Genomic DNA, 65,627 nt, shown 5'->3' on the forward strand with positions numbered 1-65,627 from the left:
TCAAAACTAAATAGTCAAGTAGGGCAGATGTTGGTGGGGGCCGAGTTTTTCTGTGTGAACAAAGGCAGTTTATAAGCAGAGAGAGTACAGCGCAGATAGACCAGGGCTTAGAGGGTTAAATTATCAGGGCAGGTTGTATAAACCTGGCTTGAATTCCTTAGCACTTAGATGGTTGAGGGGATTGGAAGAAAGTTGGCCATTTTCCCATCAGACCCTGCCTGTGTACAGCAAGTTAAAATGTCCTTGTGATATGCTGGTCCTTGATGTACTTGCTGAGCTTGTATTGTTTGGGAACAGACAGATTGTAGCTGCAAGGACAAGACACTTACAGATAACAGATAGTTAACAGCAGGATACGATCAGGGACAAGGTCAGTATGTACCTAATTAGACCCTGGCTTGTTGGGTATGCTTAAGGCTAATGGTTGTTAGAGTTTTTGGGATAGTCGGAAGTCCATAGTCTAGTGACGGAGATCCAGCTTGATCACCTTGAAGTGTGTAGGAAACCAGGTTGTATTAATTGCTCATCAGTAAATGCAATACTGTACAAGAATACTGTTAATATATTAATATATAAAAAAAACTTGTGCTTAATACCACTTGGGCTTGAATCAAATAGAAGTTATTGTTGAAGGATTAACAACCCTATACTGAGACAGTAACTATGGGATAGAATCCGCTAACAATGTTCAACACATGGACTTTTACTGCCTGGTCTAACTCAGGTATCACGAGAGATTCATACATTCAAGGCAAGCCAACAGTGCCAAGGAACCAGTCGGCCCTATAGGTGCAGATGGTTCTGCTTTCCTAGGCTGTAGAGAAAGACGAGGAGACTTCAGTTCCATTTCCTTTACTTTCAATTCTGCCATGGATCCAAGGATCTCAGCCTTTTTGAAGGGCAAGTGCAGCACACTAATATTTCCATGGTTAATTTGGATAGTGCATCCCAGGAGACTGGCTGATGGGCATGGGCTCCATGTTAGGGTTTGGATGTCTGTGAAAAGTTATCGCAGGTAGAACATAAAAGGAAATCTATTATTTTCAGAAGATGTGCCCATAGCCTCCCAGCAGCACAGTCTCTACTGGTTTTGACTGCCCTAGCAGGGACTGAGGTAATTGGGCCTAAATTCCCCAATTGTGGCTGTCCTAGGAAAGTTATGACAGCAGGGAATTTTAACCCACCCTGCCCAACACTGACAGGAACAGAGTGAGGAAACATTCAGGAATACTGCCCATTCCTGCTGGCCACCATTTCAACTGCTCACTGAGGCACCCACTGGAAGCAGGCCAAAGCTTCAACTGTATGCAAATGTGGACCCATTACATCAATGGGACCCCAATCAGATTTTAACACAGGCCTCAGCAGAGAAGTCACCGTGGCTCTCCTGGCAGGTGAAAGGTTGGTAGCCATCAGGAGAAAAGAAAAAAAACTTGCATTTATATAGCACCTTGCATGACCCATGACTGGATGTCTCAAAGCGCTTTACAACCAATGAAGTGGAGTCACTGTTGTAATGTGGGAAATGTGGCAGCCAATTTGCACTCAGCAAGGTCCAACAAACAGCAATGTGATAATGGCCAGATAATCTGTTTGTTACGTTGGTTGAGGGATAAACATTGGCCAGGACACCGGAGAGAACTCCAGGGAGGACCAAGGTAAGCGGAAATATTTCCTTTGTGGCACTGCGAATAGCAAGAGTGCAACCTCTGGGCTTCACGAGGAAAGTCGGAGCCTCCCCTGCCCCACACTTTCCCCCTCATTCAGATCCCCACACTCACCTGCTTGCTGGTGACCTTACCTTCCTTTGGTGCCAGCCACCCAAACCTCTGCTCCTGCCTGCTGTCATTTTGACCAGTGCCAGGCAGACAAAACCCAGGAGTTAAAATGCCCCAAGTTTAGGCTTACTAGTGCATTTTCCACTCGCTCCAACATCTATTCTCACACCGCCACCCCCCAAACCATCTCACCCCACCCCAACCACTCTTGGGGCCTGAAATCTATCCCAATGTGTCAGAGTTCACCAAATCCAAGGTTATAAGCTGGGTTACAAGAGAAGACATTTTTTACATAGTTGGAGATTTTGAATCAAGCCTCTAGACCATAAAGCTGCAAAACGGAGGATGAACTGTTGACATTTTACCCCATTGGTTATATTATTGATTCAAACAGGAGCTTCCTTCAACTAAAACTGAAGCTCCGTGCATGCTACCATGGTCAATTTTGATGGATAACAAAGCTGCCAAAAATCCAAGGGTGTTTGGCACCAATAAGTATTTTGCTTGAAGCTGTGGGATCAAGTTGCGACAATTCTGATGCTTTGCTTCTGCAATGTTACCAGAGTACTAGATCTTGTGCCACAAAAGGAGGTTGAGACATTCAAGACTCCAATGGCTTCTCTGTCCTGATGAATGGATGAGGGACCACCTTTCTGGGACACTCCATGCCTCTCATTTTTGCCTATTTCTATAATCTGAACCTGAAATGCACCTTCATTTACAAAGCCCTGTAACAAGGTGCCTTTGCCCAGTGGAGAGTTCAGTCTGATTGTGAAAGATTTCCTTCCAATGGACACAGTGGCCATGACTGTAAAGTCTGGGTATGGTAGTGGTGGTTATGTTCAGGACTAGTAATCCAGAGAACTGGAGTTCAAAACATAGCATGGCACTTTTAAAATTTAAGTTCAGTTGAAAATAAAAAGCTCATCAGTCAAAGTGACCTTGAAGCTTTTGGATTTTTGTTAAAAAAAAATCTTAAAGGAAATTTGCCATCCTTACCCAGGTCTGGCCTATATGAATTTTTTAAAATTCATTGTTATGGGATGTGGCGTCACTGGCAAGACCAGCATTTATTGCCCATCCCTAATTGCCCTCGAGAAGGTGGTGGTGAGCTGCCACCTTGAACCACTGCAGCCCGCATGAAGATACTCCCATAGGGCTGTTAGGGAGGGAGCTCCAGGATTTTGACCCAGCAACGATGAAGGAACAGCGATATATTTCTAAGACAGGGTGGTGTGTGACTTGGAGGTGGTGTTCCTATTTGCCTGCTGCCCTTGTCCTTCTAGGTGGAAGAAGTCACGGGTTTGGGAGGTGCTGCCAAAGAAGCCTTGGTGAGTTGCTGCAGTGCATCTTGTAGATGGTACACACTGCAGCCACGGTACGCCGGTGGTGAAGGGAGTGAATGCTTAAGATGGTGATGGGGTGCCAATCAAGTGAGCCACTTTGTCCTGGATGGTGTGGAGCTTCAAGTGTTGTTGGAGCTGCACTCATCCAGGCAAGTGGAGAGTATTCCATCCCGTCCCACACCAACGTGGTTGACTCTTAATTGCCCCCTGAAGTGGCCTAGCAAGACACTCCGTTGTATTAAATTGCTACCAGCAATTCAAAGAGAGATGGCCACCACCATCTGCTCGCGGCAACTAGGAATGAGCAAAAATGCTGGCCTTGCCACCGAGAACGATAGTCTAGCCATCAGGCAAAGCCCATTCCCTGACCAGCAGTCAGTGTGGACCGGCCTTTACAAGCCAAAAAAACCGTGATACACAATTGAACAAACACCACTCGAAACTAACTTGGAAAAAAATACTGGATGCAAAAAACAAACCTTTCCCTGCATAAGTCAGCAGAGGATTATTCCCACTCCCGGAAACAGAGACACACTCCAGAAGCCGTTGGGAGATGTGAGCAACAGGGACAAACTCTTAAAAGGGATAATGTCCCAGGTGAGGAAGTCGGGCAATCTTTGTCTCTATTTAACTATGGTGTGGAGATGCCGGAGTTGGACTGGGGTGGACAAATGTAAGAAGTCACACAACACCAGGTTATAGTCCAACAGTTTTATTTGAAATCACAAGCTTTCGGAGCGCTGCTCCGCTGCTTGTGATTTCAAATAAAGCTGTTGGACTATAACCTGGTGTTGTATGACTTCTTATATTTAACTAGGCACATGTCAAGTTATAACATCCCACAGCAATCACTATTGGAATGAGGTGCCAGTTAAATGTTGGCCACTGGATTTAAACATGAAAGGAGTTGTTCTCTAACAATCAAAGAACAGTCATCCCTCAGTATAATAAGGATAGCAGTTCCCCCTAGAGTGCGAGGGGAAAGACCAACATTTGTAGCGCACCACTGCTGCTGAAGAATGGATGCAAGACAGCAAATACTGTTCAGGCCTTGCACCTAACCCGCTCTGCCATAGAGAATGGAATGATGGATTCAGGTCAGTTTGAGGGCTTGCAGCCCATCTCCCAACATTACAGGCTACATTTAAACATTCCCTCGGCAGACCAAATTTGCACTGATTCAAGCTGTAACACAAGAGTCAATCAACAGACATTGAACACTCGTACTTCACTAACCCGCCAAACCAGACCCTTAGACAAGAAATGCAAGTCTCAAGGTTTGCTATAAAGTTATTTTATTATTTTACACATTTTGCTTCAAGCAACCGGTATTCTGTTACGCAACGAAAATCATCCCTTCAAAATGTGCTCGGGTTAATTAAGTGTTTGATCGGAGCTAAACGCACGTTAATCGCCATCTACCGTTTGGTATTGATGCTGTTCGCCATGAAGTGGACCCACCCGGAGATGGAGCTGCTCTCGTGCCCCTAACTCATGTAATGGGACAGCAGACACAACCACGCATGGTGCTCAGCTCCGCCTGGGACTCTGCCGGTAAATGGGGAATATTGTGAAGGAGCTCGCGCATTGTAAACAGGCTAAACGCTATTTTTTCATACGGCGATCTGGATCCACATTCATAAAGACAGGCGAACGCCACCGCGGGGAGCCGAGTCTCCTGGACTTTGGGAGAGGTCAACTCGAGGTACGCCAGGTCAGAGTACGCGCTGGGACCTTCATGAATAACCCAGGGCTCGGTCCAACTGTGAGGGTCCCGGGGGAATGTACTGAGATACAGCCCCAAGTGCAGCCGTGCTGTTGGGCTTGTTGGGTGAGAGTAGAGGACCCAAGTTGGAATCTGGAAATCAATGGCGAGCTTTAGGCGCTTGTGCCGAGGGGGTGATGGCTGCTGCTTTTCAGAGTGCTCTGGAGAAGAATCGGAGCTGATGACAGATAGCTCTTCACTCCACGCGGTCATGGGAGCCGGGAAACCAATGACACTCCCATGGCATCCGTGGGGTGGTTCCACCAGCTTTGGGATGATCTGCCCTTCCAGGAAGGCGGCGCCACCGTCTGCACTGAGTGCCTGAGCCCGGAAGTTCAAGGGTGTCCTAGCGTTACAGTACAGCACATTGTGCCCATCTTCCTCATCCACTGAAACCACCTGGCACTCCACAGTCTCCAGGTTGGCTACAAACTCGCCAAACTTCCAGATCTTGCCATGGTCGTCACTGTAGAAAGTGAAGGAGTGAGGGCTGGTCTTACAGATTCTTCCAAAACACAAAGAGTCAATGTGATAGGTGTACGCCGGGATAACAAGTCTCCCGCACTTGAGCTGAATGCCATGCCCTGGGCCCAAAGCAAAGGTTGCCCACTCTTTAATGGAGCAGCCGATGGTACAGTCCGTCAGGTCGGTGAGGGCACTCCAGCTCTGGCCCTGGTCAGTACTGCTCACATAGCACAGGCGAGTCACGTTGTTCCCAGTGATGAGCTGGCAGGCCTCCGAGGTCTTCCCCAGGATGGCAGTGAAGAGGAGGAAGAGCGTGTTGGTGGAACTGTCATACACAGGACATGGGTTCATGGACCGGTGATCCTTGAGGTGGGCAGACTGGAGAGCTTCCATATCCTCCCACTGAAACAGAAAGGCCAATGAGCAGAAGTGGAATTGCAGCGGAGACCAACACTGAAGGTTTCATCCCGCTGTGGTTCTCCCAGTATAACTACAGTTTTTTTTTTTGGGGGGGGGGGAGGGGGGAGGGGAAATCGGCAGCGACCCTGGAGAAATGCCAGAAATGGCCACTTACACCATTTCTCCGAGGTTTACACCAATTTTACCTCACACCCGTGAAATTTCACCCCCACTTTTATTTAGAGAAACTCAGATGCAAGTGGGCAATATTTCTGATGTGACATTATTTACCCATCACCAACAAATCTCTAACCCGTGGAGCACCTCATCCTTTAACTAGCCTTCAAGAGCCGAGCTGGGTGTCACCTGATCAGCAATTGATTTTTCTCAACTTCTCTTCCACTTTCCCTGGATTATAAGCTCATGACCATAATTTCAAAAGACTCACCTGAAATGCTGAACAGTCCCACCACTACCTTCAAACCCCGTTTCCCCACCAACGTGAGGTCCCCACCTAGTCACTAGTCCAAGTTTTCTCTAGTCACTCATCAGCCCACATTCCCCACCCAGTCAGCCACTAGCGCAAATAATCTTCACTTCTCTTCTATCTACCAATTGCCATTAAGTTGTCCATCTCCAATTGGGCAAAGTAAATTGTTGAATGTTTAACCTGTGGTTATGTCACAAAATTATGTTCCATATTATTCTTTTGCGCTGCATGTTTTATCCTTACATTTCCCTGCAGTGTACTTACTCATTGATTACAAGTTCAGCTCTTAAGGAACCTGATCTGGAGGCTCCACAAGTTGACTAGGTCTCCAATATTAACTATTACAGAACTGGTTTACCATTTACATAACATAACAAGAAATAGGAACAGGAGTAGGCCATTCGGGGACCCCCCCCCCAACCAAAGTCTGCTATGCAATTCAATAAGATCATGGTTGATCTGATCTTAGCCTCAACGCCACTTCTCTGCCTATTCCCCATAACCCGCAATGCCCTTGTAGTTCAAAATTCTGTCTATCTCTGCCTTGAATATATACACTGACTCCACCTCCACAGCTCTGTGGTAGAGAATGCCAAAGATTCACGACCCTCAGAAGAAATTCCTTCTCATCTCCATCTTAAATGGGCGACCCCTTATTCTGAAACTATGACCCCTGGTTCTAGATTCCTCCCCCCCCCCAGGGGAAACATCCCCTCAGCATTTAGTCCGTCAAGCCTCCTCAGAATCTTATATTTCAATAAGATCACCTCATTCTTCTAAACGCCAATGAGTATAGGCCCAACCTGCTCAACCCTTCCATCCCAGGAATCAACCTAGTGAACCTTCTCTGAATCAACACCAATGCAAGTATAACCCTCCTTAACTAAGGAGATCAAAACTGTACACTGTACTCTAGGTGTGGTCTCACCAATGGCCTGTACAGTTGTAGCAAGACTTCCCTATTATACTCCATCCCCCTTGCAATAAAGGCCAACATTCTATTTGCCTTCCTAATTATTTGCTGTACCTGCATGCTAATTTTGCTTCATGGGCAAGGACACCCAGATCCCACTGTACTGCAGCATTCTGTAGTCTCTCTCCATTTAAATAATACTTTGCTTTTCTATTCCTCCTACCAAAGTGGATAACCTCACATTTTCCCACATTATACTCCATCTGTCAAATGTTTTCCCATTCACTTACCCTATCTATATCCCTTTGCAGACTCTGGCCTAGAAATTCAGTTGGTTGCGCCAGCCGTTAGCGCCTTAGGAGTAGATGTCGGGCGCTAGGCGGGTAGCGCCCGGGCACAGCGCGAACTGCGTCTCGCCCCAACTTCACTAGAGATTTAGCGGCGGCGCAAAGTCTTTGCGCGCGCTCAGCTGCGCGCGCAGATCATGACGTAATTTCCTCGTGCAACGCCCTTTGTGCGCCCCCAACCGGAACTTCAGTGGCAACGCCCCATTGTGCGCCTGGCGCCCCTAGCGGAACGGTGCTCAGCCGATGCGGGGCGCGGGGGGTGCAAATTAAAGGGCACTCCTCCTGCAATATAAAAGGCTGCCATTTCGCAGCACTCCCTCTTGAGAAACGGATCTTTGGAGAGAGACCAAGGTAGATAACTTTCTGCTTTGTCCCAACACTCGGGCAGGTACTTCTGGCTTCAGGCCACAGCTTTCCACTAGTCTTTGCCTTCATTGACATCTCATTATTTGCCAGCATATTATGGGGGCTGCAATGGGCGTCAACGCTGGCTTTCTCAATTACATCCAAAGGGCTCACAGACGCCGTGAGAGAGTGGCAGCCCTGGCTAGACGGAGAGGGGGCAACAGGCGTCGGCAAAGGAGGCCTTACCCACCCAGGGTATACCGCCAGCAGTTCTCCTATCTCAACATGTCTGAGGAGCAGTGTGTTAGGAGGCTGCGATTCAGAAGGGACGTGGTCACAGAGATCTGCCAGCTGCTTGGCGGTGATCTGCAGCCACAGCTGAGGAGCAGGACGTCTCTGTCGGTGGCAGTGAAGGTGATGGTGGCTCTCAACTTCTATGCCACCGGCTCCTTCCAATCCACTACTGGGGACATTGCCAACATCTCCCAGTTCGCCGTGCATTGCTGCATCCGCCAGGTGACCAATGCCCTTTTCAAAAGGAGACTCAGTTCATCTCCTTCTCCATGGCCCTTGCCAAGCAGCAACAGCGTGCAATGGGCTTTGCAGCATTCGCGGGCTTCCCCATGGTGCAGGGCGCCATTGACTGCACGCATGTGGCTTTGCGGGCACCTCTGGAGAATGCCGAGGATTACCGCAACCGGAAGGGCTGCCATTCACTGAACGTCCAGCTGGTGTGTGACCACAGGCAGCTCATCCTAGCTGTCAATGCCCGCTTTCCAGGCAGCAGCCACGATGCCTTCATCCTGCGACAGACTTCTGTGGCAGACATGTTCCAGGCCCAGCCTCACCCACAAGGATGGCTTATCGGGGACAAAGGCTATCCTTTGTGTACCTGGCTGATGACCCCGCTCCGTGCGCCCAGCACCCCTGCTGAAGAGGGATACAACGAGAGCCATCAAGCGACCAGGAACATCATCGAACAAACAATCGGCATCCTGAAGCAACGGTTCCGCTGTCTGGATCGTTCCGGTGGAGCCCTACAGTATTCGCCAGAGCGAGTCTCCCATTTCGTGGTCGTTTGCTGCATGCTGCACAACCTGGCTATCCGCAGGACTCAGCCACTGCCACCACAGATTGGAGGACCACCTGAGGAGAGGAGGAGGAGGAGGAGGAGGAGGAGGAGGACCAGCACAGGAGGGAGGCAGAAAGTGCAAGGGCCGCCCGTCGCCGGCTTATTGAACGTCGGTTCTAGGCCCCCTCTCAGGGACTGGCTTGTGCCAATGTCAGCAGATGAATGTAGCCGCTCCACAAGCCCTCAGCTGAGCAGGGCAACCAGGACTTAACCAAAAAACCATGCACACTGCAATTTAACAGCAATAATTTATTGAAAACCTCTGCCCTTCCCACATTACATGCTCATGTGGAGAAGCCCCCTTCAAAAACACAAAACTACCAGTCTCGGCCTTACAAAAAAAAAGAAAGACACCAGTCTCGGCCTTACACAAAAACAACTGCACCAGTGTCGGCCTTACAACAAGCACCAGGCATTTGTGCATACCTCTACTTTTTGCCCTGCGAGGGCGATGCCTTGCGCATCCTTGCCTGGCCCCTGCCCGCCCTGCTGCTCCTCCTCAATGGGAGCCCAGTGGCTGCAGCAAGGCTGGGGGAAGGCTGCTGAGGGGCAGATGGCGAGACGGCAGATGCCCTTGGGGGTCGGCCTGCACCAGCTCTGGCCTTGGAGGGGCCGGCTGCTGACTGCTCCAACTGTGGCTGGGCGGCAGCAGTCTGTCCAGCAGCTCATGGCAGCTGCAATGGCGGAGTGGCAGTGTCAGCTGCAGGAATAGTGGCAACCTGGCAGATCGCAGGTGCTCGCTGGTCGCCTGAGACATTGGCACTCGCACGGGCCAGCACTGCAGCATGCGCAGCAAACAGCTGAAGAACAGACTGCTGGGCTGCTGCTGCGCGGCGAGTGCCCTGGCGATGCCTGGCTGATCCAGCGAGGGTGGCAGCAGTTAGTGCCCGTGTGGCCCTGGTCTGTGTCCGCATGACACCAGCCAGTGAATGGACGGCACGACCGAGCACTTGGCTAGAAGCCGACTGTGCTGCCGCGAAGTCCTGCAGACTCCTGGCCTGTGCTGCACTGAATTGTTGCAGACTCCTGGCCTGTGCTGCTCCGAATTGCTGCACACTCCTTGACAGACACTCTATGGAGTCAGGCATCCTTGCCACTGCAGCCATGAGCTCAGTGTGCCTGCGCTCAGCCTGGATGGCCATTTCCTCTAGGAGGCGCACCTCCTCTGCGCTGACCGTCGCAGGACTGGAAGCCGCACTCACCCTCTGGGGAGAAGTCCGCCGAGCTTCCCCATCCCTCCCGCGTTGCTGCAGGCCGTTGGGCCCCGGAGCTTCACTCTCCTCCGACCCTTCCCCCCGGCTCCCCTCCAGGGAAGACGTGTCCCCTACATCGCCATGGGCTGGCGCGGCTGAGGGTGGCACTGATGGGCCGGCTTCCTCTTCCTCCTCCTCGTCTTCCGAAGGGCTGACAGTGGCAGCTTGAGGGCCCGCCTCCTCACCTGGCGATTCACCATCTGAAAGCAGGAAGGCACAAGAGTAGCTTTAGAGTGAGGACAGGGCGGCAGCGAGGGAGGCATGAGTGGTGCCATTCACCGCATTGGTCGGACAGTGGCAAAGGATGCTGATCTGATGCGCAAGTGGAACGAGAGAGGTCCAAAAGGTGACGCCCTTACCATTGGTGCCCAGAACAGGGTCGGCATCTCCACTGGCGACGGGGCCAATCAGCCGGCCTACCATAATGCGCTCCACACGCTGGTCGAGGTCAGAGAGCTCCGAGGTCAGGACGGCCTCCCCCGGTCTCAGTTTGGTTGCGCGCAACCTTGGCCTGCAAGAGAAAGGACGGCCTCTAAGTACAGTGTGTAGCCCTGATCTTGTCTGCAATGCCTCCCATGGTCGAATAGCTTGGACAGTGTGTAAAGTGCTGAATGTGCAATTGATTTTCATGCCAGTCCCATAGCTGCTGGATGAGGGCTGGCCATTAGGGCTTTCAGGTCCCTTTGCCCATAATGTGAGGTGCACATGCAAGGATGAGGAGGACACTGGAAAGGGTACTCACCCTGACAACCCGAGTGAGGTCGTTGAACTTCTTCCGGCATTGCACAGGAGTCCTGGCAACCACGCTGTTGGAAGACACCCTGTTGGACACCTCCCTCCAGGCTTTCCGGTAGGCGCTGGGCAGTGGCCTCTTGCCACCTTCTGGGAACAAAACATGGCGCCTGCGCTCCACTCCGCCAACCAGCAGCCTCAGGTCACCGTCGCTGAAGCGCTGCGCTCTCTCCCTGGCCTTCTCCATAGTCCTGGGCGTTGTACAGGTGAAGCTGAAGTGGTCAGGCCTAGGTTGAGGGCTGCAGTGTGTGGCAAGCAAACAAATCCACCCTCCCCCTTTAAGAGCTGACCGGCGCCAGAGTGTCTGCCATCAATCAAGAACTCGCCGCACCTGCGCTGCGCCCGGCCTCAGGGGTATCGCTCAGCACCGCCGGCTTAGCGCCTAAAGATAGTCGTGCATCGCCTGTTTTAGTACAGCAGCAACCTCTTGGGGCGATGCGACTGAATATCGGCGAAGGGGGCGCGACTTTGCGCCGGGCGCAAACTTTAGTGGCCGCCCGACTTTACCGCCCCAAAAGTGGCTATACTGAATTTCTAGGCCTCTGTCCTCACAACTTGCTTTCCCACCTATCTTTGTATCATCAGCAAATTTGGCTGCAGTACACTCAGTCCCTTCATCAAGTCATTAATAGATTGTAAATAGTTGAGGCCCCAGCACTGATCCTTGTGGCACCCCACAAGTTACGGTTTGCCAACCTGAAAATTACCCATTTATCCCAACTCTCTGCTTTCTGTTAGTTAGCCAATCCTCTATCCATACTAATATATTACTCCCAACACCATGAGCTCTTATCTTGTGCAGTAACCTTTTATGTGGCACCTTATTGAATGCCTTTTGTAATTCCAAATACACTACATCTACTAGTTCCCCTTTATCCACCCTGCTCATTACATCCACAAAGAACTAAAATTTGTCAAACACAATTTCCCTTTCATAAAACCATGTTGACTCTGCTTCATTGTATTATGATTTTCTAAATGTCCTGCTATTACTTCCTTACTAATGGATTCCAGCATTTTCCCAATGACAGATGTTAGGCTAACTGGCCTATAGTTTCCTGCTTTCTGTCTCCCTCCTTTCTTGAATAGGGGTGTTACATTTGCGGTTTTCCAATCCACTGGGACCTTTCCAGAATCTAGGGAATTTTGGAAGATTAAAACCAATGCATCCACTATCTCTGCAGCCACTTTATTTAAGACCCTAGGATGCAAGCCATCAGGTCCAGGGGACTTGTCCACCTTTAGTCCCATTAGTTTGCCTAGTACTTTTTCTCTAGTGATAGTTTTACGTTCCTCCCCCTTGCCCCATGATTTGCCACTATTATTGGGATGCTTTTAGTGCCTTCTACCGTAAAGACAGATACAAAATATCTGTTAAGACTCTGCCGTTTCCTGGTTTCCCATTATTAATTCCCCAGTCTCATCCTCTAAGGGATGAACTTTAGCTACTCTCTTCATTTTTATATACTTGTAAAAGCTCTTACTGTGTTTATATTTCTTGCGAGTTTACTCTAAAAAAAGAGGGAGAAAATAGATTAAGTCACCCTTTGCAAGTTTCTAAAAAATTCCCAATCTTCTGGCCTACCACTAATCTGCACAACATTGTATGCTTTTTTCCCCCCAATATGATACCATCCTTTACTTCCTTGGTTAGCCACAGATGGTTCATCCTTCTCAGAGTCTTTCTTTCTCACTGGAATATATCTTTGAGAGTTAGGAAATATCTCCTTAAAATTCTGCCACCACTTGTCTACTGTCTTACCTTTTAACCTATTTTCCCAGTGCACTTTATCCAACTCTGTCTTCAACCCTTGTAAGTGCCTTTAAGTTTAAGACACTGTTTTCAGACACTAGTTTCTCACCCTCAAACTGAATGTGAAATTCCATCATGTTATCAGTGTCAGCTGTGGCTCAGTGGGTAGCACTCTCACCCCCGAGTCAGAAGGTTGTGGGTTCAAGTCCCACTCCAGGGACTGGAGTACATAAAACTAGGCTGATACTCCAGTGCCAGTACTGAGGGAGTGCTGTGCTTTCGGAGGCGGTGTCTTTCGCATGAGACATTAAACCAAGGCCCCGCCTGCTCTTTCCAGTGGACGCAAAAGATCCCATGGCACTATTTCAAAGAGCAGGGGAGTTATCCCCACTGTCCTGGTCAATATTTCTCCCTCAACCAACAAAACCAAAACAGATTATCTGGTCATTATCACATTGCTGTTCGTGGGACCTTGCTGCGTGCAAATTGGCTGCTGTGTTTCCCACATTACAACAGTGAGTCCACTTCAAATTGTACTTCAATGACTGTAAAATGCTTTGAGATGTTTGGCAGTCATGAAAGGCGCTATATAAATGCAAGCCTTTCTTTCATGATCACTAGATGATCCTTTACAATGAGATCATTATTCCTGTCTCATTATACATTACCAGCTCTAAAATAGCCTGTTCCCTGGTTGGTTCCACAACGTATTGTTCTAAGAAACTGTCCTGAGTACACTAGGAACTCATCCTCAAGGCTACCTTTGCCAATTTGATTTGTCCAATCGATTTGTCCCATCTATATGAAGATTAAAATTGCCCATGATTATTGCAGTACTTTTCTTACAAGCCCCTATTATTTCTTGATTTATGCTCTGTCCTGCAGTGTAGCTGTTAGGGGGCCTATAGACCACTCCCACCAGTGACTTCTTTCCCTTGTTATTTCTTATCTCCACCCAAACTGATTCTACTTCTTGATCTTCCGAGCCAAGATCATTTCTCACTACTGTACTGATCTCATTCTTTATTAGCAGAGCTACCCCACCTCCTTTTCCTTTCTGGCTAGCCTTCCGAAATGTCAAAATAGCCCTGAATATTCAGTTCCCAGCCTTGGTCACCTTGCAACCATGTCGCGAATGGTTATCAAATCATACCCATTTATTTCTATTTGTACCATCAATTCGTCTATCTTTATCTGAATGCACGCAGCATTCGTAACAAGAGCCTTTAATTTTGTCTTTACCATTTTTCCCCTACTCTGACCCTTTTTACTAGTGCACTCTTATGCTTGTACACTGTCCCTTTCAGTTACACTCTGGTCATCATTACCTCTATTGCTACCCTGCACTATTGCCTTCTCCTTTCTCTAACTTTCTAAATTTCCCTTCACCTGAAACCTCCCCCCACTATTTAGTTTAAAGCCCCATCTACAGCCCTAATTATTCGATTCACCAGGACACTGGTCCCAGCATGGTTCAAGTGAAGCCCGTCCCAGTGGAACAGCTCCCTCTTTCCCCAGTACTGGTGTCAGTGCCCCATGAATCGAAACCCATTTCTCCCACACCAATCCTTCAGCCACACATTCAACTCTGCTCCTTTTGACCCTATACCAATTTACTTGTGGCTCAAGTAGTAATCCAGAGATTACCACCTTTTGTGGTTCTGCTTTTTAATTTAGCCTCTAGCTGCTCATACACACTCAGCAGAACTTCTCTCTTAGTCCTACCTATGTCATTGGTACCTACATGAACCACGACAACTGGATCCTTCCCCTCCCACTCAAAGTTCCTCGCCAGCCCCAAGATGCCATCCTTAACCCTGGCACCAGACAGGCAACACAGCCTTCGGGACTCACGCTCTCAGCTGCAGAGAACAGTATCTATCCCCCTAACTATACTGCCCCTACCACTACTACATTCCTTTTTACTCCCCCAATTTCAATAGCCCCCTGTATTGTGGCAAGTTTGCTCAACCTCCCTGCAGTCCCTGCTCTCCTCCACACAGGCTACAAGAACCTTGTACCTGTTGGGCAAGTGCAAGGGCTGATGCTCCTCCAATGCTACCTCCTGGATCACCTGCCTCACTCAGTCACACCCTCCTGTTCCTGGACCAAATCTGAAGTATTTAACCTAAGGGATGTGACCGACTCCTGGAACAAAGTTTCCAGGTAACTTTCTCCCTCCCTGATGTATCAGTATCCGAAGCTCAGACTCCAGCTCATCAACTCTGAGCCAAAGTTCCTCGAGCTGCAGATATGGTTGCTGTGGATCACACTGGGGTCCACCAGCTCCCACATGCTACAGCTGCAACACATCACCTGCCCTGCCATCTCTATTGTATTTTATTGAATTAATTAGGTTTACAAGTTTTGAAATATTCAATTGTCTATTAATAGTTTTTAATTTAGGTAATAACCTTGTTTAATTTATTAAATTAGTTATGCTTTATGTCTTTATTGTAACAGCCCACAGTCCTAATTTAACCCTAGCTGTTTATATATATTTTTCCTGTATCAAGCAGCAGCTCTTACCCCCACTTCACCAAATTCCACAAGTTTAGCACTCTGAAAAAGTAGTACTCCGTAGAACTGGACTCCGTGCTACTGACCTCCGTGCGTTAGCAAAAGCCTCGTGTTTATACCAGCAGAAATTCCAAATTTCAGTGCATCCTTAGCACACTGTAGAAATTGAACTGCCAGGTCAGTCTACAGAAATATCTCTGGAGATACAAAGGCAATAATTGTCACCTCTAATCGGTGTAATTGTGTGGGAGCTAGAACAGGTAGGTTGCAGGGATGTACGCACCCATCTCTAACCTTACAAACTTCCCATTTATATCAGTGTGCTGCAACACATGAGTCCAACAGTTTCTACATAAAACTGACATGCAAATAGTCAAACAACTTATTTTGTTTTGCTTTGTCTTAACTGACTGATCACAGACTTGGTAATGGTGCAAGTATTGCAACCGGTTTTAATATCCAGGGTTCAGGAGGGAGAAAGGGAAAACAAACTGGCAGGGTTGCGGTGATATCTAGAGTAGTGCCTGTGTGTGGATGTTGGGGTGCGAGCCGGACAGGCCGAGATGGGCCCACAAATACAGTTCAGACATAGTGAAAGATGAGAACAAGGAGAAATGGTAAGAAGACAAAGTTAAAAGCTCTATATCTGAATGCACACTGCATTCATAACAAGATAGATGAGTTGACAGCACAAAGATACAAATGGGTATGATCTGATCGTCATTACAGAGACATGGTTGCAAGGTGACCAGGGCTGGGATCTGAATATTCCAGGGTATGAGACAATTCAGAAGGATAGACAGAAAGGAAAGGGAGGTGGGGTGGCTTTGTTGGTAAAGGATGAGATCAGTGCAGTGGCGAGAAGTGATATTGGCTCAGATGATCAAGATATAGAATCGATTTGGGTGGAGATAAAAAAGGGGAAAAAGTTTCTGGTGGGCCGAGTCTACAGGCTCCCGAACAGTAGCAATACTGTTGGACTGAATATAAAATCAACAAATAATGGAGACCTGTAAAAAAAAGGGTACGGCAATAACCATGGGTGATTTTAATCTCCATATTGATTGGACAAATCAAATTGGCCATGGTAGCCTTGAGGAGTTCATAGTGTATCCAGGATGGTTTCCTAGAACAGCCTGGTTGGTTCCATTACATAGAGCAGGCTATTTTGAATCTGGTACTGTGTAATGAGACAGAATTAATAAATGATCTCATAGTAAAAGGATCTTCTAGGAAAGAGTGATCATGATTTTAAGAGAAAGGAGCACTATCCATGGCTAACTAAGGAAATAAAGGATGGTATCAAATTGAAAATGAAGGCATATAATGTTGCCAAGATTGGTGGGAGGCCAGAGAATTGGGAATTTTAAAAAAACCAGCAAAGGATGACTAAAAAAGTGAATTATGAGTAAACTGGCAAGAAATATTAAAACAAAGTATGAGCTTCTACAGGTATATAAAAAGGAAGAGAGTAGCTAAAGTAAACATTGGTCCCTTAGAGGATGAGAATGGGGAATTAATATAGAGGACAGGGAAATGGCAGAGATTCTGAACAAATATTTTGTATCTGTCTTCACGGTAGAAGACACTAACAACATTCCAATAATGGATAATCAAGGGGCCACAGGGAGGGGAAACTAAAGATAATCACTATCACTAAGGAAAAAGTACTTGGCAAAATAATGGGACTAAAAGACAAGTCCCCTGGACCAGATGGTCTGCATCCCAGGGTCTTAAAGAAGTGACTGCAGAGATAGTGGATGCATTGGTTGCAATATACCAAAATTCCCTGGACTCTGGAGGTCCCAGCAGATTGGAAAACTGCAAATGTAACACCCCTATTTAAGAAAGGAGGAAGACAGAAAGCAGGAAACTATAGACCAGTTAGCCTAACATCTGTCATTGGGAAAATGCTGGAGTCCTTCATTAAGGAAGCAGTAGCAGGGCATTTGGAAAATCATAATGTAGTTAAGCAGAGTCAGCATGGTTTGATGAAAGGGAAATCATGTTTAACAAATTTGCTGGAGTTCTTTGAGGATGTAACAAGCAGGGTAGATAAGGGTGAGCCAGTGGATGTGATGTATTTGGATTTCAAGAAGGCATTCGATAAGGTGCCACATAAAAGGTTACTGCACAAAATGAGAGCTCACGGAGTTGGGGGGAATATATTAGCATGGATAGAGAATTGGCTAACTAACAAAGCAGAGAGTCGGATTAAATGGGTCATTTTCTGGTTGGCAAACAGTAACTAGTGGGGTGCTACAGGAATCGGTGCTGGGGCCTCAACTATTTACAATCTACATTAATGACTTGGATGAAAGGACCAAGTGTAATGTAGCCAAGTTTGAAGACAATACAAAGATGGGTGGGAAAGCAAGTTGTGCAGAGGACTCTCAGAATCTGCAAAGAGATATAGACAGGCTAAGTGAGTGGGCAAACATTTGGCAGATGGAGTATAATGTGGGAAAGTGCGAGGTTATCCACTTTGGCAGGAAAAATAAAAAAGCAAATTATTTAACTGGCGAGAGATTACAAAATGCTACAGTTCAGAGGGACCTGGAGGTCCTTGTGCATGAAACACAAAGTTAGCATGCAGGTACAGCAAGTAATCAAAAAGGCAAATGGAATGTTGGCCTTTATTGCAAGGGGGTTGGAGTATAAAAGCAGGGAAGTCCTGCTACAACTGTACAGGGTATTGGTGAGACCACACCTCGAGTACTGCGTACAGTTTTGGTCTCCTTATTTAAGGAAGGATATACTCGCATTGGAGGCAGTTCAGAGACGATTCACTCGGTTGATTCCTGAGATGAAGGGGGTTGACTTATGAAAAAAGGTTGAGCCTATACTCATTGGAATTTAGAAGAATGAGAGGTGATCTTATTGAAACACAAGATACTGAGGGGGCTCGACAAGGTAGATGCAGAAAGGATGTTTCCCCTCGTGGGGAAATCTAGAACTCAGGGGTATAGTTTCAGAATAAAAGGGTCGCCCTTTTAGAACTGAGATGAGGAGGAATTTCTTCCGAGGGTCGTAAATCTGTGGAATTCTCTGTCCCAGAGAGCCGTGGAGGCTGGGTCATTAAATACATTTAAGGTGGAGATAGACAGATTTTTTGCAAGATGGAGATAGACAGATTTTTTGCAAGATAAGGGAGTGAAGGGTTATGGGGAGCAGGTAGGGAAGTGGCTTTGAGCCCAAGATCAGCCATGATCTTATTGAATGGCAGAGCAGGCTCGAGGGGCCAAGTGGCCTATTCCTGCTCCTATTTCTTATGTTATGACCATTTGGGTGACGTATGAAGGGTTTTATCAGGTTGTTAGTTTTGGCAGAAAGTGGGGTTGAGGACCAATGTAGGAAGATAAGCAAGTTTTAAAATAAACCAGTTCATCTCTTCACAATGCTGAGTGATTAAATAGACTGGCTGGTGTGGTGCAGAGCCAAGTAGATCAATCTCTGAATACAGAGTGGGTGGGAATCTACAATAAGGCTCATCACCCCTGGGCTAGGGATGGGGAAATCTGGCACAGATCCTTGAATCAGAATCATAGAAGTTTACAGCACAGAAGGAGGCCATTCAGCCCATTGTGTCTGTGCCGGCTGAAAGAGCTATCCAGCCTAATCCCACTTTCCAGCTCTTGATCTGTAGCCCTGTAGGTTAGGGCACTTCAAGTGCATATCCAAGTACTTTTTAAATGTGATGAGGGTTTCTGCCTCTACCACCCTTTCAGGCAGCGAGTTCCAGACCCCCACCACCCTCTGGGTGAAAAAGGTTCTCAACTCCCCTCTAATCCATCTACCAATTACTTTACATTTATGCCCCCTGGTTATTGACCCCTCTAAGGGAAATAAGTCCTTCCTATCCATTCTCTCATCCCCTCATAATTTTATACACTTCAATCAAGTCTCCTTTCAGCCTCCTCTGTTCCGAAGAAAACAACCCCAGCCTATCCAATCCTTCCTCGTAGCTAAAATTCTCCAGTCCTGACAACATTCTCATAAATCTCCTCTGTACTCTCTCTAGTGCAATCATATCTTTCCTGTAATGTGGTGACCAGAACTGAGCCAAAGAGTCAGAGTCATATGGCACAGGAGGCCATTCGGCCCAAATCCGTGCCGGCTCTGTAGAGCAATCCAGTCAGTCCCATTCCCCACTCTATCCCCGTAGCCCTGCAAGTTTATTTCCCTCAAGTGCCTATCCAGTCTCCCCTTGAAAACATGGAGTGTCTCCGCTTCCATCGGCAGCAAATTCCAGGTCCTCACCACTCGCTGCATAAAAAAGTTATTCCTCACATCCCCCCTGTATCTCTTGCCCAAAACCTTAAATCTGTGTCCCCAAGTCCTTGTACCATCAACTAGTGGGAACAGCCTTTCCCCATCTAGCCTATCTAAACCCACCATAATCTTGTACACCTATTAAATCACCCCTCAACCTCCTTTGCTCTAATGAAAACAAATCCAGCTTCTCCAACTTGTCCTTGTAGCCAAGATCCCCCATCCCTGGAACCATTCTGGTAAATCTCCTCTGCACCCACTCAAGGGCCTTCACATCCTTCCTAAAGTGTGGTGACCAGAACTGGACGCAATACTCCAGTTATGGCCTAACCAGTGCTTTATAAAGGTTCAGCATAACTTCTCTACTTTTGTACTCAATACCTCTATTTATGAAGCCCAAGATCCCATATGCTTTGTTAACCACTCAATATGTCCTGCCACCTTCAGGGACCTGTGCACATTAACTCCCAGGTCCCTCTGTCCCTACACACTCTGTGCCATTAAGTGTATATTGCCTCTCCCTGTTCCTTCTGCCAAAATGCATCACCTCACACTTCTCTATTAAATTCCATCTGTCACTTATCTGCCATTCTGCTAGCCTTTCTATGTCCTGTTGCAGTCGATTGGTATCATCCTCACTGTTTGCCACAGCCCCAAGTTTGGTGTCATCGGCAAATTTAGAAATTCTACTCTGTATTCCAATATCCAGGATAGAGATATAGATCTCAAAAAAAGCAGTGGCCCCAGCACTGACCCTTGGGGTACACCACTGTCTACCATCCTCCAGTCTGAAAAGTAGCCATTTACCACAACTCGCTGTTTTCTGTCCTTAAGCCAATTCCTTATCCAAGCTGCCACTGACCCACCTATTCCATGAGCCTCAATTTTATTAACCAGCCTTCTATGTGATACTTTGTCAAATGCCTTCCGAAATCCTTGTAGACAACATCGATTGCATTCCCTCCATCAATCCTCTGTTACTTAATCAAAAAATTAAATTAGTCAAACACAATCTGCCTTTTACAAATCAGTGTTGGCTCTCCTTAATTAGCTTAAACCTCTCCAAGTGCCCATTAATTTTTTTCCTTGATTATTGTTTCTAAAACTTTACCCACCACTGATGTTAAACTGACCAGCCTGTAGTTACTAGGATTGTCCTTGCATCCTTTCTTGAACAATGGTGTCACATTTGCCACTTTCCAATCTTCAGGCACCTCCCCCACATCTAAGGAAGATTGGAAAATTATGGCAAGCCCTTCTGCTATCTCCTCCCCCAATTCCCTTAGCAACCTGGGATGAAAGCCATCTGGACCAGGCAACTTGTCCACTCCAAGCATAGCCATTCTTTCTAGTACATCCTCACTTTTCACCCCTTCCATTGCTTCTACCTTTTCCACTTCCAACGATATTTTGTCAGCATCCATCTCCTTAGTAAACACCGATACAAAGTATTCTGAGTATTCTAGCCTTGCCCTGCACCTCTAAGCATATATCACCTTCTTTGTCTCTAATAGGCCTCACCCCACCTTAGTACCTGCTTACTGTTTACATGCCAGATGATGATTTTTGGGTTCCCTTTTATGCTAACCGCCATTCTACTCATTCTCTTTGCCAATCTTATTTTCATCTTCACTTCTCAACTTATTGGCCCGGATATTCTGATCCCTACAGGTGGATACGTGCTGTGTACCCACCCGTAGTGACATCAGAAATGCTGGTTTCAGGCATGCACAGCGCATGCACTGAAAACCGGCAATTCTAATCAGTCAAGAATGCTCTCGACAGATCGGACACCTGCCCTGGAGAAGGGCCTCTATGGGCGGATAGTTTCGCTTTCTGGAGACCCTCCGCCCGCAGAAAACCCTTAGAATTCTTATGCCTGGTAAAAGCAGGCGCAAGGCCTGCTTTTACCAGGATAAGAGTTGAAAAAAAGTTTTTAAAAATTTGTCATTTAAAAACTTTTTTAAAAAGGTAAGTTTATTTTTAGCCCTGTAAAAAACAAATTATTTTTCTCAAAATTAAATTTGTTTAATATTTAATTTATTGTAATTTCAACTAATTTTTAAAAAGGTGATGGTTTTTAAAAATTTATTGAAAGTTTTACTATATTTTTTAATTGATCTCCATTCATATTTGACAGGTCTGTCAAATGTATGAAGGGAGATTCCCTTTGATTGGCTCCCCATGGCCCACGCGAACCACCTGCGTCCCTGGGCCCAGCACACTTGGAGTTGGAGAGGCCCAGCATCGGAACTATACGCACCTCGAGCCCTCAGGTAAGTGCATACATTTTATCCTGATTGGAGGCCTATGCACGGAAAATACGACCCATTGTATTTGGTCTGGTTCTCCCTTAAAGAATTCACTGGATATGCATCATACACCCTCTTATTTATGTTTCAATCATCTATGTCTCCCTCATCATCCAAGGAGCCCTTACTGTACACAGTACTCTAGTTGTGGCCTAACTAGTGTTTTTATACACTGAGACTGAGTCTTTTGTATTAGTGTTTTATACAGTTCAAGCATAACCTCCCTGCTCTTGTAGTCTATTCCTTGGCTAATAAAAGGAAAGTATCCTGTGTGCCTTCTTAACCACCTCATCTACCTGTCCTGCTACTTTCAGCGATCGGTGGACAAGCACGCCAAAGCCCCTCTATATTTCTCCTTATCCTACCATTTATTGTGTATTCCCTTGCCTAGTTAGCCCTCCCCAAATGCATTCCCTCACACCTCCAGATTGAATTCCATTTACCACTTTTCTGCCCACCTGACCAGCCTATTGATATCTTCCTGCAGTCTACAGCTTTCTTCCTTACGGCCAATTTTGTATCATCTGCAAATTTCTTAATTCAGCCCCCGACATTGAAGCCTAAATCATTGATCACCCAGTAACTCCTGTTGACCAGGTGGCTGTCGGGCGAGAATAGAATTGGGTTTGACTGTGATCACAGCCTGTCTGGGTTCACACATGAATGGGTGGTTGGGGAGATGCTGCTTACCTCTGGGGTCAGTATGTTCACGAATGTAGGAGAGAAAAACTATGGGTATTTGTGGGTCTATGGACTAAGGTTCAAACTCACCTCCACAGGGGTCCTGAAGACCGTCCCTCGGCGAAGCACCAAGAGGTGCGCGTCAACATCAGCCGGACTGAGTCGTTCTTCAGCGAAGGCCAGGATGGTCCCTGACCTGGGCAGGTAGATCAGAGCCGGGATCCGGTATGTGAGCCCACTCCTATCCTGCTCAAATAATATCGTCTTAGGAGGGAGATAGCGGGAAGTCATCTCACCGAGTCAATACTGTTCGTGGGTTCACTAAAGGAACTGAAGGAGGACACAACAGAGAGGACAGCAACAGTTCGTTGTAAACACTTCACTTTGTATCATTTAAGTGTACAAATCTATTGGAATCACAGAGTAACACTCACACTCGGCCGATTGATGGACAATAATGTCTGTCAGCTTCTAATACTGTAGCTAACGGCATAAACTGGCCACTCGGATCTTCACTGACCCAGAAATGGCAGCAGTGTGTTGGAATCAGTAGAACAGTCCCTATTGTCAACGCAACAAGAACAAATATGCTGAGTGGGTTTTTTCAATTAAGAAACCATCAAACGATCCCGTGACTTGCCCCGTTCGGACTGATCCATCATCCCACAAATAGCTCCATCAAAGGTCCATTCCGGATTTTAAATTAACAAAATTACAATCCCTCTCAATCACCTTATGGCTTTCAAAGCACAGGTCAGAGTAAACAGGGATTGAGCTGGATTTTCACATCACCAGATAGTTACACTGATTAACAAAATCTGAAGTCAATTCAGAAAAAGGTGCCGCCGGAACACTGAATGGTAGCTTTCACCCGTGTCCCAGTTAACCCTCCACATCACTGCCCCATTTAACCATCACTCCTTATCACTGTCCCATTTAACCCTCACTCCACATCACTGCCCCATTTAACCCTCACTCCACATCGCTGTCCCATTTAACCCTCACTCCACATCGCTGTCCCATTTAACCCTCACTCCACATCGCTGTCCCATTTAACCCTCAGTCCACATCACTGTCCCATTTAACCCTCACTCCACATCACTGTCCCATTTAACCATCACTCCACATCGCTGCCCCATTTAACCATCACTCCTTATCACTGTCCCATTTAACCCACACTCCACATCACTGTCCCATTTAACCCTCACTCCACATCACTGTCCCATTTAACCCTCACTCCACATCACTGCCCCATTTAACCCTCACTCCACATCGCTGTCCCATTTAACCCTCACTCCACATCACTGTCCCATTTAACCCTCACTCCACATCGCTGTCCCATTTAACCCTCACTCCACATCACTGTCCCATTTAACCCTCACTCCACATCACTGTCCCATTTAACCATCACTCCACATCGCTGCCCCATTTAACCATCACTCCTTATCACTGTCCCATTTAACCCACACTCCACATCACTGTCCCATTTAACCCTCACTCCACATCACTGTCCCATTTAACCCTCATTCCTCATCAGTGTCCCATTTAACCCTCATTCCACATCAGTGTCCCATTTAACCTTCATTCCACATCACTGTCCCATTTAACCCTCACTCCACATCACTGTCCCATTTAACCCTCATTCCACATCAGTGTCCCATTTAACCCTCATTGCACATCAGTGTTCCATTTAACCCTCACTCCACATCACTGTCCCATTTAACCCTCATTCCACATCAGTGTCCCATTTAACCCTCACTCCCAACCACTGTCCCATTTAACCCTCACTCCACATCACTGTCCCATTTAACCCTCACTCCACATCACTGTCCCATTTAACCCACACTCCACATCACTGTCACATTTAACCCTCATTCCACATCAGTGTCCCATTTAACCATCACTCCACACCACTGTCCCATTTAACCCTCACTCCACATCACTGTCCCATTTAACCTTCATTCCACATCACTGTCCCATTTAACCCTCACTCCACATCACTGTCCCATTTAACCCACACTCCACATCGCTGTCCCATTTAACCCTCACTCCACATCACTGTCCCATTTATCCCACACTCCACATCACTGTCCCATTTAACCCTCACTCCACCTCGCTGCCCCATTTAACCCACACTCCACATCACTGTCCCATTTAACCCACACTCCACATCACTGTCCCATTTAACCCTCACTCCACATCACTGACCCATTTAACCCCCACTCCACATCACTGTCCCATTTAACCCTCACTCCACATCACTGTCCCATTTAACCCTCACTCCACATCACTGTCCCATTTAACCCCCACTCCACATCACTGTCCCATTTAACCCTCACTCCACATCACTGTCCCAATTAACCCTCATTCCACATCAGTGTCCCATTTAACTTTCATTCGACATCACTGTCCCATTTAACCCTCACTCCACACCACTGTCCCATTTATCCCTCATTCCTCATCAGTGTCCCATTTAACCCTCACTCCACATCACTGTCCCATTTAACCCTCATTCCTCATCAGTGTCCCATTTAACCCTCATTCCACATCAGTGTCCCATTTAACCTTCAGTCCACATCACTGTCCCATTTAACCCTCACCCCACATCACTGTCCCATTTAACCCTCATTCCACATCAGTGTCCCATTTAACCCTCATTCCACATCAGTGTCCCATTTAACCCTCACTCCACATCACTGTCCCATTTAACCCTCATTCCACATCAGTGTCCCATTTAACCCTCACTCCAAACCACTGTCCCATTTAACCCTCACTCCACATCACTGTCCCATTTAACCCTCACTCCACATCACTGTCCCATTTAACCCACACTCAACCTCACTGTCACATTTAACCCTCATTTCACATCAGTGTCCCATTTAACCATCACTCCACACCACTGTCCCATTTAACCCTCATTCCACATCACTGTCCCATTTAATCCTCACTCCACATCACTGTCCCATTTAACCATCACTCCACATCAATGTCCCATTTAACCCTCACTCCACATCACTGTCCCATTTAACCCTCACTCCACATCACTGTCCCATTTAACACTCATTCCACATCACTGTCCCAATTAACTCTCACTCCACATCACTGTCCCATTTAACCCACACTCCACATCAATGTCCCATTTAACCCTCACTCCACATCACTGTCCCATTTAACCATCACTCCACATCGCTGTCCCATTTAACCCTCACTCCACATCGCTGTCCCATTTAACCCTCACTCCACATCACTGTCCCATTTAACCCTCACTCCACATCACTGTCCAATTTAACCCTCACTCCACATCACTGTCCCATTTAACCTTCATTCCACATCACTGTCCCATTTAACCCTCACTCCACATCACTGTCCCATTTAACCCACACTCCACATCGCTGTCCCATTTAACCCACACTCCACAACACTGCCCCATTTAACCCTCACTCCACCTCGCTGCCCCATTTAACCCACACTCCACATCACTGTCCCATTTAACCCACACTCCACATCACTGTCCCATTTAACCCTCACTCCACATCACTGTCCCATTTAACCCCCACTCCACATCAGTGTCCCATTTAACCCTCACTCCACATCACTGTCCCATTTAACCCTCACTCCACATCACTGTCCCATTTAACCCCCACTCCACATCACTGTCCCATTTAACCCTCACTCCACATCACTGTCCCATTTAACCCTCACTCCACATCACTGGCCCAATTAACCCTCATTCCACATCAGTGTCCCATTTTACCTTCATTCCACATCACTGTCCCATTTAACCCTCACTCCACACCACTGTCCCATTTAACCCTCATTCCTCATCAGTGTCCCATTTAACCCTCACTCCACATCACTGTCCCATTTAACCCTCATTCCTCATCAGTGTCCCATTTAACCCTCATTCCACATCAGTGTCCCATTTAACCTTCATTCCACATCACTGTCCCATTTAACCCTCACTCCACATCACTGTCCCATTTAACCCTCATTCCACATCAGTGTCCCATTTAACCCTCATTCCACATCAGTGTCCCATTTAACCCTCACTCCACATCACTGTCCCATTTAACCCTCATTCCACATCAGTGTCCCATTTAACCCTCACTCCACACCACTGTCCCATTTAACCCTCGCTCCACATCACTGTCCCATTTAACCCTCACTCCACATCACTGTCCCATTTAACCCACACTCCACATCACTGTCCCATTTAACCCTCATTCCACATCAGTGTCCCATTTAACCATCACTCCACATCACTGTCCCATTTAACCCTCATTCCACATCACTGTCCCATTTAACCCTCACTCCACATCACTGTCCCATTTAACCCTCACTCTACATCACTGTCCCATTTAACCCTCATTCCACATCACTGTCCCATTTAACGCTCACTCCACATCACTGTCCCATTTAACCCACACTCCACATCACTGTCCCATTTAACCCTCACTCCACATCACTGCCCCATTTAAACAGCACTCCACATCGCTGTCCCATTTAACCCTCACTCCACATCACTGTCCCACTTAACCATCACTCCTTATCACTGTCCCATTTAACCCACACTCCACATCACTGTCCCATTTAACCCTCACTCCACATCACTGTCCCATTTAACCCTCACTCCACATCACTGCCCCATTTAACCCTCACTCCACATCGCTGTCCCATTTAACCCTCACTCCACATCACTGTCCCATTTAACCCTCACTCCCAATCGCTGTCCCATTTAACCCTCACTCCACATCACTGTCCCATTTAACCCTCACTCCACATCACTGTCCCATTTAACCATCACTCCACATCGCTGCCCCATTTAACAATCACTCCTTATCACTGTCCCATTTAACCCACACTCCACATCACTGTCCCATTTAACCCTCACTCCACATCACTGTCCCATTTAACCCTCATTCCTCATCAGTGTCCCATTTAACCCTCATTCCACATCAGTGTCCCATTTAACCTTCATTCCACATCACTGTCCCATTTAACCCTCACTCCACATCACTGTCCCATTTAACCCTCATTCCACATCAGTGTCCCATTTAACCCTCATTGCACATCAGTGTTCCATTTAACCCTCACTCCACATCACTGTCCCATTTAACCCTCATTCCACATCAGTGTCCCATTTAACCCTCACTCCCAACCACTGTCCCATTTAACCCTCACTCCACATCACTGTCCCATTTAACCCTCACTCCACATCACTGTCCCATTTAACCCACACTCCACATCACTGTCACATTTAACCCTCATTCCACATCAGTGTCCCATTTAACCATCACTCCACACCACTGTCCCATTTAACCCTCACTCCACATCACTGTCCCATTTAACCTTCATTCCACATCACTGTCCCATTTAACCCTCACTCCACATCACTGTCCCATTTAACCCTCACTCCACATCACTGTCCCATTTATCCCACACTCCACATCACTGTCCCATTTAACCCTCACTCCACCTCGCTGCCCCATTTAACCCACACTCCACATCACTGTCCCATTTAACCCACACTCCACATCACTGTCCCATTTAACTCTCACTCCACATCACTGACCCATTTAACCCCAACTCCACATCAATGTCCCATTTAACCCTCACTCCACATCACTGTCCCATTTAACCCTCACTCCACATCACTGTCCCATTTAACCCCCACTCCACATCACTGTCCCATTTAACCCTCACTCCACATCACTGTCCCAATTAACCCTCATTCCACATCAGTGTCCCATTTAACTTTCATTCGACATCACTGTCCCATTTAACCCTCACTCCACACCACTGTCCCATTTATCCCTCATTCCTCATCAGTGTCCCATTTAACCCTCACTCCACATCACTGTCCCATTTAACCCTCATTCCTCATCAGTGTCCCATTTAACCCTCATTCCACATCAGTGTCCCATTTAACCTTCAGTCCACATCACTGTCCCATTTAACCCTCACTCCACATCACTGTCCCATTTAACCCTCATTCCACATCAGTGTCCCATTTAACCCTCATTCCACATCAGTGTCCCATTTAACCCTCACTCCACATCACTGTCCCATTTAACCCTCATTCCACATCAGTGTCCCATTTAACCCTCACTCCAAACCACTGTCCCATTTAACCCTCACTCCACATCACTGTCCCATTTAACCCTCACTCCACATCACTGTCCCATTTAACCCACACTCCACCTCACTGTCACATTTAACCCTCATTCCACATCAGTGTCCCATTTAACCATCACTCCACACCACTGTCCCATTTAACCCTCATTCCACATCACTGTCCCATTTAATCCTCACTCCACATCACTGTCCCATTTAACCATCACTCCACATCACTGTCCCATTTAACCCTCACTCCACATCACTGTCCCATTTATCCCTCACTCCACATCACTGTCCCATTTAACACTCATTCCACATCACTGTCCCAATTAACCCTCACTCCACATCACTGTCCCATTTAACCCACACTCCACATCAATGTCCCATTTAACCCTCACTCCACATCACTGTCCCATTTAACCATCACTCCACATCGCTGTCCCATTTAACCCTCACTCCACATCGCTGTCCCATTTAACCCTCACTCCACATCACTGTCCCATTTAACCCTCACTCCACATCACTGTCCAATTTAACCCTCACTCCACATCACTGTCCCATTTAACCTTCATTCCACATCACTGTCCCATTTAACCCTCACTCCACATCACTGTCCCATTTAACCCACACTCCACATCGCTGTCCCATTTAACCCACACTCCACAACACTGCCCCATTTAACCCTCACTCCACCTCGCTGCCCCATTTAACCCACACTCCACATCACTGTCCCATTTAACCCACACTCCACATCACTGTCCCATTTAACCCTCACTCCACATCACTGTCCCATTTAACCCCCACTCCACATCAGTGTCCCATTTAACCCTCACTCCACATCACTGTCCCATTTAACCCTCACTCCACATCACTGTCCCATTTAACCCCCACTCCACATCACTGTCCCATTTAACCCTCACTCCACATCACTGTCCCATTTAACCCTCACTCCACATCACTGGCCCAATTAACCCTCATTCCACATCAGTGTCCCATTTTACCTTCATTCCACATCACTGTCCCATTTAACCCTCACTCCACACCACTGTCCCATTTAACCCTCATTCCTCATCAGTGCCCCATTTAACCCTCACTCCTCATCACTGTCCCATTTAACCCTCATTCCTCATCAGTGTCCCATTTAACCCTCATTCCACATCAGTGTCCCATTTAACCTTCATTCCACATCACTGTCCCATTTAACCCTCACTCCACATCACTGTCCCATTTAACCCTCATTCCACATCAGTGTCCCATTTAACCCTCATTCCACATCAGTGTCCCATTTAACCCTCACTCCACACCACTGTCCCATTTAACCCTCACTCTACATCACTGTCCCATTTAACCCTCATTCCACATCACTGTCCCATTTAACGCTCACTCCACATCACTGTCCCATTTAACCCACACTCCACATCACTGTCCCATTTAACCCTCACTCCACATCACTGCCCCATTTAAACAGCACTCCACATCGCTGTCCCATTTAACCCTCACTCCACATCACTGTCCCATTTAACTCTCACGCCACATCACTGTCCCATTTAACCCTCACTCCATGACACTGTCCCATTTAACCCTCACTCCACATCGCTGTCCCATTTAACCCTCACTCCACATCACTGTCCCATTTAACCCTCACTCCACATCACTGTCCCATTTAACTCTCACTCCACATCACTGTCCCATTTAACCCTCACTCCACATCACTGTCCCATTTAACTCTCACTCCACATCACTGTCCCATTTAACCCTCACTCCACATCACTGTCCCATTTAACTCTCACTCCACATCACTGTCCCATTTAACTCTCACTCCACATCACTGTCCCATTTAACCCTCACTCCACATCACTGTCCCATTTAACCCTCACTCCACATCACTGTCCCATTTAACTCTCACTCCACATCACTGACCCATTTAACCCTCACTCCACGTCACTGTCCCATTTAACCCTCACTGCACATCACTGTCCCATTTAACCCACACTCCACGTCACTGTCCCATTTAACTCTCACTCCACGTCACTGTCCCATTTAACCCACACTCCACATCACTGTCCCATTTAACCCTCACTCCACGTCACTGTCCCAATTAATCCTCACTCCACATCACTGTCCCATTTAACCCTCACTCCACGTCACTGTCCCATTTAACCCTCACTCCACATCACTGTCCCATTTAACTCTCACTCCACGTCACTGTCCCATTTAACCCTCACTCCACATCACAGTCCCATTTTACCCTCACTCCACATCACTGTCCCATTTAACACTCACTCCACATCACTGTCCCATTTAACCCACACTCCACATCACTGTCCCATTTAACCCTCACTCCACATCACTGTCCCATTTAACCCTCACTCCACATCACTGTCCCATTTAACCCGCACTCCATATCACTGTCCCATTTAACCCACACTCCACATCACTGTCCCATTTAACCCTCACTCCACATCACTGTCCCAATTAACCATCACTCCACATCGCTGTCCCATTTAACTCTCACTCCACATCACTGTCCCATTTAACCCTCACTCCACATCACTGTCCCATTTAACTCTCACTCCACGTCACTGGCCCATTTAACCCTCACTCCACATCACTGTCCCATTTAACCCTAACTCCATGTCACTGTCCCATTTAACCCTCACTCCACATCGGTGTCCCATTTAACCCTCACTCCACATCACTGTCCCATTTAACTCTCACTCCACATCACTGTCCCATTTAGCCCTCACTCCATGTCACTGTCCCATTTAACCCTCACTCCACATCGCTGTCCCATTTAACCTTCACTCCACATCACTGTCCCATTTAACCCTCACTCCACATCACTGTCCCATTTAACCCTCACTCCACAGCACTGTCCCATTTAACTCTCACTCCACATCACTGTCCCATTTAATCCTCACTCCACATCACTGTCCCATTTAACTCTCACTCCACATCACTGTCCCATTTAACCGTCACTCCACATCACTGCCCCATGTAACCCTCACTCCACATCACTGACCCATTTAGCCCTCACTCCACGTCACTGTCCCATTTAACCCTCACTGCACGTCACTGTCCCATTTAACCCTCACTCCACGTCACTGTCCCATTTAACCCTCACTCCACGTCACTGTCCCATTTAACCCTCACTCCACGTCACTGTCCCATTTAACCCTCACTCCACGTCACTGTCCCATTTAACCCTCACTCCATGTCACTGTCCCATTTAACTCTCACTCCACATCACTGTCCCATTTAACCCTCACTCCACATCACTGTCCCATTTAACCCTCACTCCACATCACTGTCCCATTTAACCCTCACTCCACATCACTGTCCCATTTAACCCTCACTCCACATTACTGTCCCATTTAACCATCACTCCACGTCACTGTCCCATTTAACCCTCACTCCACATCACTGTCCCATTTAACCCTCACTCCACATCACTGTCCCATTTAACCCTCACTCCACATCACTGTCCAATTTAACCCTCACTCCACATCACTGTCCCATTTAACTCTCACTCCACATCGCTGTCCCATTTAACCCTCACTCCACATCACTGTCCCACTTAACTCTCACTCCACATCACTGACCCATTTAGCCCTCACTCCACGTCACTGTCCCATTTAACCCTCACTGCACGTCACTGCCCCATTTAACCCTCACTCCACGTCACTGTCCCATTTAACCCTCACTCCACGTCACAGTCCCATTTAACCCTCACTCCACGTCACTGTCCCATTTAACCCCACTCCACGTCACTGTCCCATTTAACCCTCACTCCACGTCACTGTCCCATTTAACCCTCACTCCACGTCACTGTCCCATTTAACCCTCACTCCACGTCACTGTCCCATTTAACCCTCACTCCACGTCACTGTCCCATTTAACCCTCACTCCACGTCACTGTCCCATTTAACCCTCACTCCACGTCACTGTCCCATTTAACCCTCACTCCACGTCACTGTCCCATTTAACTCTCACTCCACGTCACTGTCCCATTTAACCCTCACTCCACATCACTGTCCCATTTAACCCTCACTCCACATCACTGTCCCATTTAACCCTCATTCCACATCAGTGTCCCATTTAACCCTCATTCCACATCAGTGACCCATTTAACCCTCACTCCATGTCACTGTCCCATTTGACCCTCATTCCACATCAGTGTCCCATTTAACCCTCACTCCACATCACTGTCCCATTTAAGCCTCACTCCACATCACTGTCCCATTTAACCCCCACTCCACATCACTGTCCCATTTAACCCTCACTCCACATCACTGTCCCATTTAACCCTCACTCCACATCACTGTCCCATTTAACCCTCACTCCACATCACTGTCCCATTTAACCCCCACTCCACATCACTGTCCCATTTAACCCTCACTCCACATCACTGTCCCAATTAACCCTCATTCCACATCAGTGTCCCATTTAAACTTCATTCCACATCGCTGTCCCAATTAACCTTCACTCCACACCACTGTCCCATTTAACCCTCATTCCTCATCAGTGTCCCATTTAACCCTCACTCCACATCACTGTCCCATTTAACCCTCATTCCTCATCAGTGTCCCATTTAACCCTCATTCCACATCAGTGTCCCATTTAACCTTCATTCCACATCACTGTCCCATTTAACCCTCACTCCACATCACTGTCCCCTTTAACCCCCATTCCACATCAGTGTCCCATTTAGCCCTCATTCCACATCAGTGTCCCATTTCACCCTCACTCCACATCACTGTCCCATTTAACCCTCATTCCACATCAGTGTCCCATTTAACCCTCACTCCACATCACTGTCCCATTTAACCCTCACTCCACGTCACTGTCCCATTTAACCCCCACTCCACATCACTGTCCCATTTAACCCTCACTCCACATCACTGTCCCATTTAACCCTCACTCCACATCACTGTCCCATTTTACCCCCACTCCACATCACTGTCCCATTTAACCCTCACTCCACATCACTGTCCCATTTAACCCTTATTCCACATCAGTGTCCCTTTTAACCTTCATTCCACATCACTGTCCCATTTAACCCTCACTCCACATCACTGTCCCATTTAACCCTCATTCCACATCAGTGTCCCATTTAACCCTCACTCCACATCACTGTCCCATTTAACCCTCATTCCACATCAGTGTCCCATTTAACCCTCACTCCACATCACTGTCCCATTTAACCCTCACTCCACATCACTGTCCCATTTAACCCTCACTCCACATCACTGTCCCATTTAACCCCCACTCCACATCAGTGTCCCATTTAACCTTCATTCCACATCACTGTCCCATTTAACCCTCACTCCACACCACTGTCCCATTTAACCTTCATTCCACATCACTGTCCCCTTTAACCCTCACTCCACATCACTGTCCCTTTTAACCCTCATTCCACATCAGTGTCCCATTTAACCCTCACTCCATGTCACTGTCCCATTTGACACTCATTCCACATCAGTGTCCCATTTAACCCTCACTCCACCTCACTGTCCCATTTAACCCTCACTCCACATCACTGTCCCATTTAACCCTCATTCCACATCAGTGTCCCATTTAACCCTCATTCCACATCAGTGACCCATTTAACCCTCACTCCATGTCACTGTCCCATTTGACCCTCATTCCACATCAGTGTCCCATTTAACCCTCACTCCACATCACTGTCCCATTTAAGCGTCACTCCACATCACTGTCCCATTTAACCCCCACTCCACATCACTGTCCCATTTAACCCTCACTCCACATCACTGTCCCATTTAACCCTCACTCCACATCATTGTCCCATTTAACCCCCACTCCACATCACTGTCCCATTTAACCCTCACTCCACCTCACTGTCCCATTTAACCCTCACTCCACATCACTGTCCCAATTAACCCTCATTCCACATCAGTGTCCCATTTAACCTTCATTCCACATCACTGTCCCATTTAACCCTCACTCCACACCACTGTCCCATTTAACCCTCATTCCTCATCAGTGTCCCATTTAACCCTCACTCCACATCACTGTCCCACTTAACCCTCATTCCTCATCAGTGTCCGATTAACCCTCATTCCACATCAGTGTCCCATTTAACCTTCATTCCACATCACTGTCCCATTTAACCCTCACTCCACATCACTGTCCCATTTAACCCTTATTCCACATCAGTGTCCCATTTAACCTTCATTCCACATCACTGTCCCATTTAACCCTCACTCCACATCACTGTCCCATTTAACCCTCATTCCACATCAGTGTCCCATTTAACCCTCACTCCACATCACTGTCCCATTTAACCCTCACTCCACATCACTGTCCCATTTAACCCTCACTCCACATCACTCTCCCATTTAAACCACACTCCACATCACTGTCCCATTCAACCCTCATTCCACATCACTGTCCCATTTAACCCTCACTCCACATCACTGTCCCATTTAACCCACACTCCACATCACTGTCCCATTTAACCCTCATTCCATATCAGTGTCCCATTTAACCATCACTCCACATCACTGTCCCATTTAACCCTCACTCCACATCACTGGCCCAATTAACCCTCATTCCACATCAGTGTCCCATTTTACCTTCATTCCACATCACTGTCCCATTTAACCCTCACTCCACACCACTGTCCCATTTAACCCTCATTCCTCATCAGTGTCCCATTTAACCCTCACTCCACATCACTGTCCCATTTAACCCTCATTCCTCATCAGTGTCCCATTTAACCCTCATTCCACATCAGTGTCCCATTTAACCTTCATTCCACATCACTGTCCCATTTAACCCTCAATCCACATCACTGTCCCATTTAACCCTCATTCCACATCAGTGTCCCATTTAACCCTCATTCCACATCAGTGTCCCATTTAACCCTCACTCCACATCACTGTCCCATTTAACCCTCATTCCACATCAGTGTCCCATTTAACCCTCACTCCACACCACTGTCCCATTTAACCCTCGCTCCACATCACTGTCCCATTTAACCCTCACTCCACATCACTGTCCCATTTAACCCACACTCCACATCACTGTCCCATTTAACCCTCATTCCACATCAGTGTCCCATTTAACCATCACTCCACATCACTGTCCCATTTAACCCTCATTCCACATCACTGTCCCATTTAACCCTCACTCCACATCACTGTCCCATTTAACCCTCACTCCACATCACTGTCCCATTTAACCCTCATTCCACATCACTGTCCCATTTAACGCTCACTTCACATCACTGTCCCATTTAACCCACACTCCACATCACTGTCCCATTTAACCCTCACTCCACATCACTGCCCCATTTAACCAGCACTCCACATCGCTGTCCCATTTAAACCTCACTCCACATCACTGTCCCATTTAACTCTCACGCCACATCACTGTCCCATTTAACCCTCACTCCATGTCACTGTCCCATTTAACCCTCACTCCACATCGCTGTCCCATTTAACCCTCACTCCACATCACTGTCCCATTTAACCCTCACTCCACATCACTGTCCCATTTAACTCTCACTCCACATCACTGTCCCATTTAACCCTCACTCCACATCACTGTCCCATTTAACTCTCACTCCACATCACTGTCCCATTTAACCCTCACTCCACATCACTGTCCCATTTAACTCTCACTCCACATCACTGTCCCATTTAACTCTCACTCCACATCACTGTCCCATTTAACCCTCACTCCACATCACTGTCCCATTTAACCCTCACTCCACATCACTGTCCCATTTAACTCTCACTCCACATCACTGACCCATTTAACCCTCACTCCACGTCACTGTCCCATTTAACCCTCACTGCACATCACTGTCCCATTTAACCCACACTCCACGTCACTGTCCCATTTAACTCTCACTCCACGTCACTGTCCCATTTAACCCACACTCCACATCACTGTCCCATTTAACCCTCACTCCACGTCACTGTCCCAATTAATCCTCACTCCACATCACTGTCCCATTTAACCCTCACTCCACGTCACTGTCCCATTTAACCCTCACTCCACATCACTGTCCCATTTAACTCTCACTCCACGTCACTGTCCCATTTAACCCTCACTCCACATCACAGTCCCATTTTACCCTCACTCCACATCACTGTCCCATTTAACACTCACTCCACATCACTGTCCCATTTAACCCACACTCCACATCACTGTCCCATTTAACCCTCACTCCACATCACTGTCCCATTTAACCCTCACTCCACATCACTGTCCCATTTACCCCGCACTCCATATCACTGTCCCATTTAACCCACACTCCACATCACTGTCCCATTTAACCCTCACTCCACATCACTGTCCCAATTAACCATCACTCCACATCGCTGTCCCATTTAACTCTCACTCCTCATCACTGTCCCATTTAACCCTCACTCCACATCACTGTCCCATTTAACTCTCACTCCACGTCACTGGCCCATTTAACCCTCACTCCACATCACTGTCCCATTTAACCCTAACTCCATGTCACTGTCCCATTTAACCCTCACTCCACATCGGTGTCCCATTTAACCCTCACTCCACATCACTGTCCCATTTAACCCTCACTCCATGTCACTGTCCCATTTAACCCTCACTCCACATCGCTGTCCCATTTAACCCTCACTCCACATCACTGTCCCATTTAACCCTCACTCCACATCACTGTCCCATTTAACCCTCACTCCACATCACTCCCATTTAACCGTCACTCCACATCACTGCCCCATGTAACCCTCACTCCACATCACTGTCCCATTTAACCCTCACTCCACATCACTGTCCCATTTAACCGTCACTCCACATCACTGCCCCATGTAACCCTCACTCCACATCACTGACCCATTTAGCCCTCACTCCACGTCACTGTCCCATTTAACCCTCACTCCATGTCACTGTCCCATTTAACTCTTACTCCACATCACTGTCCCATTTAACCCTCACTCCACATTACTGTCCCATTTAACCCTAACTCCACATCACTGTCCCATTTAACCCTCACTCCACATCACTGTCCCATTTAACCCTCACTCCACATAACTGTCCCATTGAACCATCACTCCACGTCACTGTCCCATTTAACCCTCACTCCACATCACTGTCCCATTTAACCCTCACTCCACATCACTGTCCCATTTAACCCTCACTCCACATCACTGTCCCATTTAACCCTCACTCCACATCACTGTCCCATTTAACTCTCACTCCACATCGCTGTCCCATTTAACCCTCACTCCACATCACTGTCCCACTTAACTCTCACTCCACATCACTGACCCATTTAGCCCTCACTCCACGTCACTGTCCCATTTAACCCTCACTGCACGTTACTGTCCCATTTAAACTTCACTCCACGTCACTGTCCCATTTAACCCTCACTCCATGTCACTGTCCCATTTAACCCTCACTCCACGTCACTGTCCCATTTAACTCTCACTCCACGTCACTGTCCCATTTAACCCTCACTCCACATCACTGTCCCATTTAACCCTCACTCCACATCACTGTCCCATTTAACCCTCACTCCACATCACTGTCCCATTTAACCCTCACTCCACATCACTGTCCCATTTAACCCTCACTCCACGTCACTGTCCCATTTAACCCTCACTCCACATCACTGTCCCATTTAACTCTCATTCCACATCACTGTCCCATTTAACTCTCACGCCACATCACTGTCCCATTTAACCTTCACTCCACATCACTGTCCCATTTAACCCACACTCCACATCGCTGTGCCATTTAACCCACACTCCACAATACTGTCCCATTTAACCCTCACTCCACATCACTGTCCCATTTAACCCACACTCCACATCACTGTCCCATTTAACCCACACTCCACATCACTGTCCCATTAACCCTCACTCCACCTCGCTGCCCCATTTAACCCACACTCCACATCACTGTCCCATTTAACCCACACTCCACATCACTCTCCCATTTAACCCTCACTCCACATCACTGTCCCATTTAACCCCCACTCCACATCACTGTCCCATTTAACCCTCACTCCAAATCACTGTCCCATTTAACCCTCACTCCACATCACTGTCCCATTTAACCCCCACTCCACATCACTGTCCCATTTAACCCTCACTCCACATCACTGTCCCAATTAACCCTCATTCCTCATCAGTGTCCCATTTAACCCTCACTCCACATCACTGTCCCATTTAACCCTCATTCCTCATCAGTGTCCCATTTAACCCTCATTCCACATCAGTGTCCCATTTAACCTTCATTCCACATCACTGTCCCATTTAACCCTCACTCCACATCACTGTCCCATTTAACCCTCATTGCACATCAGTGTCCCATTTAACCCTCACTCCACATTACTGTCCCATTTAACCCTCACTCCACGTCACTGTCCCATTTAACCCCCACTCCACATCACTGTCCCATTTAACCCTCACTCCACATCACTGTCCCATTTAACCCTCACTCCACATCACTGTCCCATTTAACCCCCACTCCACATCACTGTCCCATTTAACCCTCACTCCACATCACTGTCCCATTTAACCCTTATTCCACATCAGTGTCCCTTTTAACCTTCATTCCACATCACTGTCCCATTTAACCCTCACTCCACATCACTGTCCCATTTAACCCTCATTCCACATCAGTGTCCCATTTAACCCTCACTCCACATCACTGTCCCATTTAACCCTCATTCCACATCAGTGTCCCATTTAACCCTCACTCCACATCACTGTCCCATTTAACCCTCACTCCATATCACTGTCCCATTTAACCCTCACTCCACATCACTGTCCCATTTAACCCTCACTCCACATCACTGTCCCATTTAACCCTCACTCCACGTCACTGTCCCATTTAACCCTCACTCCACATCACTGTCCCATTTAACCCTCATTCCACATCACTGTCCCATTTAACTCTCACGCCACATCACTGTCCCATTTAACCTTCACTCCACATCACTGTCCCATTTAACCCACACTCCACATCGCTGTCCCATTTAACCCACACTCCACAATACTGTCCCATTTAACCCTCACTCCACATCACTGTCCCATTTAACCCACACTCCACATCACTGTCCCATTTAACCCACACTCCACATCACTGTCCCATTAACCCTCACTCCACCTCGCTGCCCCATTTAACCCACACTCCACATCACTGTCCCATTTAACCCTCACTCCACATCACTGTCCCATTTAACCCCCACTCCACATCACTCTCCCATTTAACCCTCACTCCACATCACTGTCCCATTTAACCCCCACTCCACATCACTGTCCCATTTAACCCTCACTCCAAATCACTGTCCCATTTAACCCTCACTCCACATCACTGTCCCATTTAACCCCCACTCCACATCACTGTCCCATTTAACCCTCACTCCACATCACTGTCCCAATTAACCCTCATTCCACATCAGTGTCCCATTTAACCTTCATTCCACATCACTGTCCCAATTAACCCTCACTCCACACCACTGTCCCATTTAACCCTCATTCCTCATCAGTGTCCCATTTAACCCTCACTCCACATCACTGTCCCATTTAACCCTCATTCCTCATCAATGTCCCATTTAACCCTCATTCCACATCAGTGTCCCATTTAACCTTCATTCCACATCACTGTCCCATTTAACCCTCACTCCACATCACTGTCCCCTTTAACCCTCATTCCACATCAGTGTCCCATTTAGCCCTCATTCCACATCAGTGTCCCATTTCACCCTCACTCCACATCACTGTCCCATTTAACCCTCATTCCACATCAGTGTCCCATTTAACCCTCACTCCACATCACTGTCCCATTTAACCCTCACTCCACGTCACTGTCCCATTTAACCCCCACTCCACATCACTGTCCCATTTAACCCTCACTCCACATCACTGTCCCATTTAACCCTCACTCCACATCACTGTCCCATTTAACCCCCACTCCACATCACTGTCCCATTTAACCCTCACTCCACATCACTGTCCCATTTAACCCTTATTCCACATCAGTGTCCCTTTTAACCTTCATTCCACATCACTGTCCCATTTAACCCTCACTCCACATCACTGTCCCATTTAACCCTCATTCTACATCAGTGTCCCATTTAACCCTCACTCCACATCACTGTCCCATTTAACCCTCATTCCACATCACTGTCCCATTTAACCCTCACTCCACATCACTGTCCCATTTAACCCTCACTCCACATCACTGTCCCATTTAACCCCCACTCCACATCAGTGTCCCATTTAACCTTCATTCCACATCACTGTCCCATTTAACCCTCACTCCACACCACTGTCCCATTTAACCTTCATTCCACATCACTGTCCCATTTAACCCTCACTCCACATCACTGTCCCATTTAACCCTCATTCCACATCAGTGTCCCATTTAACCCTCACTCCATGTCACTGTCCCATTTGACCCTCATTCCACATCAGTGTCCCATTTAACCCTCACTCCACCTCACTGTCGCATTTAACCCTCACTCCACATCACTGTCCCATTTAACCCTCATTCCACATCAGTGTCCCATTTAACCCTCATTCCACATCAGTGACCCATTTAACCCTCACTCCATGTCACTGTCCCATTTGACCCTCATTCCACATCAGTGTCCCATTTAACCCTCACTCCACATCACTGTCCCATTTAAGCCTCACTCCACATCACTGTCCCATTTAAGCCCCACTCCACATCACTGTCCCATTTAACCCTCACTCCACATCACTGTCCCATTTAACCCTCACTCCACATCACTGTCCCATTTAACCCCCACTCCACATCACTGTCCCATTTAACCCTCACTCCACCTCACTGTCCCATTTAACCCTCACTCCACATCACTGTCCCAATTAACCCTCATTCCACATCAGTGTCCCATTTAACCTTCATTCCACATCACTGTCCCAATTAACCCTCACTCCACACCACTGTCCCATTTAACCCTCATTCCTCATCAGTGTCCCATTTAACCCTCACTCCACATCACTGTCCCATTTAACCCTCATTCCTCATCAATGTCCCATTTAACCCTCATTCCACATCAGTGTCCCATTTAACCTTCATTCCACATCACTGTCCCATTTAACCCTCACTCCACATCACTGTCCCCTTTAACCCTCATTCCACATCAGTGTCCCATTTAGCCCTCATTCCACATCAGTGTCCCATTTCACCCTCACTCCACATCACTGTCCCATTTAACCCTCATTCCACATCAGTGTCCCATTTAACCCTCACTCCACATCACTGTCCCATTTAACCCTCACTCCACGTCACTGTCCCATTTAACCCCCACTCCACATCACTGTCCCATTTAACCCTCACTCCACATCACTGTCCCATTTAACCCTCACTCCACATCACTGTCCCATTTAACCCCCACTCCACATCACTGTCCCATTTAACCCTCACTCCACATCACTGTCCCATTTAACCCTTATTCCACATCAGTGTCCCTTTTAACCTTCATTCCACATCACTGTCCCATTTAACCCTCACTCCACATCACTGTCCCATTTAACCCTCATTCTACATCAGTGTCCCATTTAACCCTCACTCCACATCACTGTCCCATTTAACCCTCATTCCACATCACTGTCCCATTTAACCCTCACTCCACATCACTGTCCCATTTAACCCTCACTCCACATCACTGTCCCATTTAACCCCCACTCCACATCAGTGTCCCATTTAACCTTCATTCCACATCACTGTCCCATTTAACCCTCACTCCACACCACTGTCCCATTTAACCTTCATTCCACATCACTGTCCCATTTAACCCTCACTCCACATCACTGTCCCATTTAACCCTCATTCCACATCAGTGTCCCATTTAACCCTCACTCCATGTCACTGTCCCATTTGACCCTCATTCCACATCAGTGTCCCATTTAACCCTCACTCCACCTCACTGTCGCATTTAACCCTCACTCCACATCACTGTCCCATTTAACCCTCATTCCACATCAGTGTCCCATTTAACCCTCATTCCACATCAGTGACCCATTTAACCCTCACTCCATGTCACTGTCCCATTTGACCCTCATTCCACATCAGTGTCCCATTTAACCCTCACTCCACATCACTGTCCCATTTAAGCCTCACTCCACATCACTGTCCCATTTAAGCCCCACTCCACATCACTGTCCCATTTAACCCTCACTCCACATCACTGTCCCATTTAACCCTCACTCCACATCACTGTCCCATTTAACCCCCACTCCACATCACTGTCCCATTTAACCCTCACTCCACCTCACTGTCCCATTTAACCCTCACTCCACATCACTGTCCCAATTAACCCTCATTCCACATCAGTGTCCCATTTAACCTTCATTCCACATCACTGTCCTATTTAACCCTCACTCCACACCACTGTCCCATTTAACCCTCATTCCTCATCAGTGTCCGATTAACCCTCATTCCACATCAGTGTCCCATTTAACCTTCATTCCACATCACTGTCCCATTTAACCCTCACTCCACATCACTGTCCCATTTAACCCTTATTCCACATCAGTGTCCCATTTAACCTTCATTCCACATCACTGTCCCATTTAACCCTCACTCCACATCACTGTCCCATTTAACCCTCATTCCACATCAGTGTCCCATTTAACCCTCACTCCACATCACTGTCCCATTTAACCCTCACTCCACATCACTGTCCCATTTAACCCTCACTCCACATCACTCTCCCATTTGAACCACACTCCACATCACTGTCCCATTCAACCCTCATTCCACATCACTGTCCCATTTAACCCTCACTCCACATCACTGTCCCATTTAACCCACACTCCACATCACTGTCCCATTTAACCCTCATTCCATATCAGTGTCCCATTTAACCATCACTCCACATCACTGTCCCATTTAACCCTCATTCCACATCACTGTCCCATTTAACCCTCACTCCACATCACTGTCCCATTTAACCATCACTCCACATCACTGTCCCATTTAACCCTCACTCCATGTCACTGTCCCATTTAACCCTCACTCCACATCACTGTCCCATTTAACCCTCACTCCACATCACTGTCCCATTTAACCCTCACTCCATGTCACTGTCCCATTGAACCCTCACTCCACACCACTGTCCCATTTAACCCTCACTCCACATCACTGTCCCATTTAACCCTCACTCCACATCACTGTCCCATTTAACCCTCATTCCACATCAGTGTCCCATTTAACCCTCACTCCACATCACTGTCCCATTTAACTCTCACTCCAAGTCCCTGTCCCATTTAACCCACACTCCACATCACTGTCCCATTTAACTCTCACTCCACGTCACTGTCCCATTTAACCCTCACTCCACATCACTGTCCCACTTTACCCTCACTCCACATCACTGTCCCATTTAACCCTCACTCCACATCACTGTCCCATTGAACCCATACTCCACATCACTGTCCCATTTAACCCTCACTGCACATCACTGTCCCATTTAACCCTCACTCCACATCACTGTCCCATTTAACCCTCTTCCACATCACTGTCCCATTTAACCCTCACTCCACGTCACTGTCTCATTTAACCCTCACTCCACGTCACTGTTCCATTTAACCCTCACTCCACGTCACTGTCCCATTTAACTCTCACTCCACGTCACTGTCCCATTTAACCCTCACTCCACATCACTGTCCCATTTAACCCTCACTCCACGTCACTGTCTCATTTAACCCTCACTCCACATCACTGTCCCATTTAACTCTCACTCCACGTCACTGCCCCATTTAACCCTCACTCCACATCACTGTCCCATTTAACTCTCACTCCACGTCACTGTCCCATTTAACCCTCACTCCACATCACTGTCCCATTTTACCCTCACTCAACATCACTGTCCCATTTAACCCTCACTCCACATCACTGTCCCATTTAACCCACACTACACATCACTGTCCCCTTTAACCCTCACTCCACATCACTGTCCCATTTAACCCTCACTCCACATCACTGTCCCATTTAACCCTCACTCCAGATCACTGTCCCATTTAACCCACACTACACATCACTGTCCCCTTTAACCCTCACTCCACATCACTGTCCCATTTAACCCTCACTCCACATCACTGTCCCATTTAACCCTCACTCCACATCACTGTCCCATTTAACCCACACTCCACATCACTGTCCCATTTAACCCTCATTCCACATCACTGTCCCATTTAACCATCACTCCACATCGCTGTCCCATTTAACCCTCACTCCACATCACTGTCCCATTTAACCCTCACTCCACATCACTGTCCCATTTTACCCTCACTCAACATCACTGTCCCATTTAACCCTCACTCCACATCACTGTCCCATTTAACCCACACTACACATCACTGTCCCCTTTAACCCTCACTCCACATCACTGTCCCATTTAACCCTCACTTCACATCACTGTCCCATTTAACCCTCACTCCACATCACTGTCCCATTTAACCCACACTACACAGCACTGTCCCCTTTAACCCTCACTGCACATCACTGTCCCATTTAACCCTCACTCCACATCACTGTCCCATTTAACCCTCACTCCACATCACTGTCCCATTTAACCCACACTCCACATCACTGTCCCATTTAACCCTCACTCCACATCACTGTCCCATTTAACCATCACTCCACATCGCTGTCCCATTTAACCCTCACTCCACATCACTGTCCCATTTAACCCTCACTCCACATCACTGTCCCATTTAACCCTCACTGCACGTCACTGTCCCATTTAACCCTCACTCCACGTCACTGTCCCATTTAACCCTCACTCCACGTCACTGTCCCATTTAACCCTCACTCCACATCACTGTCCCATTTAACCCTCACTCCACGTCACTGTCCCATTTAACCCTCACTCCACGTCACTGTCCCATTTAACCCTCACTCCACGTCACTGTCCCATTTAACCCTCACTCCACGTCACTGTCCCATTTAACCCTCACTCCACATCACTGTCCCATTTAACTCTCACTCCACGTCACTGTCCCATTTAACCCTCACTCCACATCACTGTCCCATTTAACCCTCACTCCACGTCACTGTCCCATTTAACTCTCACTCCACATCACTGTCCCATTTAACCCTCACTCCACATCACTGTCCCATTTAACACTCACTCCACATCACTGTCCCATTTAACCCTCATTCCACATCAGTGTCCCATTTAACCCTCACTCCACATCACTGTCCCATTTAACCCTCACTCCACATCACTGTCCCATGTAACCCTCACTCCACGTCACTGTCCCATTTAACCCTCACTCCACATCACTGTCCCATTTAACCCTCACTCCACATCACTGTCCCATTTAACCCACACTCCACATCGCTGTCCCATTTAACCCTCACTCCACATCGCTGTCCCATTTAACCCTCACTCCACGTCACTGTCCCATTTAACCCTCACTCCACGTCACTGTCCCATTTAACCCTCACTCCACGTCACTGTCCCATTTAACTCTCACTCCACGTCACTGCCCCATTTAACCCTCACTCCACGTCACTGTCCCATTTAACCCTCACTCCACGTCACTGTCCCATTTAACCCTCACTCCACGTCACTGTCCCATTTAACCCTCACTCCACATCACTGTCCCATTTAACTCTCACTCCACATCACTGTCCCATTTAACCCTCACTCCACATCACTGTCCCATTTAACTCTCACTCCACATCACTGTCCCATTTAACCTTCACTCCACATCACTGTCCCATTTAACCCTCACTCCAAGTCACTGTCCCATTTAACCCTCACTCCACATCACTGTCCCATTTAACTCTCACTCCACATCACTGTCCCATTTAACCCTCACCCCACATCACTGTCCCATTTAACCCTCACGCCACATCACTGTCCCATTTAACCCTCACTCCACATCACTGTCCCATTTAACCCTCACTCCACATCACTGTCCCATTTAACCCACACTCCACATCACTGTCACATTTAACCCTCACTCCACATCACTGTCCCATTTAACCCTCACTCCACGTCACTGTCCCATTAAACTCTCACTCCACATCACTGTCCCATTTAACCCTCACTCCACATCACTGTCCCATTTAACCCTCACTCCACGCCACTGTCCCATTTAACCCTCACTCCACGTCACTGTCCCATTTAACCCTCACTCCACATCACTGTCCCATTTGACCCTCACTCCACATCACTGTCCCATTTAACTCTCACTCCACATCACTGTCCCATTTATCTCTCACTCCACATCACTGTCCCATTTAACCTTCACTCCACATCACTGTCCCATTTAACCCTCACTCCAAATCACTGTCCCATTTAACCCTCACTCCACATCACTGTCCCATTTAACTCTCACTCCACATCACAGTCCCATTTAACCCTCACTCCACATCACTGTCCCATTTAACCCTCACGCCACATCACTGTCCCATTTAGCCCTCACTCCACATCACTGTCCCATTTAACCCTCACTCCACATCACTGTCCCATTTAACCCACACTCCACACCACTGTCGCATTTAACCCTCACTCCACATCACTGTCCCATTTAACCCTCACTCCACATCACTGACCCATTTAACTCTCACTCCATGTCACTTTCCCATTTAACCCTCACTCCACATCACTGACCTATTTAATCCTCACTCCACATCTCTGTACCATTTAACCCTCACTCCACATCACTGTCCCATTTAACCCTCACTCCACATTACTGTCCCATTTAACCCTCACTCCACATCACTGTCCCATTTAACCCTCACTCCACGTCACTGTCCCATTTAACTCTCACTCCACGTCACTTTCCCATTTAACGCTCACTCCACATCACTGACCCATTTAACCCTCACTCCACGTCTCTGTCCCATTTAACCCTCACTCCATGTCACTTTCCCATTTAACCCTCACTCCACATCACTGTCCCATTTAACCTTCATTTCTCAGCAGTGTCCCATGAGGCCAGTATCGAGAGGAGCCGAGAGCGGCGGTACAGTGGGTACTTAAACTCACTTTCACGGGCTTTTTTACAGAGGCCAGTGTCGGGAGGAGCAGAGAGCGGTGGTACAGTGAGTACTTAAACTCACTTTCACGGGCTTTTTTACAGAGGCCAGTGTCGGGAGCGGAGAGAGCGGCGATACAGTGAGTACTTAAACTCAATTTTCCGGCTTTCTTTCAGAGGCCAGTGTCAGAAGCGGAGAGAGCGGCGGTACAGTGAGTGCCTAAACTCACTTTTGTGGGCTTTTTTACAAAGGCCAGTGTCGGAAGCGGAGAGAGCGGTGGTACAGTGAGTACTTAAACTCACTTTCGTCGGCTTTTTTACAAAGGCTTACCAATCTCACAGACTGGCGGCGGCGTTCCGGAGCCACGTCATGATTCAAAAAGTGACGCGGGCAAGAGGAAGCAGCTGGTTGGGTGAGTACGGCCAAGTGAGTATTTACACTGCTCTATCGTTTGACAGTTAAGATTAATAGTTTATAAAATTTAGAAGGTCTTAATTTTTGTGGTTACAGTTTCTATGGTCTCTGTTGTGTATCGGGGAGTGCTAGTAACCAAGGGCCCTTGAGTATATCATTTAATTGTAGTGTAATTAGTGGTATTGATTTGATTTAAATGAATTTAGATTAATTAAAGGGTAAGTCATGGCAGGACAGCTTGGCTCCATGGCATGCTCCTCCTGTGAGAGTGGGAAATCAGGGACCCTTCCTGTGTCCCTGACAACCATGTGTGTGGGAAGTGTATCCAGCTGCAGCTACTGACAGACCGCATTGCGGCGCTGGAGCTGCGAATGGATACATACTGGAGTATTTGCGGTGCTGAGGACATCATGGATAGCACGTTTAGGGAGTTGGTCACACCGCAGATAAAGACTGCACAGGCAGGAAGGGAATGGGTGACCACCAGGCAGAGTAGTAGATGCAGGCAGGTAGTGCAGGGGTCCCCTGTGGCCATCCCCCTCTCAAACAGATATACCACTTTGAATACAGTTGAGGGAGATGGCTTATAGGAGGAAGGCAGCAGCAGCCAACTTCCTGGCACCATGGGTGGTCCTGCTGCACAGGACAGGAGGCAAAAGAGTGGGAAAGCTATAGTGATGGGGGATTCTATTTTAAGGGGAATAGATAGGCATTTCTGCGGCCGCAAACAAGACTCCAGGATGATATGTTGCCTCCCTGGTGCAAGGGTCAAGGATGTCTCGGAGTGGCTGCAGGGCATTCTGGAGGAGGAGGGTGAACAGCCAGTTGTTGTGGTGCATATATGTACCAACAATATAGGTAAAAAACAGTATGAGGTCCTAAAAGCTGAATATAGGGAGTTAGGAGGTAAATTAAAAAATAGGACCTCAAAGGTAGTCATCTCAGGATTGCTACCAGTGCCACGTGCTAGTCAGAGTAGAAATAGAAGGATATTTCAGATGAATACGTGGCTAGAAGAATGGTGCAAGGGGGTGGGATTCAAATTCCTGGGACATTGGAACCGGTTCTGGGTGAGGTGGGACCAGTACAAACTGGACGGATTGCACCTGGGCGGGATCGGAATTGATGTCCTAGGGGGAGTGTTTGCTAGTGCTGTTGGGGAGGGTTTAAACTAAAATGGCAGGGGGTTGGGAACCTGTGCAAGGAGACAGAGGAAAGGGAAGCAAGGATAGAAACAAAAGACAGGAAGGAGAAAAGCAGAAGTGGAAGGCAAAGAAATCAAGGGTGTAAATCAAACAGTGCCACAGTAAATAAGAATTCTAAAAGGACTAAGAGTGTTAAAAAATCAAGCCTGAAGGCTTTGTGTCTTAATGCGAGGAGCATTCGTAATAAGGTGCATGAATTAGCTGCGCAAATAGATGTAAATGGATATGATATAATTGGCATTATGGAGACATGGCTCCAGAGTGACCAAGACTGGGAATTCAACATCCAGGGGTATTCAATATTCAGGAATGACAGGAAAAAAGGACAAGGAGGTGGGGTGGCATTGCTGGTTAAAGAGGAGATTAACACAATAGTAAGGAAGGATATTAGCTCTGATGATGTGGAAACTGTATGGGCAGAGCTGAGAAATACCAAGAAAACATCAGTGGGAGTTATATACAGACCCCCAAACAGTAATGCTGAGGTTGGGGATGGCATTAAATGGGAAATTAGAGATGCGTGCAATAAGGGCACAGCAGTTATCATGGGTGACTTTAATCTACGTATAGATTGGGCTAACCAAATTAGTAACTATACTGTGGAGGAGGAATTCATAGAGTGTATACGGGATGGTTTCCTGGACCAATATGTTGAGGAACCAACTAGAGATCAGGTCATCTTAGACTGGGAATTATGTAATGAGAAAGGATTAATTAGCAATCTTGTTGTGCGAGGCCCCTTGGGGAGGAGCGATCATAATTATGATAGAATTCTTCATTAAAATGGAGAGTGAAGTAGTTGACTCAGGGACTAGGGTCCTAAATTTAAATAAAGGAAACTACGATGGTATGAGGCATGAGTTGGCTAGGATGGATTGGGGAATGTTTCTTAAAGGGTTGACGGTGGATTGGCAATGGCAAACTTTTAAAGATCGCACGGATGAACTACAGAATTTGTTCATCCCTGTTTGGCATAAAAATAAAACAAAAAGGTGACTCAACCGTGGCTAACAAGGGAAATTAGGGATAGCATAAGATCCAAGGAGAGGACATATAATTTGGCCAGTAAAAGCAGCAAACCTGACGATTGGGAGCAGTTTAGGATTCAGCAAAGGAGGACAAAATGATTAAATAAAAGGGGGGAAATAGATTATGAGAGTAAGCAAGCAGGGAACATAAAAACTGACTGTAAAAGCTTCTATAGATATGTAAAGAGAAAAATATTGATGAAGTCAAGCGTAGGACCCTTGCAGTCAGCATCAGGGGAATTTATAATGGGGAACAAAGAAATGGCTGACCAATTAAATACATACTTTGGTTCTGTCTTCACAAAGGAGGACACAAATAATCTCCCAGCGATGTCGGGGAACATAGGGTCTAATGAGAGGGAGGAATTGAATGAAATTAGTATTTGTAGGGAAATGGTGTTAGGGAAATTGACAGGATTGAAGGCCGATAAATCCCTAGGGCCTGATTACCTATATCCTAGGCTACTTAAGGAAGTGGCCCTAGAAATAGTAGATGCATTGCTGGTCATCTTCCAAAATTCGATAGACTCTGGAACAGTTCCCATGGATTGGAGGATAGCTAATGTAACCCCACTATTTAAGAAGGGTGGTAGAGGGAAAATGAGGAATTATAGATCGGTAAGTGGGGAAAATGCTAGAGACCATTATAAAAGATGTAATAGCAGCGCAATTGAAAAACAGTGACACGATCAGACAAAGTCAACATGGATTTACAAAAGGTAAATCATGCTTGACTAATCTACTGGAATATTTTGAGGATGTAACTGATAGAATAGATAAGGGAGAACCAGTGGATGTGGTGTATTTGGACTTTCAAAAGGCTTTCGATAAGGTCCCGCATAAGAGATTAGCGTGTAAAGTTAAAGCACATGGGATTGGGGGTAAGGTACTGTCTTGGATAGTGTACTGGTTGGCAGACAGGAAGCAAAGAGTTGGAATTAACGGGTCTTTTTCCGAGTGGTAGGCAGTGACTAGTGGGGTACCGCAGGGGTCGGTGCTAGGACCCCAGCTATTCACAATATATATATAAATAATCTAGATGAGGGAACTAGATGTAATATCTCCAAGTTTACAGATGACACAAAGCTGGGTGGGCGTATGTGCTGTGAGAAAGATGCAGAGAAACTCCAGTACGATTTGGACAGGTTGGGTGAATAGGCAGATGCATGGCAAATGCAGTATAATGTGGATAAATACAAGGTTATCCACTTCGGTGGCAAAAACAGGAAGGCAGATTATTATCTGAACGGCAATAGATTGGGAAAAGGGGAAGTGCAACGAGACCTGGGTGTCCTTGTGCACCAGTTGCTGAAGGAAAGCATGCAGGTGCAGCAGGCGGTTAAGAAGGCAAATGGCATGTTGGCTTCATAGCGAGAGGATTTGAGTACAGGAGCAAGGAAGTCTTGCTGCAGTTGTACAGGGCCTTGGTGAGACTACACCTTGAGTATTGTGTGCAGTTTTGGTCGCCTTATCTGAGGAAGGATGTTCTTGCCATGGAGAGAGTGCAGCGAAGATTCACCAGACTGATACCTGGGATGGCAGGAATGACGTATGAGGAGAGATTGGGTCGATTAGGCTTATATTCGCTAGAGTTTAGAAGAATGAGAGGGGATCTTATTGAAACTTATAAAATTCTAACAGGACTAGACAGACTAGATGAAGGAAGGATGTTCCCGATGGTGGGGGTGTCCAGAACCAGGGGTCACAGCCTAAGGATAAGGGGTAAGCCATTTAGGACTGAGATGAGGAGAAATTTCTTCACCCAGAGAGTGGTGAACCTGTGGAATTCTCTGCCACACAGGGCAGTTGAGGCCAATTGATTTAAAATATTCAAGAAGGAGTTGGATATATTTCTTGAGGCTAAAGGGATCAAGGAATATGGGGAGAATCAGGGACAGGGTACTGAATTTGGATGATCGCCATGATCTCATTAAATGGCGGAGCAGGCTCGAGGGGCCGAATGGCCTACTCCTGCTCCTATCTTCTATGTTTCTATGTTTAACCCTCATTCCTCATCAGTGTCCCATTTAATCTTCATTGCTCATCAGTGTCCCATTTAACTCTCACTACTCATCAGTGTCCCATTTAACCCTCATTCCTCATCAGTGTCTCATTTAACTCTCACTACTCATCAGTGTCCCATTTAACCCTCATTCCTCATCAGTGTCCCATTTAATTCTCACTACTCAGCAGTGTCCCATTTAACCTTCACTTCTCATCAGCGTCCCATTTAACCCTCACTCCGCATCACTGTCCCATCTAACCCTCACTTGACCTCACTGTCCCATTTAACCCTCACTTCACCTCACTGTCCCATTTAACCCTCACTCCGCATCAGTGTCCCATTTAACACCCACTCCACATCACCGTCCCATTTAACCCTCACTCCACATCACTGTCCCATTTAACCCTCACTCCGCATTAGTGTCCCATTTAACCCTCACTCCGTATTAGTGTCCCATTTAACCCTCACTCCGCATCACTGTCCCATTTAACCCTCACTCCGCATCAGTGTCCCATTTAACCCTCACTCCGCATCACTGTCCCATTTAACCTTCATTCCTCATCAGTGTCCCATTTAACCCTCACTCCTCATCAGTGGCCCATTTAAACCACACTCCTCATTATTGTCCTATTTAACCCTCACTCCGCATCACTGTCCCATTTAACCGTCACTCTGCATCAGTGTCCCATTTAACCCTCATTCCTCATCAGTGTCCCATTTAACCCTCACTCCTCATCAGTGTCCCATTTAAACCACACTCCTCATTATTGTCCCATTTAAACATCGCTCCTCATCACTGACCCATTTAACCCTCACTCCTCCCCATTGTCCCATTTAACCTTCACTCCTCATCACTGTCCCATTTAACCCTCACTCCGCATCACTGTCCCATTTAACACTCACTCCACATCACTGTCCCATTTAACCTTCATTCCTCATCAGTGTCCCATTTAACCCTCACTCCACATCACTGTCCCATTTAACCCTCACTCCGCATAAGTGTCCCATTTAACCCTCACTCTGTATTAGTGTCCCATTTAACCCTCACTCCGCATCACTGTCCCATTTAACCCTCACTCCGCATCAGTGTCCCATTTAACCCTCACTCCGCATCAGTGTCCCATTTAACCTCACTCCTCATCAGTGTCCCATTTAAACCACACTCCTCATTATTGTCCCATTTAACCATCGCTCCTCATCACTGGCCCATTTAACCCTCACTCCTCCCCATTGTCCCATTTAACCTTCACTCCTCATCACTGTCCCATTTAACCCTCACTCCGCATCACTGTCCCATTTAACACTCACTCCACATCACTGTCCCATTTAACCCTCACTCGGCATCAGTGTCCCATTTAACCCTCACTCCGCATCACTGTCCCATTTAACCCTCACTCCGCATCAGTGTCCCATTTAACCTTCATTCCTCATCAGTGTCCCATTTAACCCTCAGTGTCCCATTTAACCCTCATTCCTCATCAGTGTCCCATTTAACCCTCACTCCTCATCAGTGTCCCATTTAAACCACACTCCTCATTATTGTCCCATTTAACCATCGCTCCTCATCACTGGCCCATTTAACCCTCACTCCTACCCATTGTCCCATTTAATCTTCACTCCTCATCACTGTCCCATTTAACCATCGCCCCTCATCACTGGCCCATTTAACCCTCACTCCGCATCACTGTCCCATTTAACACTCACTCCACATCACTGTCCCATTTAACCCTCACTCGGCATCAGTGTCCCATTTAACCCTCACTCCGCATCAGTGTCTCATTTAATCTTCATTTCTCATCAGTGTCCCATTTAACCCTCACTACTCATCAGTGTCCCATTTAACCCTCATTCCTCATCAGTGTCCCATTTAACCCTCACTCCTCATCAGTGTCCCATTTAAACCGCACTCCTCATTATTGTCCCATTTAACCATCGCTCCTCATCACTGGCCCATTTAACCCTCACTCCTCCCCATTGTCCCATTTAACCATCACTCCTCATCACTGTCCCATTTAACCCTCACTCCACATCACTGTCCCATTTAACCCTCACTCGGCATCAGTGTCCCTTTTAACCCTCACTCCGCATCACTGTCCCATTTAACCCTCACTCTGCATCAGTGTCCCATTTAACCTTCATTTCTCATCAGTGTCCCATTTAACCCTCATTCCTCATCAGTGTCCCATTTAACCCTCACTCCGCATCAGTGTCTCATTTAAACCTCACCCCTCATCAGTGTCCCATTTAACCCACACTCCTCATCATTGTCCCATTTAACCATCGCTCCTCATCACTTTCCCATTTAACCCTCACTCCTCACTGGTGTCCCATTTAACCTTCACTCCTGATGCAGCCATAGGATCCCGATTTGCATATTGCAATTATCTCCCACCTGCGAAAGGCAGGTGTTCCAGTCGTCCATCTCAGGACCCTACCCAAGATGGTGGCAACTGGAGAACCAGCGTAAATGGGGCGATAAGTGTCCCGGCACCACGTTCAGTCTACTACCACCCCACTTGCGCCAACTGGGAGCCTTACTTCTTACACGGCTGGTCCTCTGTTAATTACTTCCCATCAGGGAAACCAATTATTTTATTCTTGTAAGACTTGGGCCTAGAAATTCATTGACGCCACTTTTGGGGCGCTAAAGTGGGGCGTCCGCTAAAGTTTGCGGCCGCCGCCAAATCTATGCCACTTCTCCGATATTCATTAGCTTCGCCCTACTAGTTCGGGCGAGCGCTAAAACTGCTGCTGGACGCCTCTCTTTGGGCGCTAAGCCGGAGGTGGTGATCGATAGCGCCGAGGCCAGGTGCAGCGCAGGTGCGGCCATCTCGTGATTGACAGCAGACACCCTGGCGCCGGCCAGCTCTTAAGGGGGAAGGGTCGACTGTGTCTGCTGCCACGCCCTGGATAGTGGAGCCCTCCAGCTAGGCCTGAACACTGCTGCTGGACCCAAATAGCGCCTGAAGACATGGAGAAGGCCCGTGAACGTGCGCAGCGCTTCTCAGAGCGTGATCTGAGTGTGCTGCTTGCTGCTGTGGAGAAGAGGCGCCATGTTTTGTACCCGGACAATGGCAAGAAGGCGACGGTCTGCGTCTACAGGAGAGCCTGGAGGCATGTCGCCAGCAAGCTGTCAGCCAACAGCGGCGTCCCCAGGACCGGTGCCCAATGCCGCAAAAAGTTAAATGACCTCACACGCATTGTCAGGGTGAGTACCCTTTCCAATGACCTCCTCATCCTTGCATGTGCACCTCACATTATGGGCAAAGGGACCTGAAAGCTCTAATGGCCAGCCTTCATCCAGCAGCTATGGGACAGGCATGAGCATCAATTGCACATTCTGCACTTAACACACTGGCCAAGCTATTCCACCATGGGAGGCAGTGCACACCAGATCATGGCGACACACTGGCCAGGCTATTCCACCATGGGAGGCAGTGCACACAAGATCACGGCGACACACTGTACTTAGAGGCCGCCCTTTCGCTTGCAGGCCAAGCTGGTGAATAATCGCAAGAGCCGGACTGCGACCGGGGGAGGCCGACCCCATATCCAGCCACTCACCGACCTGCAACATTGCGTGGAGCGCCTCATGGGTGGCCGGGTGATTGGGCCCGTTGCATGTGGAGATGCCGACCCTGTTCTGGGCAGCAATGGTAAGGACATCACCTTTTGCACCTCTCTCGTCCCACTTGCGCATCAGATCTACATCCTTTGCCACTGTCCGACCAATGCGCTGAATGCCACCACTCATGCATCCCGCACTGACGCCCTCTCCTCACTCTAAAGCTACTCTTGTGCCTTCCTGCTTTCAGATGGTCAAGAGGAGGTCCCTCAGCTTGCCAGTGACAGACCCTCCGAGGAGGAGCAGGAGGAGGAGCAAGAGGACGGCGGCCCATCAGGGGAACCCTCAGCCGCGGCCACCCAGGCCAATGTAGGGGACACGTCTTCCCTGGAGGGCAGCGTGGCGGAAGTGTCGAAGGGGAGGGGAGCTCCTGGGACCTGTGTGCTGCAGAAAGGCGGGAGGGGTGTGGAAGCTCGGCGGCCTTCTCCCCAGAGGGGGGATGCGTCGGAGGGGAGTCCAATTGCTGGGCCCAGCGGCCTCCAGCAACGCAGGAAGGGTCGGCCAGCTCGGCGGCCTTCTCCCCAGAGGGAGAGTCCGGCCTCCAGTCAGGAGATGCTCTTCGCCGAGGAGATGGAACGCCTCGAAGACTTGTCCGCGGACTTGGAGCGCCGGCACACGGAGCTCATGGCGGCAGTGGCACGGTTGCCTGAGTCCATCAATTCCCTCTCTCGGAGTGTGGCCGAGTTCGGGCCCTTAGAGGCCACCAGTCAGGCGGAATACCGGGCAGATCTGTCAGCGACTGGCCAGGTGATCAGTGGTGCCGTCCAGTCACTGGCTGCTCTGCTGCGGTCAGTGAACAGGTCAACACGGGCACTCACTGCTGCCACACTCGCTGTGTCAGCCAGGTATCGCCAGGGCACCCGGCGCGCTGCAGCAGCACAGCGGTCTGTCCCTCGGCAGATTGGTGCGCATGCTGCAGTGCTGGCCCGGGCGAGTACCAGTGTCTCAGGCGACCAGCGAGCGCCTGCCATCCGCCAGCTTGCCGCCATTCCTCCAGCCGCCACTGCCACTCCCCCAGTGGAGCTGCCAGGAGCTGCTGCAGCGACTGATGCTGGCCAGCCACAGCTGCAGCAATCAACAGCCGCCCGCTCGACGGCCAGACCTCGACTAGGCCGACCCCCAAGGGCTTCTGCCATCACGACATGTGCCCCTCAGGAGCCTGCCCCCAGCCTTGCAGCAGCCAATGGCCTTACTTTGAGGCAGAGCAGCAGGGCGGGCAGGGGCCACCCAAAGATGGCCAAGGCATCGCCCTAGCGGGCCAAATAGTCGAATGTGTGGCCATTTGTGTTTGTTTCTTGAGGCCGAGAATTGGATGTTTGTTTTTTGAAGGCCGATGATGTGATGTTTGTTTTTGACGAAGGCTGAGAATGACGGCCATTTTAGTTGCCCTATTTTGTTAATCCTCTCCAGGTTGTGGGAGCGAGTAATGTGTTTGAGTGTTTTTTGGGGGTTTCGTCTGTTTTTGGTTTTCATGTGGGAAGGGCCCAGAGTTTGTACAATAAAGCATTTTATTTATTCACATTGTCCATGTTTGATCTTTGAAGTGTTTGTTGCCTTAACCGGCTGAGGGCTTGCGGAACGGCTGCAATCATGTTCTATCATTGGCACAAGCCATTCCCTGACAGGGGGCCTAGAAGTGACGTTCAATAAGCCGCCGACGGGCGGCCCTTGGACCTTGTGCGTCCCTCCTGGGCTGGTACTCCTCGTCCTCGTCGTCCTCATGCTCCTCCTGTTCCTCCTCCTGAGGTGGTGGTCCAACGTGAGGTGGCAGTGCCTGAGTCCTGCGGATAGCCAGGTTGTGCAGCATGCAGCAAACGACGACGAATTGGGAGACTCGATCCTGCGAATACTGGAGGGCTCCCCCGGAGCGATCGAGACAGCGGAACCGTTGCTTGAGCACGCCGATTGTTTGTTCTATGAGGTTCCTCGTCGCTTGATGGCTCTCGTTGTATGCCTCTTCAGCAGGGGTCGTGGGCGCGCGGAGCGGGGTCATGAGCCAGGTACACAAAGGATAGCCTTTGTCCCCGATAAGCCATCCTCTTGGGGGAGGCTGTGCCTGGAACATGTCAGCCACAGTTGTCTGTCGCAGGATAAAGGCACCGTGGCTGCTGCCTGGAAAGCAGGCATTGACAGCTAGGATGCGCTGCCTGTGGTCACACACCAGCTGTACATTGAGGGAATGGTAGCCCTTCCGGTTGCGGTACTCCTCGGCATGCTCAAGAGGTGCCCGCAAAGCCACATGCGTGCAGTCAATGGCGCCCTGCACCATGGGGAAGCCCGCTATTCTTGCAAACCCCACTGCACGCTGCTGCTGCTTGTCCAGGGTCATGGGGAAGGAGATGAATTGATGTCTCCTTCTGAAAAGGGCTTCGGTCACCTGGCGGATACAGCAATGCACGGCGAACTGGGAGATGTTAGCGATGTCCCCAGTAGCGGATTGGAAGGAGCCGGAGGCATAGAAGTTGAGAGCCACCGTCACCTTCACTGCCACTGACAGAGACATCCTGCGCATCAGCTGTGGCTGCAGATCTCTCTGAAGCAGCCGGCAGATGTCTGCAACCACCTCCCTTCGGAATCGCAGCCTCCTAACACACATCGCAGCAGACATGGTCAGATAGGAGGTCTGCTGGCGGTATACCCTGCGTGGGTAAGGCCTCAGTTGGCGACGCCTGTTGCCCCCTCTGCATCTAGCCAGGGCTGCCACTCTCTCACGGTGTCTGTAAGCCCTTCTGGCATAAGGCTGAAATTCAGCGTTGCCACCCAATGCAGCCCCCATTATATGCTGGCAAACACTGAGCTCTGAATGAAGGCAAAGATAATTGGTAAGCTCTGGCCTGAGCCAAAAATACCTGTCCAAGTGTTGGTCCAAACCAGTAAACTCTCCTCCTTGGTCTCTGTCCAAAAAACCGTTGCACAAGAGTGAATGCTGCAAAATGGCTGGCCTTTATACTGCTGGGTAAGTGCCCTTTAATTTGCGCTCCCCGCGGCCCGGCTGGCCTGTGTACCGTTCCACTTCACAGTCGCTCGGGCCGCCCGGCGCACAATGGGCCGGCGCGAGTGAAGTTCCGGTTTGGGGCGCACAAAGGGCGTTGCACTATTAAATGACGTCATGATCTGCGCGCGCAGCAGGGCGCGTGCTAAGACTTTGCGCCGGCGCTAAATGTGTCCTGAAGTTGGGGAGAGGCGCAAATCGCGCTGCGCCCGGGCGATAAGTGCCTAGCGCTCGAGATCTACTCCTCCTAAGGCGCTAACGGCTGGCGCGCCCAACTGAATTTCTAGGCCCTGATATTTTATACTGTGAAACATGGTGGAAGTGCAGGCCATTTTGTAAAGGATTCATTGCAAAAGTACATTACTTTATGCATGCAACATTTCCTTTGAGTGATGTAACTAAGAGAAACTTTAACATCTTGCATATTTGGAAAGGGTCTCAGAGTTGATTCCTGCTCTCTGGTGATTAATGAGCACTTTATGCTCAACACAAATCCTCACATATAACAGGGGCTCCGGAGGTGGAATGTGATTGCAACTAATTCCAACTGCTGTGACTGTTCCTTATAGCTTGTAAGAAATCATGTTCAAATCCCTCCATGGCCTCATCCCTCCCTCTGTAACCTCCTCCAATCCTACAACCCTCCGAGAATTCTGTGTTCCTCCAATTCTATCCTTTTGTCCATTTCCCACTTCCTTCACCCCAAACATTGGTGGCCGTGCCTTCAGCTGTGTCTAGGTCCTAAGCTCTGGAATTTCCTCCCTAGACACAAAAGGCATCAAGGAGTATGGGGAGAGAGAAGGAATATGGTATTGAGATAGAGGAACAGCCATGATCATATTGAATGGCGGAGCAGGCTTGAAGGGCTGAATGGCCCACTCCTGCTCCTATTTTTCTATGTTTCTATGTTTCTCCGCCTCTCCACCTCTCTCCTCCTTTAAGACGCTCCTTAAAACCTACCTCTTTGACCAAGCTTATGGTCACTTGTCCTTATGTCTCCTTTGGCTGTCTTTTTTTTGTCTGATTACGCTCCTGTGAAACACCTTGGGACCTTTTACTACGTTAAAGGTGCTATATAATGCAAGTTGTTGTTGTTAAATGGGCCTGGCTTTACAGAATTGGTTAGATGTTGCATCTTCAACTATCTTCAATTTGGCTCATGCCTAAAGTCAATCCAACTTCAGTTTTGGAAACAGTCGGATATTTTGACTCTGCTCCTGTACAATGTCAGCTATTTAGTGCACGAATATCCTTCAGGTAAGGGAGCCTGCCACCCCTACCCAGTCTGGCCAAATGTGCATCCAGCCTTACATTTCCGTGTTAGTTTCTGAAGTAACCGAGCCAGGCGCTCAGTTGTGGACATTTGCTAAAGTTCAGTAGGCCAGAGCTGGAAGTGGGCAGCCCACTATATTGGTTAGGGTTGCTCCATAAGTGTCCAGGGCGTACGCCAGAAGCAGGAGTTAAGCAAAAGCAAATCAGGCAGCTGGTGCCATTTCAGGCCCCATTGTGAAATTGGACTGCGAATGACTGCAGTGTGCGCCGCGCATGCTTTTACAGGTGCTCAACAGCCAAACCAGTGGAACCGCTGGAGGCTGCACCTGAAAGGCAAGTTAAAAGTTTTTTACTTACCGTATTGTGGAGTCAGGAGGAGCATCCAATTTGCTGTGGTCCTGCCGCTGGCCTCATTAGGCTGCATTGTGCTGCACCAGGATCACGATTCAGGTGCGATCCCATTTGTAGGCCATAAATTTGGTTCAGAATTTTCAGTGAAGACACTCCACAACTTAGTAATTTGGACAACTTTTATTGTAAATCACAGGTTTAACAGTGAAACAGACTCAACAGTAATAGTCCTATAAACAAAGGTCAATAGACCAAAAGAACAACAACTACTTGCATTTATACAGTGCCTTTAATGTAGTAAAATGTCCCAAGGCGCTTCACAGGAGCGTTATCAAACAAACTTTGACACCGAGCCACATAAGGAAATATTACGTGAGGTGGTCAAAAAGCTTGGTAAAGAGATGTAATGAAATCTGTTTGTCTTGCCTGTATCCGTTTTGCACTCATGTATATTACCCTCCCCCACACGGTGTATAGTTTCACTTCCTCTTTCCTGACTAACCTGGAAGGTTCCAGGTCTTGGCTCTTGGCTCCGCCCCTGACTTCTCTTACTTAAAGATCTCAGGATCTGTATGACTCATTCCTGTGAGCCAGTCGGTGTGTTGAGATGTTAGCTCTGATCTTAGTGATTAAAAGCCAACTTGTTAAAGTCTATAACTTCTAGTTTTGTGGTTATTGAAGGCACATCAAGAGATAAGTTTTAAGGAGCGTCTTAAAGGAGGAGGAAGAGGTAGTGAGGCAGAGAGGTTTAGGGAGGGAATTCCAAAGCTTACGGCCTCGGCAACAGAAGGCACGGCCGCCAATGGTGGAGCGATTAAAATAGGAGATGAGCAAGAGGCCAGAATTGGAGGAGCGCAGATATCTCAGAGGGATGTAGGGCTGGAGGAGGTTACAAAGATAGGGAGGGGCGAAGCCATGGAGGGATTTGAAAACAAGGATGAGAAATTTAAATTTGAGGTGTTGGTGGACCAGGATCTAGGTCAGCGAGCACAGGGGAGATGGAGGAACGGGACTTGGTGCGAGTTAGGATACAGCCAGCAGAGTATTGGGTGTGCTTAAGTTTACAGAGGGTGCAACGTAGGAGGCCGGCCAGGAGAGCATTAGAATAGTCAAGTCTAGAGGTAACAGAGGCATGGATGAGGGTTTCAGCAGTGGATGAGCTGAGGGAGGAGCGGAGACAGGCGATGTTACGGAGGTGGAAATAGGCGGTCTTGATGATGGAGCAGATATGGGGTCGGAAGCTCAGCTCAGGGTCAAATAGGACAGGTGCTACATTACCGACCTGGTCTGCCAACTGGGGCTAATTCTATTCGATCATGTTTGCCAACTCCCAAGTGTGAGATCACCGGCGCTATTCAAAACTTTCCTTTTAAACCCTTCGGGTCCTGGGTGCACATGACCCAGACCACATGTACCCATCAAATGATTGGTAACAAATTCTGTTCCCTAGCCACTGACTCCATCCCTCTCCCTAGCATCTGTCTGAGGCTGAACCACACTGTTCGCAACCTTGGTGTCATATTTGACCCTGAAATGAGCTTCCGACCACATATCTGCAGCATAACAAGGACCGCCTATTTCCACCTCCGTAACATTGCCCATCTCCACCCCTGCCTCAGCTCATCCGCTGCTGAAAGCCTCATCTATGCCTTTGTTACTTCTAGACTTGGCTATTCCAACGCACTCCTGGCTGGCCACCCACATTCCACCCTACGTAAACTTGAGGTCATCCAAAACTCAGCTGTCCATGTCCTAAGTTGCACCAAGTCCCGTTCACCCATCACCCCTGTGCTCGTTGACCTACATTGGCTCCCGGTTAAGCAGCGCCTCGATTTCAAAATTCTCAACCTTGTTTTCAAATCCCTCTATGGCCTCGCCCTTCCTATCTCTGTAATCTCCTTCAGCCCCACAACTCCCCGAGATATCTGCACTGCGCTTCTCTAATTCTGCCCTCTTGAGCATCCCTGATTATAATCGCGCAACCTTTGGTGGCCATGCCTTCTGTTGCCTAGGCCCTACGCTCTGGAATTCCCTGCCTAAACCTCTCCGCCTCGCTACCTCTCTTTCCTCCTTTAAGGCGCTCCTTAAAACCTACTTCTTTGTCCAAGCTTTTGGCCACCTGCCATGTGGCTCGGTGTCAAAAGTTTTGTCTTAAAATACTCCTGTGCAGCGCCTTGGGACGTTTTACTACGTTAAAGGTGCTATATAAATACAAGTTGTTGTTGATTACAACAAACAGGAAGAGTTAAACGCAAGTCCACATAAGGTAGAACTAATAAGTAGACACGTAAAAGGTAATAGAAATCTGCAACTCTCTACCCTAAAAGAGAAGAGCTATGAGGAAAGAGCATGGGAGTGGGACTAATTGGATAGCTCTTTCAAAGAGTTGGCACAGGCACGATGGGTCAAATGGTCTCCCTTCTGTGTTGTAAAATTCATTGGGGGAGAAATTGCTACGTGAGGGACTCTGATGCAAACTTCCAGTTTAGTGCTCCAGGAAGGAAGTGGAGCACTAAATCAAGTGCTACCACTTCCCTTGGAATGCTAAAGTCAACAAGAGGGGCGGTAGCGGTGCAGCGCTGCCCAATGTCGAGGGCAACGCTGCTGGGAAGGGAGGCTCCCTCCCTCCATTAAAGGGAAGGACTATTGCTGCAGGCTCTGCATTAAATCGATGTCCCTCATCGCTGACGGCAGCCGCGATCTGCAAGGATCAGCCCCAAGCACGCCAGCAAAGTTTTTTCATTGGCACAACCATCATCCCCTTTAAATAGCACTCCCCAAGCGCTCGGCCTCCCTAACAATGCCTCCTGCAGCTGTCGGTGTCGTCGCCCAGTGATGCTGCAAGGGGCGGAACCAAAGTTCATGTCCGGGGCGCTACTAGGGCAATGCGCAGTACAATGACATCACGATCTCCGGGCGCAGCAGATCGTGGCGCTAGGAGTTACAGGGGTCGCAAACCTCAACAGGAATTTCACGGGTGTTGGTACTCTAGCTGCGCCCGGTCACAAAGCCATTTAGCGCCACGTTATCGCCCCCTGGAGGCGCAAAGGAGGCGAATTTCCAGCCCTATGATTCTATGAATCTGGGTCCCAGAGATGAAAGCACAGAGCAATAAGCCACTGCACCATCCAGACCCTGAAAGTAAGCTACAACAGCAACAAGTGCTATAGCAAAATACTGCAAATGCTGGAAATCCGAAATAACAACAGAAAATGCTGGAAAAACTCAGCAGGCCAGGCAACATCCGTGGAGAAAAAATAGAGTCAACGTTTTGGGTCAAACCCTTTGTCAAGACTGGAAAGGCACAGGAAATGAAATAGATTGAAAGGCCAGGCTGGGAGAGAACAAAAGAGAAGTTGACTCTATTTTCTCTCCACGGATGTTGCCTGGCCTGCTGAGTTTTTCCAGCATTTTCTGTTGTTATTTAGCAACAAGTGCCAGCTTGGCTCTTATTTAGCACTCGCCTCAGAGTCAGAAGGTTGGGGCTTGAGAACGTTATCTACGCTGACACTTCAATGCAGTACTGAGAGAAAGCTGCATTGTCGAAATACCATCTTTCAGATGATACATTAAACTGAAGCCCTGTCTGTGTGTTCCAGTGGAAACAGAGGATCCCATGGCACCATTCAAAGAATTGTCTGCCACATTTGCAAACAGAACAACAATGATTATATTTGCAAGGTAATTCATTGGCCGTAAAGTGCTTTGTGACCGACCAAAGTACCTACGTACCTACCTTTTCCCTCCCTCCCTTCCTGTGGTTGATTCAACTGCCCTCTGAAGTGCTTAGCAAGCTATTCAGTTCTATCAAACTGCTACAAAGAATACCGCACAGACAGCAGTGGTTGAAGAAGAAGACTCACCACCACCTTCTCAAGGGCAATTAGGGATGGGCAATAAATGTCAGCCTTGCCAGCAACACCCATATCCTGAGAATGAATTTTTAAAAAGTCGGTACATAGTCATTCTAATTTATGGTGTGATGCCGAGGGTGGAATATGGCACACAATGATCCAACATGGCACCTTCCTTCTACCATCTCTGAGGAAAGCTGTGTGGCATCCTAATCCTTGCCTCAGAGGAGTACAGATAGAAATTTTCAGAGGTGTGGTGGCACATTGCATAAATGCATCAATCAGAGAAAGAGTGGGCGAAACATAGTGGAAGACTGCAGGGTCAGGTTTAGTCTGTAACGTCAACAGTTGTGATTGTGAGGCAGGCGGGCGGACCTGCGAGGGAACGAGGCTGAGCGGCGGTGAGTTCAAAAACAGCTCCGAGACCAGGTAAGGCCTCAGAGCAACAGAGGCAGGCGGGCGGACCTGCGAGGGAACGAGGCTGAGCGGCGGCGAGTTCAAAAACAGCTCCGAGACCAGGTAAGGCCTCAGGGCAGTGGAGGCAGGCGGGCAGACCTGCGAGGGAACGAGGCTGAGCGGCGGCGAGTTCAAAAACAGCTCTGAAACCAAGTAAGGCCTCACAGCAGCGGAGGCAGGTGGGCGGACCTGCGAGGGAACAAGGCTGAGCGGCGGCGAGTTCAAAAACAGCTCAGAGACCAGGTAAGGCCTCAGAGCAGCGGAGGCAGGCGGGCGGACCTGCGAGGGAATGAGCCTGAGTGGCGGCGAGTTCAAAAACAGCTCAGAGACCAGGTAAGGCGTACCAATCTCCAATCTCCAAAGTCCGAGGGAAGGAGAGAAGTAAAAAGTAATCCAAGTGTGACGTCACCAGAAAGCGGGTAAGTGATTGGTTGGTAAGTATTTGCTCTTTCTCCTTCTTTACAAAACTTAAATTCTGTGGTTTATAGTTTCTAGGGTCTCTGTGGTGTAACGGGACTGCTGGCAGGCAAGCGCCCTTGAGTATATCATTAAATTGGTGGTATTGATTTAATTTAAATTAATTAAAGGGTAAGTCATGTCAGGACAGCCCAGCCCCGTGTTATGCTCCTCTTGCCCTATGTGGGAATTCAGGGACACTGCCGGTGTCCCTGATGACCATGTGTGCTAGAAATGCATCCAGCTGCAGCTACTAGCAGACCGCATTGCGGCGCTGGAGCTGCGGATGGATGGGCTTTGGAGCA

General features: G+C 48.0%; 1 protein-coding gene across 1 annotated transcript; it reads right to left on the bottom strand.

The window, feature by feature from the left end:
• Nucleotides 1–4,486: 4,486 nt before the first annotated feature.
• On the bottom strand, nucleotides 4,487–22,854 carry neu4 (sialidase 4). Its single transcript, XM_085989494.1, has 2 exons — nucleotides 22,654–22,854; nucleotides 4,487–5,756 (listed from the first exon to the last, which is right to left on the bottom strand). Exons 1-2 carry the CDS (start codon nucleotides 22,852–22,854, stop codon nucleotides 4,617–4,619), a joined length of 1,341 nt encoding a protein of 446 aa, XP_085845620.1. The 3' UTR covers nucleotides 4,487–4,616.
• Nucleotides 22,855–65,627: the final 42,773 nt, after the last annotated feature.

This window comes from Somniosus microcephalus, chromosome 6 (assembly GCF_052327205.1).
Source record: "Somniosus microcephalus isolate GS21.2 chromosome 6, FLI_Smic_1.0, whole genome shotgun sequence".
NCBI lineage: Eukaryota > Metazoa > Chordata > Chondrichthyes > Squaliformes > Somniosidae > Somniosus > Somniosus microcephalus.

Bases quoted from the DNA above. Each gene is read 5' to 3' on its own strand.
- neu4 (XM_085989494.1), bottom strand. From the start codon at position 22,854: ATGACTTCCCGCTATCTCCCTCCTAAGACGATATTATTTGAGCAGGAT. The intron at 5,757-22,653 runs GTGAGTTTGAAC...TTTCTGTTTCAG, and splicing joins TCTTCAGGACCCCTGTGGAG to TGGGAGGATATGGAAGCTCT.